General features: G+C 35.8%; 10 protein-coding genes, 1 non-coding gene and 2 pseudogenes across 19 annotated transcripts; 5 read left to right on the top strand and 8 right to left on the bottom strand.

Moving 5' to 3' along the window:
- Positions 1–512: 512 nt before the first annotated feature.
- On the bottom strand, positions 513–4,624 carry LOC111310823 (WD repeat-containing protein ATCSA-1-like; annotated as a pseudogene).
- Positions 4,625–14,552: 9,928 nt separating this feature from the next.
- LOC111312546 (protein NPGR1-like) lies at positions 14,553–18,208 on the top strand. Its single transcript, XM_022912908.2, is given in 7 exon segments — positions 14,553–14,760; positions 15,120–15,354; positions 15,437–15,695; positions 16,041–17,003; positions 17,006–17,271; positions 17,496–17,643; positions 17,726–18,208. Coding segments are annotated over 6 exon segments (2,184 nt in total). The 5' UTR covers positions 14,553–14,760; positions 15,120–15,162; the 3' UTR covers positions 18,082–18,208.
- Positions 18,209–19,000: 792 nt separating this feature from the next.
- LOC111312551 (uncharacterized) lies at positions 19,001–20,093 on the bottom strand. Its single transcript, XM_022912918.2, has 3 exons — positions 19,921–20,093; positions 19,377–19,482; positions 19,001–19,068 (listed from the first exon to the last, which is right to left on the bottom strand). The coding sequence occupies exons 1-3, from the start codon at positions 20,028–20,030 to the stop codon at positions 19,054–19,056; spliced, it is 231 nt and encodes a 76-aa protein (XP_022768653.1). The 5' UTR covers positions 20,031–20,093; the 3' UTR covers positions 19,001–19,053.
- Positions 20,094–20,356: 263 nt separating this feature from the next.
- Positions 20,357–23,565, top strand: ZCW7. Its single transcript, XM_022912909.2, has 5 exons — positions 20,357–20,904; positions 20,974–21,115; positions 22,305–22,464; positions 22,823–23,020; positions 23,197–23,565. The coding sequence occupies exons 1-5, from the start codon at positions 20,382–20,384 to the stop codon at positions 23,200–23,202; spliced, it is 1,029 nt and encodes a 342-aa protein (XP_022768644.1). The 5' UTR covers positions 20,357–20,381; the 3' UTR covers positions 23,203–23,565.
- Positions 23,566–24,374: 809 nt separating this feature from the next.
- Positions 24,375–25,356, bottom strand: LOC111312550 (uncharacterized). Its single transcript, XM_022912917.2, has one exon. The coding sequence runs from the start codon at positions 25,337–25,339 to the stop codon at positions 24,572–24,574; it is 768 nt and encodes a 255-aa protein (XP_022768652.1). The 5' UTR covers positions 25,340–25,356; the 3' UTR covers positions 24,375–24,571.
- A 61-nt stretch (positions 25,357–25,417) lies between these two features.
- LOC111312548 (GPN-loop GTPase QQT1-like) lies at positions 25,418–30,935 on the bottom strand. Of its 4 annotated transcripts, none has more exons than XM_022912912.2 (12): positions 30,778–30,935; positions 30,299–30,484; positions 30,143–30,187; positions 29,975–30,054; positions 29,534–29,608; positions 28,903–29,006; positions 28,640–28,796; positions 28,469–28,556; positions 28,006–28,078; positions 27,777–27,907; positions 27,445–27,550; positions 25,418–25,556 (listed from the first exon to the last, which is right to left on the bottom strand). In XM_022912912.2, exons 2-11 carry the CDS (start codon positions 30,388–30,390, stop codon positions 27,487–27,489), a joined length of 909 nt encoding a protein of 302 aa, XP_022768647.1. In that variant the 5' UTR covers positions 30,391–30,484; positions 30,778–30,935; the 3' UTR covers positions 25,418–25,556; positions 27,445–27,486. The 4 variants fall into 4 exon arrangements, with proteins under 4 accessions (XP_022768647.1, XP_022768646.1, XP_022768645.1 ...); XM_022912911.2 differs by lacking the exon at positions 25,418–25,556 and adding an exon at positions 26,578–26,802; XM_022912910.2 differs by lacking the exon at positions 25,418–25,556 and having other exon boundaries at positions 27,294–27,550.
- A 33-nt stretch (positions 30,936–30,968) lies between these two features.
- TRNAP-UGG (transfer RNA proline (anticodon UGG)) lies at positions 30,969–31,040 on the bottom strand. Its single transcript has one exon. It is a non-coding gene; the product is annotated as a tRNA-Pro (tRNA).
- Positions 31,041–33,215: 2,175 nt separating this feature from the next.
- LOC111312543 (LIM domain-containing protein WLIM1-like) lies at positions 33,216–35,159 on the top strand. The gene is made up of 5 exons (XM_022912907.2): positions 33,216–33,607; positions 34,040–34,136; positions 34,228–34,271; positions 34,351–34,440; positions 34,609–35,159. Exons 1-5 carry the CDS (start codon positions 33,473–33,475, stop codon positions 34,822–34,824), a joined length of 582 nt encoding a protein of 193 aa, XP_022768642.1. The 5' UTR covers positions 33,216–33,472; the 3' UTR covers positions 34,825–35,159.
- Positions 33,964–37,626, bottom strand: LOC111312541 (F-box family protein). Of its 5 annotated transcripts, XR_016345824.1 has the most exons (5): positions 36,642–37,626; positions 35,472–35,892; positions 35,119–35,318; positions 34,633–34,909; positions 33,964–34,354 (listed from the first exon to the last, which is right to left on the bottom strand). XR_016345824.1 is itself a non-coding variant. In XM_022912902.2 (3 exons), the coding sequence occupies exons 1-3, from the start codon at positions 37,557–37,559 to the stop codon at positions 34,311–34,313; spliced, it is 1,383 nt and encodes a 460-aa protein (XP_022768637.1). In that variant the 5' UTR covers positions 37,560–37,626; the 3' UTR covers positions 33,964–34,310. The 5 variants fall into 5 exon arrangements, 3 of the variants coding, with proteins under 3 accessions (XP_022768637.1, XP_022768636.1, XP_022768640.1); XR_016345823.1 differs by lacking the exon at positions 35,119–35,318; XM_022912902.2 differs by lacking the exons at positions 34,633–34,909; positions 35,119–35,318.
- Positions 37,627–38,766: 1,140 nt separating this feature from the next.
- LOC111312540 (exocyst complex component EXO70I-like) lies at positions 38,767–41,637 on the bottom strand. The gene is given in 3 exon segments (XM_022912900.2): positions 38,767–38,819; positions 38,822–40,106; positions 40,450–41,637. Coding segments are annotated over 3 exon segments (2,118 nt in total). The 5' UTR covers positions 41,230–41,637.
- Positions 41,638–41,771: 134 nt separating this feature from the next.
- Positions 41,772–43,552, top strand: LOC111310822 (NADH dehydrogenase [ubiquinone] iron-sulfur protein 4, mitochondrial-like; annotated as a pseudogene). The gene is made up of 5 exons (XR_016345831.1): positions 41,772–41,939; positions 42,084–42,172; positions 42,396–42,523; positions 43,155–43,184; positions 43,429–43,552. The product of XR_016345831.1 is annotated as an NADH dehydrogenase [ubiquinone] iron-sulfur protein 4, mitochondrial-like (transcript).
- A 56-nt stretch (positions 43,553–43,608) lies between these two features.
- On the bottom strand, positions 43,609–46,486 carry LOC111312542 (uncharacterized). Its single transcript, XM_022912906.2, has one exon. The coding sequence runs from the start codon at positions 45,041–45,043 to the stop codon at positions 43,949–43,951; it is 1,095 nt and encodes a 364-aa protein (XP_022768641.1). The 5' UTR covers positions 45,044–46,486; the 3' UTR covers positions 43,609–43,948.
- A 77-nt stretch (positions 46,487–46,563) lies between these two features.
- On the top strand, positions 46,564–48,130 carry LOC111311336 (uncharacterized). The gene has a single exon (XM_022910711.2). It carries the CDS (start codon positions 46,702–46,704, stop codon positions 47,539–47,541), a length of 840 nt encoding a protein of 279 aa, XP_022766446.1. The 5' UTR covers positions 46,564–46,701; the 3' UTR covers positions 47,542–48,130.
- Positions 48,131–60,948: the final 12,818 nt, after the last annotated feature.

Below are 60,948 nucleotides of genomic sequence, written 5' to 3'. Positions count from 1 at the left end.
GAAGAGCACAGTATGATACAGAAGTTTAAGTCCCAATCGTGAATCTCATATGTCTCACTTGACCTCCAATTATAAACGCAGAAAGAGGTTTAATGTCAGAATTCAGCTTAACAAATAATTCAATTATCAGGGGTTAGACAATATTACAATAATACTGGCTGATAAGTTGATAATTTTTATATATAAACAAAAAGAACTACAAAAAATTACTCATTGAATGCCACTTCTTACATGTATATATCACATATGCTTTTCAAGAACAATAGGACAGACCATGAAACCCAAAAAAGGAGATCGTCAAGAGGCAAATAAATGTGCACATACACATATCTAACTTTTATGAGTGGAAGAAAAAAAGCTATAGATGGCATGGTATATCGGGAACAAATCGATGTAGGAGCAGATTCTAATCATTCCAATTGTCCTGATCTTTAGTTTGCTCTTCATCCTGCACTTTTAATGTCAATTGATTAAGGTACTGTTCATCCACAATTTGATGTTTTGTAGTCAGCACATGCTTGTAGACAACCAAATGAGAAGCAGTCGAAGAAAATGAAGAAAGAATCTTCAACTTAGTAGTACAATGCCATCCTTAAGCAGTTTGCATGGAGACCAGACAATTTTTCGATCGCTGCCGCCTGTGTATAGTTCCTGCAACAGTGAACAAGCCAGTCAAAGGGTTGGTGACAGGTCGAAGATGTTCAGCAAAGCAGTTTTCTATAGTAATATCTAGCTAGATTGCCTGATTTTATCTATAAATTATGGGAATGAAATCAATAGCCTTATTTTTAGTAACCAATTTATTAACTTGGGTGCAAGACGATTGATCCTATAATGATTTCATAAATTTATTTCAACTGTTGCACTTCAAAAGTAGGATCATTTATTTGCAAGACAGATGCTAAAAACATGTACATCCAAAATAACATCTTAGGGTATGAAAGTCATTACATATTTACGTTTCTGACCTGTAACTATCTAATCAATAGCTGGAGATGTCATGTCACAAATGTTTTGTCCATAATTTATAATTAAGCAGCCTTAGAAAAAATTTAGAGAAGTTAGGTCATACCTGATCCTGTGAACTAAACCAACAATAGTTCACAGACCATGAAATGTAAGGGACATTTTACAAGACCAAACATCAAATGCCTACAAAATTCAAGAGGCGTTAAAGAAATGAATGTTGCTAGAACAATGTGATTATGAATATGAACTATACATACTCACACAAAATCAAAGACAATGATGACATAGAAAGAATATTTTACTTTCACGACTGTCATGCATGGGACCAAAACATGGGCTGCATCCTGAGATACAGCTAACTGAATTGCCTTGCTCGTTTGTAGGTGCACCATTTCGCAGTTTACAAGTGTATTGTAGCCAGATTCAAGATCCCACAACTTTATTCTTGAATCAGAACCTGAAATCAAAGGACAAAGAGATTGACAGAGAAAGAAGAATCATTATCGTCTAACTTGAAAAAAATGATTACCTAATTATATTGAATGAGGAATAAAAACTTTCATAAAAATTAACAAACTATCAGTCAAGAACAAAACAAGAAGGTTAAACTAGTTTCACTTATAGTTTTCTAGGTAATCACAGTGGACTATATAAAATGACTTGGTAGTCAAACGGATCTCACTAAGCTTTGGCCCAATTAATATTGCAGTAGATGCTAATTTCCTAATCGCATGTTTGCAGCATCAGTTACAGGGTATCATGCACTATCTTAATCAATTTTGTGCCTGTGCATCCAAGTAGTCACCTAAATGACACCTTGCAACAATTGTTTAAAGCTACCTAATAGACTACCACAGATCCCCAGTAGGTGAACACCTATCAACTACCATGAACCAACTTTAGATATTACTGCTAAGGAAATGTGCAAAATTCAACCTGCACTTAGAAGGTACATGCCATCTTCAGTTACTCTCAAACCAGTTACAGCACCATAATGAGCAGTGGAACAATCCTGAATGGACAGCATACCTGGATGTAGTCTTTGCCTTGCAGAACCCTTAGATGGCATTTGACCAATAGTTAACTGCTTTATACCATGCCCATTGGAATATTTCTTTTGTGGTGCTCATGGTTTTACCAATGAGTTATGAACAGCTGACAGTGACTGAGTCTGAAACCTGAGAAGTTACCAAGAAAAGAAAACAAATTCATGAGATAAGAGGAAGAGTGTTATATTCTATAATAAACATCAAGCTACTACATCCATTTCTTGTCATGAAGAATATTTAGGAGAAAGAGTTAGTGGACCAAAAGAAAGAGCAGGTAGGACTAAAGAGCCACAAAATTAGATGTAGTGGGGTGTTTCTGTGTCTGGTATGAGGAAAACGGTTATACAACAATGTCAATTTGTCTCAACCTTACCTATCCTGGCTATAAACATTCACAGAGAACAAAGAAACATAAAGATCATTCCCTGATACATGGATCAGGACGGTCTTACAGCAGAATAGTGAAGGAAAAAGGTTTACTAGAATTGTTATTTCTCCTTAGTATCAACTGCAGAAGGATCGGATTAAATATTTTAGTTCACCATGATTTGGACAAAGGGAAGACTACTTCCGCAACCATCTGCAATAAATTCTAAATATATGCAGCAAAAGGAGAGTTATGATCTTGAAACCAGTTTGTAATATTAGGAACAATAATCAAGTGGGAAGAGAAAGAGATGCAACAGACTCAAGCTTATAAAAAACATACCTTATTTGCAGCTGAAAGATCAAGACAGGTGGATGCCTTTCAAGCTTAGACTGGGACTGATCCAAAACAAGAAAACATCCAGCACGTTTAATGTCCCAGAAACGAATTGTACCATCACACCCACCTGTTACCAAGAGCCACTCACTGGAAGTGGACCATTCCACTGTCATTACACCATCTGCCACCTCGAAAATCAAATAATACTAATCATTTGTATTCCATGAGTAAAAAGTGAATAGAGGAGAATCAAAACAGTACAATCCCCAGCTTTATGAGGTCATGGTCCGATGATGGAATAATCGAATCATCAAACTCTTTTACCAGTCAAGGAGAAAATATATTTTCTACCCTAAATAATTAAAAAAAAAAAGGTGGTCTTTTGAAAAGTAAGCATGCCCCCCACCCAACCCAAAAGAAAATAGGAAGAAGAATTAAGAAAGTGAAAACACACTAAAATTTGTTTTCCGTGGTAGCCAACTGCAGTTAGAAAGAAAAGTATTCTTTTAGACAGCAGAGACCAAAAAAAAAAAGGCTGCAGGGCTGGTCCAAAATCAGGATAGGCTGCTACATACGCAAAACATCGATCATAGTCCTGCAGCCAAAGAACCTATAAATGAGACAACTTCTTGTCTAACTCCAGCTAAGACCAGAATATATCGATGGCAGTGGACCTGACAACAAGGCTTACACTGGAGAAGTTTTTCTTTTATTTCAATAATTCACCACAATAGCAGGTAGTAAGGTACATTATAAACCATGTAATCCAGATGTCACATGCAGCATATCTCAGACAACACATAAAAAAGTGTACAGAGTGTAAAGTATGAGTAAAAGTTCCACATGAAAACTATTAATAACCAATAATTGCCAATTAATTAGGAGCAAAAAATGGAAATGGAAAAATTCCATCAAACTTTCAGCATACCACGGTGGCCAGACAAAATGTGAGCAAATGCCCCCGAAGCAATCTCAAACAGGCGAACTTGTACATCTTCAGTTTCACCAGCAATCAACACATGAGATGTTGCCAATGTAGACATAGCAGTTCTATAAACCTTTCCAGGCATTTTGAAATGCACCACCACCTACAACATACCACAGCAAACAAATCAGATTCTGAAAAAAAAAAAAAAAGGCCAGAATTCGTACTCACAATCCAAGCAAAACAAAACAAGCAAAATACCTGAGTCGTGTTTGTATCCCAAACTTTAATATAACGATCATAAGAACCCGTAATTAATAGTCCCGTGTCAACAGGATACCAAATGGCCAATGAAATGGCGAATTTGTGACCCCATTCGTGTTGCTTTTTTTGGAAATTAAACCATTTCCTTCATAAATGGTTGCCCTTTGAATGTAATAAAAAGCAGCTGATGCATTAGATGCACCCGATAACAAATATCTTCCCTCAGTCAAATCCACCTAATTTACATGGTAACCCAAACACGGACTTAAGTTTCAATTAAAGAAAAAAATAAAATTTGATAATCTTAAAGAAAGTAACTGTAGGAATTGTAGAGTTAACAGAGTGTACCTGAAGAGAGTTGATGGAACCTCTGTGAGGAGAAACGGTGTCTTTGTAATTGGAGAGTTAGAGATTGGATTCGATCCGACTTGAAAAGGAATTTTACCTGCTTCTCTGTCTCCGATTTCCTTCCACAAACTTCAAACAAAAATTTTTTTCTCAGTTTCTTCCTTCTTTTGCTCTTTCCCGACACAGCCTTTCTCAGTTTAAACTTGAACGTTGATTTTAAATATGAAAAACAGGCATAAATCCCAAAGCAGATCACTTCGTTGTTTGGTATTTACCTTGCCTTTCTTCGAGTTTCTCACTTGTCTGAATCAGTCCCTTCCCCTGTTTTCCAGAGCTTCGTCTACAACAGGTGAACAGGATCATTGTACACGAGGCAGCCCACATTCTTTGTTTGATGGGTTTGTTGGGTGGGTTTTTTGGCCCACAGGTAACGGGTTTTGGACTTTTTTGGGTTACGCATTTTGGACCTCAAACATTGGACCATTAACATGGGACTATGAAGAATGACCCCAAAAAAACTGTGTCATTCTACCTGTATTAAGTTCAGATAATGTGTTTTTCCCTTGTATTGTTTTTAGTGTACGAAATGGTTAGTTTGACAAGCAGTGTTAGAAATAATCAAATGTTGTTTATAACTTTAACATTTAAAGAAAAAAAAGGATTTGGATAAAAATTTAGTTTCCATTAATGATGTTTTTCTATCACACGTAAATTTAACTAATTATATGCACTAGCTGAAGGACGTACGTAATGAGGAAAGAAAAACTTGAATAATTCTACATGTACTAGAACACTTGAATTTATGTCAGCTGAAGTATAAGAAACGATTGATGCAAAAATATGTTTGAGATGGATTGAATTAGGTCATTAGCTGTCTAGTTGTGCATTAAATTCCTGATAGATAGTAGGTATTAAATGCAGAATGCTTAAAAGAAAATCGACCCAATATTATCTTTGCCTTAGCCAACAGTACTGAAAATGTCAAGGCAATGGGTTTGTCCCCATGTCCCCTTCAAGGTCTTTAAAAATCAATGTTCATGGAGTCAATGGAGAGGTTGGGAGCTTCAAGTCGGCAACCAATACGCAGGTTCTATTCGATGTATATATTCATTAAAATTCTACCAACTCATTTAAGTGTATCTGGTGGGAAAATGAAAATCAATCTTTCGAGATCGTGGGAGGGGAGGGGAGGGGCCTAGGGCTACAGAAGCTGTGAAAAAGAGGAAGGAATAGCTAAGCTTGATCGGCATGTCAGAGACTATTTTGGAGAAACATACATACATACATGCCCATATAAAACGATAATAAAAGATTTAAGACACCAGCTCTTGCATGTTAATTCTACTCTCCTTTCCTTTCCTCCGATTCCCAACAGTTTACTATAGAAAATAGGATGACAAGAGAAAGGAAAGGGCCAGGCATATCACGTGCTGTCTTTTTCTCTTTGTACACTAAAGTATTACTAATCCCTTCGGGCTTTCATTTTCGTATGGCCTGCCTTTCTTTCTTTCCTTTTTTTTTTTTTTGAATAAGAGCCTGTCGCTTTTCCATTCCCCAAGGACCCTTTTAGTTTCTTCCTTAAAAAGAAACATGACATTATATAAGCCATAAGGACGGACACTGATTGCTTCTGTACTACTAGAATCAGTTCGTGAAATTGTTTTTATCAGTAAGAATGTGAAAGTGAAATTAACAGGAATTCATCAAATGATTTCTTCTCTAAATTTAATTGGTTCAGACGCATATATAGAGTGAAGCAGATTTTGTTTTTTACATATATTGTGAAAGAGAAGGTATCCTACACAATCATAATTAGTCTTGGACCTTATTCCTTAGATGAACAGTTACCTTTCGCACGCAGTGGAGATGAGCTTCTAGTTCTTGGGTTTTGTTTAAAATTCAAGTTCTCAGTATCACTACTGAATCCTGATAGGCTTCCTGTAGACTCCATTTCCTAACTCAATTTGAAATTAGTCCTTGAACCACTAACCTCCAACTGTTTTTATGACAAAAGTTTAGTTGAAAATCTCAGTCAACTGCTTCAAATTTTCAAAGATGAGAGCAATTGTTGAGCTCACTTAAAACCCTTTGAAATTGATGAGAAACAGGGTCTTTTTGTTCAGTTAATTTTGAATTATATTTCACTGGGAACTCATTGACTTAGAGGAGACATTGAAGGGTGAAATGGGTGAAATTTTTGTAGGTTTTTCTTTTTTTTTTCCGAGGGGAAATTTGATTTCGAGAATTCACAAATTTTTCTCATAATTTTGATGGTGGGCGCTTGATTTCTATATTTGGTTCAAGATAATTTAAGGTTGGCAACAGGTCGGGTCGTGACTGATTTTTGTTCGTTATGAATTCGATTGGATTTTGTATTCGTTAAACTTGAACTTGACCCAATCCAAAATTTTTTTTATTTTTTTACCTGACCCGATCCAATATTGTATAAACCATATTGACCATACCTTATTCTGAAATTAATAAAATACTATTTTTTAAAATATAAATATTTAAATATATAATTATATAAATATATAATTAATTAATTAATTAATTAAAAAATAATTTTTTATATAATATCAGGTTGGGTTGGGTTGAGGTTGTCTAAAATCATAACCTGACTCGACCTTGATTTTTTTTTTTAACATTACCCGATCCGATTCGACTCGAAACCTAATTTAAAAAAAAAAATCGACCTTATAAGGTTGAGTCGGAACTCGTCAAGGACAGGTTAGGTTGCTGACCCTAGGATAATCCGATTATGAGAAAAGTGACAGATTCTCGATAGTACCAAAAATCTCGGAATCAGAAACTTACATCGCCTTATAGTATTCTAGGATTTTGGGGCAAAAGTTACATTATTTTTAAATTTGACTTGAATAAAAAATTATGAAATAGTCGTTGTCTTTTTGAAAAACATGTCTTGAAGTGACTGAACTAATTGAATGTTTTCGCTGCTAAAATTTTTTTTTTATTGCAATTAATAACGTTTAACATAAAAGAAATGACTTAAATAATTCATTATTTAAGGCGTTTAGGTTGAAGAAATATCATAAAATGCCTTAAATGGTCATCAAATACAACATTTTCTTCTTTAAACGCTCCAAATGATCCTTGCGTCAATTATTGAAATGCCTTAATTGATAATTTAAAATAAATCTTTTTGTTTTCATATATTAAAATGTTATAGCATGATCATTTTCAAACACCCGTATAAACAAATGATTAAGGCATTTGTATGGAAAAACATATTAAATAATTATTAATTGAGGCATTTCTTCCTACAATTGCCTTAATTGCCCCATATAAAAATTTTTAATATAGATAGAAAAAAGTAACTTTTCAATAAAATAATGTAACTCAATGAATTTAAGCCTGATAAAATACTCACCGCTGGTGAGTATATGTTGAAAGAAAATCACAAAGTTGTGTTTTTTTTTATGATGTCAATTGTATTTAGAAGTAATTACATTAGAAAACAGTTAAACGAATGTAATACATATTGACCATCGTTTGACTTTCCTCCTCTTAGACACATGTGGATTGCACTACATTCTGTATACAAATTCATTGTATAATTTTGTAAACCTATTTATTTAATTAAGGCAGAAAAAGGAACGTTGTAAATATGCAAATTATGTGGCATGTTAAACATTGGTTTATTTATAATGGATATCGTACTTGTGTGAATCAAATACATATTTATGATATTACAAATTTTATTTTTGTATTTAATTACGAACATCGTAATACTTCGATATTACACCACAATTTGAATTTATAATTGATAATGTTGACATTTAAAAATACTTTTTATAAATTGGTGCTTGTCGTTGTATGTGTCTTCATATAATGTGATTGATATAAAATAAATATATGCCAATAATGAAAATAATGATACCCAATCGAAAATTTAAAAAATATCTAACCAACATGCCTTTACAAAAAAACCCGAACCAATAAAATGCATATATTTGCAGCCAATCAATATTTTTCAACCTCAAACTGTAGTGAATGATAATACATAATCAGACCACTCTTTGCAGACTTTATCAAGTTCATCTATTATGAAGCTTTAGTTATTCTCCCACTATAACAAAAAATCAAAAGTCAACGTAATTAAACGAGTATAAAGTTTAGGTTTTTTTAATTGAAAGATATTACTATTATATGAAATTAATACTAACCTTGAATGGTGTATTCATAAAATCACATAGAACTATCTCCCTTATAAAACGAAGGATATAATATCCACATTCGGTAACTCATGATTGACGAGATACCTGAAAAATAAATTTAGTGGATTTAGGAAACGTTTATCTAACCAAGCTTAATATAAAAGAATATATTTCACATTTATCAATAATGATATCCATTTTATCTTTGCTTTCTTATCAATTATAGCAATTCCCTTAAAATTAAATAGAAAAATAATAGTAAATGCAAAAATACAAGTAATTATGAAGAAACACAATATAATCTAATTATCTATAATTAATAACATGTAATATTTTTTATTAAATTATTAATATCGGGGTTAGTATCATTGTTGGTTGAGCGGAGTTAAATAAGTATGGTGTCTAAAAATTGGTATAAATTACAATAGGTTGTCAATAACACCTGTAAAATAATATGCATGATATACAAATATTAGGCATTATCTTAGATGTTATAAAGGTTGGAATTTTAGTTGTACCAATAGAATTTACGTAGCATTATAAGGCATAAGAAAATAATTAACCTGTTTTTGCATGCATTAACCCATATGACGATCACGAATAATGACAATGCCACTTTTTTGACTAATCACATTTATGTCAACGAAATTAAATCTATGGTTTATTTTATCTCGCTTTGATCTCTCTATATAGGAAGTTACATGATAACAATCAACAGTATCAATTAGTAATACATCATAATATAGAATAACAAATATTGACTTTGAATAGTTAAATTAATTAATAAACTAACCTTATATAGGCAACAATATCATAAGTTGATATTTCATCCATGGTACAAAATGCTTCAATCTCAGGCCCCCTAATGTAAAAAATAGATGGATGATCAAATAACCCATTTTCAAACCCAACAGTAATGACATTTTTTTCAGATAAATGATCAAGTGTATAATTAGATAATGCATCAATGACAACCTCAGCTGGAGTCATCCTCTGAGTCCTAATATTCTGTTATAAAATATAATAAAATATAAGTATTAAAACTAAATCAACATACATATAAAATACAAATAAATATTACTATTACCGGAGTTTGGGTTTGCTACCAAACTTGATTCGCGAAAACTTGTCCCTATTGGATGTCAGTAACAGATTACCCTTCAGATATGTTAGGCTGCATTGCTACCAATATCATCTCCAAGGCTATGAGTTGTTATTATTGATCATTCAAGTGTTGCTCTTACTCATCAAGTCTTTGTTGTTGTTGCTAAACTATTGCTTCATATTCTGCATTTTTCATTGGAGGAGATTTGAGTGGATTACTGAAGAACTTTGATGACAACACAAATTTACCAACTTCATGAACTCGATAATGTCTTTCTTTCGATCCTAATGCTAAAGACAAGGCATTTTTGTCATAACCAATTGACAGTTCACCAATTCAAATTTAGTAACAAATTCATTTTGAAACATAATAAGATGGTGCGTAACAACAAAGTTATACAATATATAGTCATGCATACAAACACAAAACCAGTCATATATGATAAATTAATCAATTATACATACGATCTTTTTAGCTTTTTTTTGTTGCTTTATCTGCAAATGATCCATCCTTTTGCATATGTCCTTATTTTTATACATCCCATATAGGAACTTTGGTTTCAGAGCTAGATGATTCATGATAAATTAAGGTGATATAAAAATTATAATCCATTAACCGAATATTCATAAATATTTATATATGAGTATAAACAAGCATGTGAATACTTATAAGATCATGTTAAACATTTGCATAACCTTTTCTCGATGTGCGATGGTGACATACTTATTTAATCCGAATGTTCTTTTATTGTTTTTTGATTTTTTGAAAAAAAAAAGAAATAAAATAAATCACATATTAAGATATCAAATATATTACACAAAATTTTATAAACAATTAACATAATGGGTATGCATACTGAGAATTCTTTTAATAGATAATCTCAAATAAAATACGTCCACTCTTGATGACTGATAACATTTGTATATGATGATGGAGGATTAGCCAACAAATCACTATTAACAATGAATGATAAAAAATATTAAGTTGTCAACCTACTCTTAAAGTCTCTAAATGCTTTACTAATCAATTGTAACATAAACTTTTTATATTCAGTTGGGACGTCAAATCATTCCTAATAAATTTAAAATAATTAGTATGAACACATTATTTTAATTAAATTTTCAACCAAAAATAATTTTTTGGATATTATTGAATAAACATATCACAACTGACTCTTATATACGATCATTTTGATCATCAGAAACTCGTCGTTAATTATGATATGTAATAGAAATACTATGGACGACTGCTCTAATGTAACTAGCCAATTTGGTAACTTTATCTTACACAAGCTGCCCATTTTGATTGAAATCGATGTGAATTTTTGTGTCATTCGCTTTAATTTGTTTATCACACCCTCTTGCTTTTCTTTTTTTTTTTATTATGGGTATGTCTTCTCCATGTTCAGTAGCATGAGACACATGCTCTTCGAATTCTATAATATGAAATATACCAAACTGTCTCTTTAAATATCACATAGTAAAAAACAACCAATATCCACTATAGTTACTAGACTAATATACATAAAATATCTTACAATCAATAATATTTTACGGATACAAGCCATTTTGTGATTCCTATCTTAAATAAAAGTTCTATGTAAAACAAATGATGAGTACAAATATAATAATTAATCTTCACAAAATCATTCAGCAAACCACAATACTTAAACCAAACAATAAAGAAACACTATGCATGCAGTGAAAGGCGATTAGGCGAAGTAAATGACGATGGAATATGCATAAAATATATATAGTAGGAAAAGAAAAAAAATACTTATATAAAATAATATAAATAGTACAAAAAAATACGCACATATTGGTAAAAAAGAGGTGCGACGACATTAAGTGGTTGACAATCGGTGATGATGAGAGAGATGAAAAAACCCAAAGGCAAACTACATGGGTTGATGGTTTAGAGTTTACATGCAATGCAGCTTTTTATTGTTCATTGTATTAGCTGTTTAGTTTTTCAAGGTTCAAGAATAGGAAAAAAACTTTTAAAAATGATCATTTGAGTCGTTTGTTTATAGAAACACCTTGGATCATCCATTTATATTTTAATAAAAATATTATTTCAGGCATTTGTGTATGAAAAACATCTTAAATAATCATGTTATTTTTTTTAAATGGATTATTTAAGGTGTTTCTAAATGAAAAATACCTTAGATAATTCCTTTTAAAAAATATAATAAGATTATTTAAGGTATTTTTTAACAAAAACGTCATAAATAATCTCCTTTTAAAAATATCACAAGATTATTTAAGGCATTTCTATTTGAAAATACTTTCAATAATCATTTTTAAAAAAATATCATGGAATTATTTAAAGTGTTACGCCTTAAATAATCCCCTTTAAAAAATATCATAGGATTATTTAAAGTATTTCTAATTGAAAAACACTTTAAATAATCTTCTTATAAAAAATTATCCAAAGTTATTTAAGATATTTTTCAACCATAAACGCCTTAAATAATCTCTAACAAAAAAAAATAGAACATGATTATTTAAGGAGTTTTTAGTTAGAAAACGCTTTAAATAATCTTAATTATTTTTTAAATGGGGATTATTTAAGGTTTTTTTCAAGCAAAAATCCTTTAAATAATCCCCAAAGAAAAAATAGAGCAAAATTATTTAAAGTATTTTTTGTTGAAAAATGCTTTAAATAATTTTCATATAAAAAATATTCAAAATTATTTAAGATTTTTTCAACTAACAATATCTTAAAGAATCTTTTAATTTATTTATAAAAAGATTATTTAAGGTATTTTCTGTATAAAAATACTTTCAATGATCTTTTTATAAATAAATAAAAGAAAATTTTATTATTTTTTTAATGATATAAAAAAGTGGCTAACGCATTAATTTATTTTTTTTTTTATAAAAATTTTCTCTATCAATTTTTGTTACTTAAAAAAAGTGTTAAACATCTTAATTGATAATATTTTAAAATAAAAATAAAATCAAATAAACTATTTATCTATTTTTACTGCTAAAAATATCATTTATAATTTGGATATTTATTATTAATAAAAATTAATAAAAAAATATTATCATATATATAAAAAAAATTATGATAATTATTTAAAAATTAATATATATAAATTTTTTTAATCAAATGAACGAATCTAAATATAAAATATTTTAAAATAAAAAAAATCGAATATCATTCCTTTTTGGTGATCGTACTTTTTCTGAAAATTTAAGATTTCATATACCAGAACGGTTCTCATTGCTAAAGGATTAAAAAGTTAAACAAAGTGTAATGCAGACGTAAATCCGCTAAATTATGTTACATGATATTTGGATATTTCTGGCTTGATTCTTCTTGAGGTCTGTGCACGTGTGACCTCACAAGAATTATAAACCAAAAAAAAAAAAAAAAAAGGGGGTTAGGATTGCAAAAATGTCTTAGGGAGGGACAATCAGTCAACAAAAGCTACTCTTTAATGATGTTACCATGACGTACTGTTCTCTTTTTTTTTTTTTTTTAATTAAAACATGTCAAAGCTATATCTTTGTCCATTGGGAAAAATAAATTAATTCACCGAAAAAGGAAGAAGAAAATGATTTTGAACGCCACTCGATTCAAATGTTGATCTTAAAGCAATAATCAATTCGACAATGTACTTGATTCTTGTTCCTATCTGTACTACTGCCCTTTGTAAAATGCTATGTATTTACCTTTGAATTCACTTTATTTTTATTTTTAAATATGGGTTTACTATCTCTTAAACATAACCATTTCTATAAACAAAGATTCGTTTAAGGTTTAGTTTAGCATTATTGTTATGATTGAAAAAAAAAATGTATTTGAAAAGTGTTATAAAAAATTATTGTAAAAAATTATGATTTAAGAATTTTAACTATTTGATATTATTATGAAAAATTAAAATATTTAAAAATATATGATGTTTGAAATGAAATATAAATTATTTTTATAAAAAATAAATAATTAAATAAATATTTGATAATTTTATTTTTAAATTATAACTATATTTTTAATTAATTTTTACAGTTGAGTCACTTTTAATAATAAAAAAAACTTTAACATAAATATAATGTATTTATTATTTCTTTTACGTTCAAAAAATACAAAGCTAACTACAATTGTGATGGAAATTTCAGATGATAAATGTCAGCTGGAATCACAAATCGAATGAAGTAAGGCCAAGTCTGCCAAGTTCTCAGCGCCCTTTCCGCCAATGTCCAAATTTTGTTGTGCATTTATTGGAATTCAATGTTGATTTTTTTTTCCAACTTCTAAGGCGCAATTTAAAATCCATAAGATGTAGCTTTCCTTTTCAATATGTTTTTTTGTCTAAATTTTTTCTTGTGTTCCTATTAGTCTTTCCAACTTCTCTATCATTAATTATCATTACAATATAGACCGTTATTTTTACCAAAATTTCATTTTTGACCTTCTCAACCAATGTGCTTTTCATATGAAACCCTAATGTAAGGATTAAAGAAAAAATTACAAGCAGCTGAATGTCAAGTTATAAATGATTATATAAAATAATTAAATTAAAATTAAAATTTATTTTATATATTTCTTGAATATTAATAAAAATAAAAATTCATGATAATTGAACTATGTGCATATATTTATTACGGATATGCATGGGAAGTGGGTAACATTAGGTAAAAATTTATCTCCCGGACATTGTTATATCTATGGGCAATTATCCAGCTTAACTTATTATCTTTGCAGGAGTCATTTTTATCTTTGTTTTTAGTTACTTTAATCAATTACGAGAATTAAGCCAAAAGGTTTTATCTTCTAGACATTGTTATCTTTGTTTCAATGGAGCTCACCACAAAAAGATCACATTGTAGGGTTTACCGAAATTTACTTCTGTCGCAGCAGCCAAATCATGGTAGCAGGGGAGGGCAGTTTTGGAATGGAAAGTATCAAAGAGAAAGAGTGGATTGACATTTTTGTCCCTTTAAACCACCTTTGCCTCCATACTTCAACTTCACACATGCAAATTAAATCAATAAATAACACTTTTCTCTTTCTTTTTTGGCAAAAAAAAATCTTTTTTTAAGTATTTGGTTTCAGTTGTCACAAACTTTCCATTTTTTTTAAAGAGAAAATCATGAACTAAATGAAACAAACCCAGAAAACAGAGAAACGAGAATTTTCTCGAGGAAAAGTAGTTTTCATAGGATAAACGATCTCTTTCTGGGTCACCGTTTTTTCTGGGTTTTTTGGTAAGTCCAAAGCTCTGCTCTCTTTGTTCGTCTCGCCATTGTCATTTCCTGTGAACTTTGTTCTTCTTCTCTTTAAATGCGGCTTGTCTTCTTTGTGTTGTTTTCCTATAACTTACTCTTTGTCCCCGTCCTAAATATTTTGCCTCTTTTTTTTTTTTTTTCTTTTGAGCTCGATGATTTTTATGACTGATTGTTGCTGTAATTGGTACCTGTTTGTGGATTTCCGTTTCTGTTTTATTATCTTGTAACTGTTTCGTAACAGATTTCCATATCGGTTTAACTTCAATTCCATCGGTTTTTTTTTTTTTTTTTTTGCAAAAACAATAAGATTGTGATGGTTCAAATTCAAAATTTTCCAGGTTTTGACATCCAAATTGTTGGCTTTTTGTTTCTTTGGAGAAGATGTTGTGTGCTTGCTCAGGTGAACAATTCAAGTTTGAAGATGCTCCACAGTCACCGGAATCATTGGCGACCAGAGATTTCTCGGCCAGTGGACTCTCATCTCGGACCGGAGACTGGGAGTCAAAACTTGAGGATGTTCAAGTGGATGAAGTTGAATCTACTCTCAAAGAAGCTCTCTCCTTAAACTATGAGGTGGGTTATTTTTGCCAAATCAATCTATTAATTTATTGATCATTTGCAGTTAATTAGTTTTGCTTTTTGATTGAGTTTGCAGGAAGCAAGGGCATTGTTGGGGAGGCTAGAGTATCAACGAGGGAATTTTAATGCTGCGCTTCAGGTTTTTCAGGGTATTGACATTAAAGGTTTGGCACCAAGGATGACTATGGCTATTGTTGAGAGAACCCGACAACGTAAACCACGGTCCAAAGGTGACATTATCCCGCCTAGTGTGATGTCAATGCATTCAGTGAGCTTACTTATGGAAGCAATTTTACTGAAAGCAAAATCGTTGGAGGAACTTGGGCATTTTAGAGGTATTTCCGTTTTCTCTCTCCTGGGAACTTGTTAATGGGTTTGCTTTACAATTGACAAGAAATTATTTTGTGGTTTTGCCTAATCAGTTTTAGAGGTAACTGATCTTTTAAACTTCTGATTCTTTTGAGGATATGTCTGGATTAAGATGAACAAGCCTTTTAATATAGTTTGATTGTAACAATGAAACTTTAAGTATCGGATGTTTAAAATTGATTGAAAATTCAAGTTTTATTATTGAAGATCAAGAATTGTGTAGATGGCATTGCCCTCGTTGGATGGTTTAGAATGAATTCCGTAATTGGTGTGTAAGTTTTAAATGGTTCTGATGCTTTTTCATTTATCAGAGGCTGCAAAGGAGTGCAAAATAATTTTGGATGTAGTTGAGGCGGCACTACCTAGTGGAATGCATGAGGGAACTGGTGAAGATTGCAAGTTAAAGGAGATGTTTCACAAAGCATTAGAGTTGCTCCCTAATCTATGGATCAACGCAGGCTTTCTCAATGAAGCTATAACTGCATTTCGCCGGGCTTTAGTCAAGCCATGGAATTTGGATCCCCAGAGGTTAGCAAGTGTACAAAAAGACTTAGCTGCCGCGTTACTTTTTGGTGGTGTTGAAACAAGTCTCGCTTCTCACTTACAGGTATGGGGTTCAACTACCCCTAATGGTAATATGGAGGAAGCAATTCTTCTCCTTCTAGTACTTATGCAAAAAGTGGCATTTGGAGAAATAAAGTGGGATGCAGAAATTGTGGATCACCTGACTTTTGCTCTCTCAGTTACTGGGCAGTTTGAATTACTATCAGGTCATATGGAGCAGGCCCTTCCAGGTATATATGAAAGAGCAGAGAGGTGGTACCTTCTTGCTCTTTGTTATGCTGCTGCTGGTCAGAATGAGGTAGCATTGAACTTATTAAAGAAGGTTTCTGGCCAGTCCGAAGCAAAGCACAAACTTCATATCCCTGCTCTACTGTTTGGTGCAAAGTTGTCTTCTCAAGATCCAAAGCATGCTTATTACGGAATAACTTTTGCTCGTAATGTGATTGATTTGTCAGATCAAGGGAATGAACATTTCAAGGGTCAAGCCCATAAGTTCCTTGGTGTTTGCTATGGAAATGCTGCTAGAATTTCCGTATCTGATTCTGAAAGAGCTCTCTTTCAGAAAGAATCCTTGACCTCTCTTAACTCTGCTGCTCTCTATATGAAGGAAGATCCTGAGGTGATGTTTAACCTCAGCTTTGAAAATGCAGTTCAGAGGAATTTGGATGTGGCCTTTGACAATGCAATGACGTACACTAACATGGTGACTGAAACTCAGGAAGAGGTTGGAGGCTATTAGCACTAATACTTTCTGCAGACCAGCGGTTCAAAGATGCTGAAACCATACTTGAGTTCGCTTTAGATGAAGCTGGTAGGTTGGATCAGTTAAAACTTCTTAGACTAAAAGCTGTGCTTCGGACTGCTCAGGAACTGCCCAAGCAAGCAATTGAAACTTACCGAATCCTGCTATCTCTGATTCAAGCACAAAGAGAACTCCAGCCTAATAACTCTGTTCATGTAAAGAGTTCTGATTCAGAGGTACAAGTTCTTTGGCCTTAAACAGCAGTATGGACCTACATCTCATGCATGTGCAGATTATAATTGTAATTAACTTAAAATATTTACTAATTTGACGATCTTTTTTTAGCAAGATGAGTTCATTGCATTCCCTTTTCCAGTGAGAGAAAATGTGAAAACTTACATTTGGTGAAAAAGAAAAGCAAAATGTTTTTCATCCTGTTCATATCTTATATCTTTTGCAGAATGTAGCGGAAAGAAATATGGAAATGGCTGTCTGGCAGGATCTAGCTACTATTTACACCAAATTTGGTTCGTGGGCCGATGCAGAAATTTGTGTAAACAAAGCCAAGTCAATTGAATTTTGTTCACCCAAAAGTTGGCATACAACGGGTAGAAATGCCATAAAACGCTGCGTGATTGTTATAAAACCAACAATGGCACTTCCATTCTAATTTCCAAGGTGTATTTGCAGGCTTATTATTTGAAGCTCAATCACTTTATAAACAAGCCCTGGTATCCTTCTCAGTCTCACTGTCAATAGAACCAGATTATGTGCCCAGCATTGTCTCAACTGCAGCGGTACTCACAAAACTTGGCAGCCAATCATTCCCAATCGCAAGAAGTTTTCTGATGAATGCTCTTCGGTTAGATCCCACAAATCACGATGCATGGAGGAACCTGGGATTGATTGCAAAGAAGGAAGGCTCATTACAACAAGCAGCAGACTACCTTCAAGCAGCCTATGAGCTGAAGCTATCAGCTCCTGTTGAGGCCTTTACATGCTGGTGGAATTTAATTAGTTATCACTTAGTAGGCTTTCTAGAATGAGGAATTTGAAGTCAATTTTGCTGGCTCTACTCACTGTCATTCAGCAACCGATGTCCTATTAAAATGTATAGCAAGCTCCTACTCTTCGGCTTCAATTTTTTCTGTTAATATCAATATTCTTCTCCAAGTCACAGCTCACAGGTTTTCCTCCATTGCAAGATTATTTTAATTCGTAGAAGCTCAATACCATGCCACAACAAGCCGTTGTTATTATTATTATTATGAGCAATTGAGAGATAATCGGCCAAAATTTCCAACAATTGACTGCATTATTTAATCAACCTGCACAGTTTTACATTCCAACTATACTAAATATACATTAAATCAGAAAACCAGGCATAAAAAAAATACTTGGACAGAAATAGAGAGGGGTAGGGATGGGCATCGGTACAGAAAATTGAGAAAACGTAAGATTACTGTTTTAACTTCAGCTTGGATTTCTCATACATTAAAATTGAAAGAAGCAGAAAAAAAAATTGATTATTGGAGCATTTGTAGTATACCACTTGCTTCATGACAAGAGGAACCGGCAACATGGAAACTACTGTAGAATCTGATTTTTTATTTCTGCACGACAGAAAACAATAAGTTCACAAAGTGCAAAACTAAGTGAAATTGAAATGATGTCAAACTCTCCTGCATAAAGCTAGAACCGGTATCTGATGGAACAAAAATCTATCTCTAATAATGTGAAGAAACCTTAGACATCAGAAAACTTGAGTTTCAGATGCAATGATCATAGAATAGAAACTTTGTTCTAATGTGCTAAATTCTTGATGGCGATAAGCATAATATTACCAAAGTGGAAACCATGATGTGCATAAGAAAGAAAACCCGCTGATTTAAGAAAATGCTGAAATGTTTGATGGCAAATCTCTCGACAAAATGTTACATCAAATAACCATGTAGAAAGATTTACCGTTATGTACATGAGCAGTTTTGGCTGAACAGAGACTAAGCAAAACTTCAACTTCAACCCATTTGCCACTGCAACAAAATCACCAACCAACAAAAGGGTCAAATTTGTATAGTGTTACCGAACTGTAAAGAGCTTGGAAATGATCCCCAAAGGAAATGAAATTGTTTAACAGAGTGCAAGACCCAATGGCAGCATGGCAGAGATTGGAGGACAAGGGCATCATTATAGAAAGACCAAGCCTCAATAAGACGAAGTGAAACTCCCAATCCCCTCCCCAACTCCCCCGTGTATGAGGCAGATTTTATTTTAATAAAAACCATAAAAGTTGAGAAACCATTGTAGTTAAAGCTAAATGAGCAAATTAGTTAACAAAAACCTTCAAAACAGGTTCGCCTTTATTAGAATTTGCTGATTGCTTTGCAGCCCCTTGTACCTGTGCACGTGCAGCTCTTCCCGCAGCTGACTGTTCGAACTGCTCTTGCCTGCGATTTTCATCAATGATTTAAATGTTAAAAAAAAGGCTGCCATAAATATAACTGTTACAAAAAAATCCCAACACTCTCGTCATTCTTCTCTCTCTTTGACATCAAACCAAAGGAACAGTTCAGGTTCTTTCAGACTTTCACAATTACAGAGCAAAAAATGAGATATCATTACTTCACTGCTAAAAATTCATACCACAATTTCAATAGAAAATCAAACCGAAACTAATTTTCACAAGCCCTAATTTTCTGTAATGAATTTCTCTGTTCTGATCAAAACTCAATAACCGAACAATTTTCGACAACAAACGAATCAACCTCTAATATTATGCTGAATTACTAACAGTGTAACAAAAGCAACCGAATATGAGAGAAGAAAAGGCGAATTGTAAAAGAAAGGACTGGGAAATTAAAATAAAGTGGGGGCGATCAAATTACCTTTTCTGAGCAGCCTCGACGGCTTTGGCACGAGCTTCGGCGGAGGCCAATCTTTCATGCTCCTTTCGCTGTTCTTTGTTTCCTCGGTCGAAGCAAGAGAAACACCCCATTTTTTCCGCTCTTCCCCTCTCCTTGTTTCTCTCCTTTGAGCTTTGATTTCCTTCGCCCCTTATTTTATATATTACGCTCCCGCGTACATCTTTAGCCCCAAGACAAACCAATAGAATAACGCCATGTCATAACTCAAAGGCTCCCCGGTCTTTTTAGAAGAGCCCTTGAAATTTAACTGGCGGAATTTCGTTGGTATCTTAAACTGCATGTTTCCTCTTTGCGTCTTGACAAAGCCATTTTTAGCGGCTTGAAGATCTAAACGACTGCGTTTAAGCTGATTGTTTTTTCCTCCTTTAAACCCTAACAATAATCGTCTTAAGGATTTGCAGGCAAAGTTCGAAACTTGGAAGATGCGACCGTTAGAGACACTGCCGCCAACGGAAACCCTAGAAATCGAGAACGGTCTGTCACTCGTCCCGCGCGTGAAACTCAATCTTACAATCTACCCGTCCCTTCCTTCCGTTTCGAAGCCCATCGACGAATGGCAGTTAAAACGAGCCCTAATAGATTTCCTCAAGACCTCACTTTCCGTCTCCATTACCGTCCCCGAAGAAGATCTCCAGATCAGACGGCTCAAAGACCTCAAGAAACGGAAGCGCGACGAGGCGGTTGCCCACGGCGCTATCCTTATTCGTGACCTTGGGTTTTTGAATAGTAAGAAGAAGAGTGAAGAAAGTGATAAGGAAGAAGATGATGAGAAGGAATTGGAAAAGAAGTTTTTGCATTGGAGAAGGTATGCCGCGGAGAAAATGGATGGGATCGAGCTTAATCTCGAAGGAGTTAAGTATAATCTTAGTGTTGAAATTCCGGTTTCGGATGATTTTGAGAGAATGAGGAAAGATTGGGAGGAGTTATATTCTTTTCGAAATCGAGGTTTGTAAGCTTTGTAGTTCTTGAATTTAAGTTGTTTCTTTCTTTTAAAAAATGAATTTCTATTTGTAGGTTATTCGAGGGGAGGAAGGCAAGAGCCGGATACGATTGTGTTGAGAGGGGTTCCATCGCGGTGGTTTGCGGAACCAAGAGTTTCATCCAAGCCTTCGATGCTGGTGACGCATACTATTTTTTCTACATTTGGGAAGATAAGGTCATTTCTTTTTCTCCTTTAATTGTTTGGTTTGTTTTTCTGTTTACTGAATTCTATACTTCTAGTACGTTAGGTGAAGCCTTTGTTGTTGAATGTTTGGAAACTCTAGTGTTTGTGCCTATTTGTGCCGAGCTCCAAGCTGAGCGTCAAGGCCCTGAAATCACAAGAGAGAAAGAGAGCCGTTAAGATCAAGGGCAGGGTTGTTCTTTGCATTTGTACTCCAACTCTCAAATTAGAGGTTAGAAGGAAAGGAAAATAGGAAAGCAAGGCAAATGTTAGATTAGACAGATAGTACTTGGATGGCTCTATTTATAGGCAGAATGTGAGGGTGGAGTAGTATAATGATGTAGCGGAGTTGATGTGGCACTGTACATGTCAGGTTGGCCCAAAAGTTAAAAATACTCCTGGCTGTCTGACAGTCTTTAATGAGGGAAAAGACTATTGGCCTTTGAACCCAAAAATAAACCTAATAGTGCCTATGAAAAATGCGGTTTCTCTGATGTTTTAGATGGGTTTGAAAGATTGTAACTTTGCGCTTTGCTTGGTAGGGTAGGAAGGAGGGAAATATGTGAGGATGGAAAGCTTGTTAATTTAATTGTTAAAATTCATAACAACTTTTCTACTTTGTAGCTTAACCATTAGATTAATAAATTTTCCTATCCTTACCTCTTTCCATTATTCCAACGAATCAAAGCCTTAATCTTTTTTTGGAGCAAATGGCACATTATCTATCACATGCTTAATTTTAGCTACTCTTTTACTTTTCTTTCTGTTAACATTGTTGATTTGTTGTTGTTTACTTTATATTAGCCAAGGTTGCAATTGTTAAGATTGTAATATTGTTTAAGGATTGAATAGATATGAGAATTCCAGCCTTTGGCTTACCTTGATGAAATTCCTTGCACGTTGTTCTCATGGTGGTGCTTTATTTTCTTACTTTTTTTTAGATTTAGGCAAGTCGCTGCTATTAGATGCTCATAAAATTTTCTTCCCTATGAAGACTGATGAATACATATGAATTTGCGATAGACTGATATAATATTGCTATTCTCTAATATGGTTTCATGCACTTATTGCTACATGTGTAATATATATTATACATTGTGTTTTTTATTGTTAATGCTACTATTTAAATATTACCTGATTGTACAATATTCTTTTTACTGCTCCTTTAACTTACCCTCAATAGGAACCTTAATGTTGCTGAGGACGATGATTTTGGTAAGGAGACAGATGAGGATGACTTAAACATAGTTTCAGGTCTTCATTGTAAGATTGTGGTTCAATTCGAGAAATACAGGGATTTCTATAACGCACTTAAGGTGCTATGTGGTCGCTCATTACGAAAGGTATGAATTCCTTGATTTTGCTTGTTTAATCATAGTGTGGAAGTATTTTGCTCTTGAGCCTTGCACCTTGTCTTGAGTTGTTTCTTTGCTTCGGATTCAATGGCACACCACCGCTAGTCATTTGCTTCGTGCACAAGAGCTTATCACTGCCTAAGTTCAAAATGTGGGAAAAAAAGGTTGATTGTGCTGATCATTATGGTGTTGTTAGAGATGATACTTTTGTTCAGTTATTTTGTTAGCATTGCTAAGTCTAATTGCTTGTAGGTTGGGATGAAGTTAAATTGCATTTATAAATTCATTTATTAACAACTATAATCAGTAGTTTTGCTGATATCCAAACTCATCTATTCTTGATCAGCAAGGATCTCTATTAAGTGCTGATTATGAGGTCACATGGGACAAGGATGGCTTTTTCCGGAACTCAAGAAGTCAAAATCAAGAGAAGGGCAGCAGGATGCAGGAAGCTGCAGCAGTACGATACAGATCTGAAGCTGCCAGACATGAACCTCATATATCTCATTTCACTTCCAATGATACCCGCAGAAAGAGGTTTAAGGTCAGAATTTAGCTCAATAAATTATAAATTAGGGGTTAAATAGGCATCTTATTTAAAAAAAAAAAAGATCTTTCTATCATTACTACTGGCTGATAAGTTGGTTGAATCCATTTGGTGCAGTTATTTGATTTATATTCTCAGCTAGATTGTGATCCTCTTTTTTCCTTTGAATGCAGGAATAGAGATACTGATGCACATTTTGAAAGATTTAGACCAATCCATTTTGAAAGATTTATACAGATTGGTCTACGGGATTGTATGAGGACAGGGTTGCGGATAAATGATGGATGAATTTTGGCATTTTGCATTTGGTTAGCCTCGTAACAGTTTTATGTTTATTTAGCCATTTATGAAAAGATGCAATCTGTAAAACTTGTGCCCAGCTCGGCCCTCCTTCCCTTTCTTTACTCTCTTCTTTCCTTTTGAAATGATGCTAGACTTCAGACTTAAGCACATCTTTTAGGGCAGTTGCTAGTTTGATGCTGTGGCCATTATTATGGTGGTACTATTGAAAATTGAGTCATTAGTTCTTTCACCCTTTTGAATTTTGTTCTTGGATTTATTTTTATTAGTCTTAAATATCTTAAAAATGTTAAAATAATGTCCTTGCTACTGAATAATCTATTAAACTAAAACAGCACTGTCGAAAAGTCAAAACTGTGGTATAAACATACTTCATCTGCTTTAATGGAGCTTTCCAATTAATGTATTAAATTGTAACAGACTTAAATAGACAAGGATCAAAATGAAATAATATCACATCAATATCTCTGAAACAAAATGTTTTCGTTTCTCCTTTGTTCAAACCTAATCGTACATAAAAAGTAGGGTTCCAGGTGTGCTCAAACATTAAACAATTCACCTTACAAATATAATAATACCTCAGGGAGCTCCATGCTTTCTTCCTCATTTTTGGAAATAGTAGTATGCAAGCTTTTTTTCTTTTTTTTTTTTGGTTCAAGGGGGGGAGAGGGGGAAAGCCATATTAAAGTGGGGAAGAGGGGGAGGCTTGGTTTGAAATCAAATCCTTATATCTTTCTAAAGGCTTTTGTGGCCATTAGGTCACAAAGCGAAAGACGTATCTAAGCCTTTTTTTTTTTTTTAGTTGCTCATTTCTATGCCTTTTTATCTAAAGCATTAAACAAGTTGTTTTAAGTATTTTTTTTTTCCATACAAAAGAGGTCAAGGTTTTGGAGAATTGAAAAAAAAAAATTATGTATTAAGGACCGAATTTTAACTTTGCAAAAATTCATCTACTAAAAAAGGTGGGCTTAAACTCCATATTCATCTATGTATTTGAATGAATCATTCTATTGTTATCAAGGCAAGAATCACATGAGAATGCTCCGCATCCTTCACAAAATATTTTACTTTAAATTATTCAAAACCAACATTTGTAATTTCTCACAACCAAGTTTCATGACTAAGAAAATGTCATAAGCCAACCTGAATTAGAATTCTCTATTTACCAATTCAACTTTACACACAAGAATTTACACTGTTGAACATGTCAGAGTGAATGAATTCTTCAATCCAACTTAATCCTCTTGATCAGCTTTTCCGACGATGATCATGTACCGGGGATGACTTGTCCCGGACAGCTCCGGATTTGTTTTCACTCAACTTTCTGACATAATCTTTCGTCTTCGTTGATCTTCTCACCTTAGTGGAACTCTGTCCTTGAATTATAGGAACTATATACCATCCAACACAAGTAAATAAAATCGAAACTGATCTTCCTAAAAACACCAACAGCAACAAAATCAGGACTAGAAATGCTGGTAAATAGTAAGAAGGCCGCCTCCATTTATGTAACTCCATATTCCATGAAAAGCTCTTTTTCTTCTTCTCAGTATTTTCACTAACTGATTGCAATCCTGATATCTTCTTGATTACTTCTTTCCCTTCAATTAATGTTTCGATTGGATGTTTATCCAAGACTTCAGAATCAATATTCTTTCCAGGCTGATGATCTTTGGTATCAACAACAGGTTTCTTTGTCTCTTCTTCTTTCTTGTCCTTGAGCTTTACCACGATTGGAACACAATCTGTCGAGTTCTTGTACATGAAACGAACGAATGATATATCTTGTGAATCTGTTTGAGAGTAAATCTTTTGTCTTTTCTCTTCAAGTTCAGCTAAGAGTGCAGAAAACTTGTCAAGACCACGATTCGAATATGGGTTCTTGTTATCCTTGTAATGGCTCTTAGAAAAGCTGTTCCTTCTTGATTTTCTTGGCGAAGAATTAGGGATGCTCCAAAGCTCATGATCATCTTCTTCTTGATGATTGAAAGCTCCGCAGATAAAAGGCTGAAACATCTGTAAGTGAGTTATGGAGAATTGTAACAGGACTCTGGGTTTTGGTCTTGTTTTGATTGGAACAGAGTAAAGGAGAGCCACAGGACTCAATAAAAGGATTCTTCTGACAAGACCAGCTCCAATCCAACTTGGTCAAATTTAATGTTTTAGAAAACAAAACAAGAAATTCCTCCGAGTAGTTGACAGTTTCCTCATGGATTTTGGTATCGTTTGACTTCTACAAGAGTGTAATATAAAATTAATTAGTCTTGGATATGTAACATGAATGTGAAGAAAAAAAGTTCACCATACCAGAATTTTTTATGACGTGAAGGCTACAGTTTAACATACTATTGCTTCTAGAGGAGGGCTTGAAATGGTCGGATTGATATTATCTCAAACGAATGATGCAGTGACAGTGGAATATATATATATATATATATATATATATATATATAATCATCTGTACTGTAAATTATTATGTAAACACTTTCTAGATGAAATACCCAAGAATTATTGATAGTTGAAAAGTGATGCGGGTTACTTGGGTAGGTGAAGATTTGGACTGGGAAAACATTGATGCAGCAGTTGGATTCAGCTCTTCTCTTCCACATGATCTGCTTATCTCAGTAAATCTTATACCATATGATATAATTACCCAGGTTTGTTTTAAGTGATTTTTGTTCTTCTTAGTTCTTGTACATAAACATATATTTCAAACTGACTCCTCAAATACAATAGATTGTATAATAATTCTTAAGCTGAAAATAAGAATTACTTAAGGAGAATATCACTTTATATATTGCTTATTTTAGTATTTATCACAATAAATAGCACTAAGCTCAAAGTGGTCAAAATACCCAAAACTAGTTTTATCACCATGAAGCATGAAATCTCATTCCTTTTTTTTTTTTTTTTTTAATTTTTGGAGGCTCTTCTGCCTTTTCATGAGTAAATAAATATATTTTCAGCTTATTCTTGCTCCTTTTTGATAACTCATTGATCAAGAGAATTTGTAATTGGTGCCAAAAAATGGAGGAAAATGCTTTCTTTTTTGTTTTTTATTTTTTTTTCTTTGAAATAGAGGAATGTTTGATTCAAGGAAAAAAAGAAAGTAATCCATTGAGAACAAACATGATAACAATGTTTGAATGATGATCATGTCATTTGTATATCTTCCTATTTACATATGTACGAGTTTGACATCACCAGTTTTGCAAAGTTTGGATTTTTTCTTGCAATTATTCAAAGACATAATATCTATTTTGAGCTGTTTTTGTTTTTGTTTTTTTATAAATCAATTCAATCAGAAAAATAAAGACAAAAACAGGAATACAAACTTGGGAAACACGTGTTATTTTTAATCCTTCAAACTTCAAAGATGACCGCAAGGCTAAGGAGCTACAAATGCCATTACATACGGAATTTAAGCAAATTGAGAAAAAAAAAAAAAAAACCTTCTGTTTGGTAATGAACAAAGAGGCCTGGAAGAACAGTCAAAACAAAGAAAAAAAATTATAATCATACAGATTATAGAATTAGAAACCATTGCTTTGAAACTTGGTGAAGAATATTCTTGGCAAGCCAATGTACATGTAAACTCCTAGAAACTCAACAATAAAAAATCAAACTATGCCAAACACGGCTTACTTTCATTGACTTGGTTTTTCCAACCCTCAGATAAGCCGTCTATGCCAAAACACTTGTTTGGAACATCCACCGGGAAAAAAACAAATGAAATGAAAATATAGGAAAAAGGATGTTGTGAACATACGTTTATTGCATGAGAAAACCAGCTTTCCACGTTCCTTGTAATTCTAGTTTCTTAAATTTTACAACTCTTTGAAGGGGCACGTTCTTGTAAACTCTTTCTTTTTTTTAATAATATTTTTCTTGATTATACAAAATTGAAGTTCATGAGTATGATACAAGAATTAAATTAGGATTTAACAACAGGAAAATATGAAAAGGAAGAAACAAAAGAAAATTTATCATTTTCTGTATATTCTCTTGATCGTAATAAGAAAATTAAATTCCATAAACTTGAGATTACCAAGTCCAAATGGTTAAAAGCAAACATAAAAATGAACAAAAGATGGGAATGCACAAGGTTGCAACTAGCTCACCTTAGGCAATTAGGCACACTTTTGTCTCACCAAAAAGCACTGTCAATCATCATCATCATCAAAATTCTCGTCATCCTTCATATACTTCTCTTGCACTGCTGCAGCTGTGGACTGATTTGTTAAGAGAAACTCATGAAACCATCAAGAAATTGATGAATTAACAACTTTGGTAGAGTTAGAATTTATCTCAGGCTCAAAAACTTTTAGAGAATGGCATAGCTGTGTGGTTTCACAACTTGAAATGTGACGGCCTGAATTGTTAATGAGAATTGATGGTATAATTGCTACAGTGAATAAGAGCATATGCATACTAGATCTAGATAAAAGGATATCTGTAATAATCCCAATCAACTTGTCGTACTGCAATCTTGCTGAATTCAACTGCACTGGCGTCTATACCAGCAAATATGTATCCATTACTCTTGTCAATAAGCTTCACAAGATTCCCAACACTCTCTTTATCCTGAAAGGAGAATCAGCTTAACAGAAAATCTACATAAAACTATAAAATAAAGTGAAGAAGAACAATATAACTCAAGAAAGATACAGTTACTGGCATGCCTGAATATCTAAGGTAGTGAAATTGACCAGACTAAAGTCTTCGATTACATCACATAGCTCCTTTGTAAGCTTTCTGCAAGAAGAATTCAGATGATTGAGATGACCTCAAAAATTGGGGGAAGCTAAGATTTAGGGTGAATATAGTTACAGCAAGTAGCCTTGTTATGAACTGTCAACCGAATTAAACTTAATGAAAAACACTTATGGTTACATCTCACAGTAGCATATCAATGGCAGCCCTTGAAAAATCCAACTTGTATGTAATATTATCTCCTCAATGCTATAGATATTAGCATCCAAATGTAAAAATTGAGGATAAGTACATGAATTCTGGTCCAGATCAACAAATGAAGGGATAGAATTAAGGACATTCAAAAGCAAAAGTGTAAACTTATCAACAAAGAAAACTTAATGTGTTATGCATGGTGAAAAATGCCAAAATAACAAGTCTGTAACAACAAACCTATACTTAGCAGAGCGGGGATCCTGATCAAGATGGTGCTGTAAATATGATAAATCTTGCACATCTGTGTAGAAATGCAGATTGAAAGCTGCAACACATCCAGATAAGATGATTAACCATAGTACTAGCACTTTGAGGCTTGTAGCATAGTAATTGATACTTCAAGCTCACCCAGCTTTCCATAGCTCTCAATTAGGTCTATCTTAGACAAGACGTTGATGTGTGGCAGCTCTAAGTGCAACATGGTAGATAAAGAAAGAAGCAAAGCACTAACATACTTCCCAGGGTCACTGCATAGGTGGGCATCAACTAAATGTACAGCACTCAACTGCATAAAATAAATAACTCAGTTTTCTACAATCTTAAAATCAAGATAACAAGCTAAAATCAATTTTAGTTCAGCACCCTATGAAGAGGAAAAGACATAACCATACCCTAAGATTCAACTTTTTAATGAGCTTCATGACAACATTCTTGGCATTTGAGTGAAGGAAAAATAGTTCAACCTGGCCGGGAAAATCAAAAAGAAGATAGTGATCTGTAAATTATAAAAATCGTTAGAAATACAACTATAATTACAATAGCCTTCTAATCCCTACATTATAACATGGTGCATTGAATAAATAGAGAGATATATCAACCAATAACTTCACTATACCTACTTTAGAGCATACTAGATGTCAAATAGTTTCTGTTCCCAAAACCGGACATCAATTATCTAGTTACACAAAGATAAAAATGCACATGGTAGTCTAATATAGAAACTCTAATGAAAAGCATTAATATGTCTTGGTGGTTAGTGCCTTGTACATGTTCCTATTGTTGGTTTCCTAAAGAAGGTAAACACCTCAAACACAGAAATGCACAAATTTGACTGTTCAATCATGCTTGAGACACCCCATCAAAGACAAGTTCAAATCCTTCTGAATGAATCAACACCCATTGATCTCCTTGAGAAAGCTGGATTGCCTTTTTATAACTAGATGCATGTTATGATATTTATCAAACAAAATCAAGATTAGAGCCTAAACTTTTTGAGAAGAAGAAAAGGCAGAAGATACCAACCTTTCAAAAGAGGTTCCAGTTTAGACTGCAACCAATCAATATTCTTTTCTAAATAATCCATACAATAGACAAGACCTGGTTGCACACACAAAAATTACTTTAGATACCACCGGACAAGCAAACCTGAGCTAGAACCATAATGAGCATAAACACAACATTGCACTTCAAATTAATTCTGTATCCACAGCAAACCAACAAATACTGCATTGCGCATGGTCCCTCAATTCTTTAGGAAAACATTAACAGAATCAGCATCTAAGGTTCTGACCCACAGAAATTCTTCTGACAGCTCACTAGAGAATCTATAATACAATAACACCTTTTATAGATACCACATGCCTTGATTTACTCATTTTATGATTTATCTGATTGGACCTTTGAAACCCTTTGATACAGTAGTAGACCAAAAGAAAGCAGAAACTAAGAATAAAAAAGGTACACCTCCATTAGGCCCCAAAGAATGTTCTTTCATCACATCACTTAGTTTTATGAGATCCTCAATATTGATGGCAGACTCATAACTATATTAGTGTCAAGGAGAGTTCATGTCGATCAAACTTTCAAGACAAGGAAAACAATGTTACAAATAATTGCTAATTAAAAGGATACGGTAATGAATCATTGGCTGGATCCAGATTGATTACAGCAACCTTTCTGCACCAAAGAATGGCATGGAAACAGTCAACTTCTGCCACATCTAACATAATCTATCTAACATGTGTGCATGAACAAATGAAGAAACTAGAAGCAAGAAATAGGAACAACCTTCCAATAAGTTTGAGGAACTGAGACATGCCATTGCAGTAAGTAGTCTTTCCTGATCCAGGTGGACCAATCACCACTTGCCCAAACACCATCCTACTTCTCTCTATAAATGCTTATATTTGCATAGAAAATTTTCCAAGTCAAGGTTACCTAGAAGAAAAGGTATCTGATTTCAGCAATGCAAACCTGGGAATTGCAAAACCCAGTGTGTGTTTAGAACCATACAAAATATACAGAGTTATTCTTCTTAAACAGAATGTGTATTAAAAAAACTCGAAGCAAACACTTTTCAAAGGGCTGAACTTTTGCGAAGGGTAAATCTTTCCATATGTTACATACGCAAATTCGAATCCAGTGGAAAAGCCATAAGATTGTAGCACAAACAATTGGATTAGGACCAAATAGTTTTATTGGGATTCCCTAAAATGCCAAATTTGTTTGCTCCAACTAAATATGCTCCGAAAGAAATCTTCTTTTACCTGGTCCAGAAGCTTGTTGAAGCCTTTTCACTTTGGTCTAGACAAAGAGAGTTTCCAAGGTTGCAATTGCTTCTGTTGCGACAAGTTACAGTTGAGGTTTCTGGGTTTAACCGTTTGAGATGGAGTAGATGAACTAGAGAATCAAGAACTTTCGAGAAAGTGATGTGCAATTTCGCAAAAAAAAAAAAGAAGGGGCGCTCCGAGAATCGAACTCGGGACCTCTCGCACCCAAAGCGAGAATCATACCACTAGACCAAGCGCCCACTAATGCTTAGATTTTGGTGATTACTAACTACAATTTTAAACACCAGTTAACGTACCCTTTTGAAAAAAAGAAATTTGTTTAATATATATACATGTATAATATTTCTAATGCCTACTAGTATGCTTTTTTGGGTTATAGAAATGGAGATAAATAGTGTTCTACTCGATGAATATCAAACATCATGGCATTTGCCAGCAAAGTCAATCACACAATGTTCGGCAATAGCAAGGAGGCTAAAATTTTGCAGCAAGTGGCCCCTGGGTTTATGGTTAAAGATCATCTGTCTGATCCAATTAAAAATAACACCAGTAATAATAATGCTGAGGTAGTCCAACTCCAACAGGTGGTTTTGGCACATGGTTTACAGTAGACTACATGATTACAAGCTGTAATGCTAAGTTGCTATGGGGCACATTCACATGAAGCTTTGGAAATTTTCTTTTTGGTCTTTTGGTTCAGGGGGAAGGAATTTGCCATTTGCCGATTTCCCATGTTTCTGTGAAATATTTTAGCCCAAATTTACTGTACTTTTGTGCTACTGTTTAGCTTACACAACTAGGGATGGCCAGTTAACCCGTCCCCGACGGGTTTCGGCCCGACCCGACCTCACGGGGTCGGGTTTTTTTTTTGAAATTCGGGTTTCGGGGTCGGGTCGGGTCGGGTAAAATAAGAAACCAGTCGGGGTCGGGTTTGCCTAAAATCCGACCCGATATTATATAAAAAATTATTTTTTAATTAATTATTTAATTTTTTATTATATATATTTATATAATGATATTTTTAAATATTTATATTTAAAAAATAATATTTTATATTTTAAAAAATAATATTTTATTAATTTCGGGTCGGGTCGGGTCGGGTACGGTTGCGTGGTATCGGGGGTCGGGTCGGGTTCGGGTATGAAAAATCAAAAAAAATTTCGGGTAAGGTCGGGTTCGAGTTTAATAAAGCTTAAATCGGGTCGGGTTCGGGGCGAGCAAAACCCGCCCCGAACCCGACCCGATGCCAACCCTATACACAACAGAGTTTGCTCCGCCCTTGAGCTCAAATTAGGCGAGATGTTAGTTCCGAGTGGGGCATCGGGCAGTGAGGGAAAGCTGTAAAGACATAGATTGATTTCCAATTAATATAATTGTTCCATTTTTTTGGTTTGATTTTCATCATTGTCGAGAGTTACCTCACAACTTCCATCATTTCAGTCTCATGTGCAATTCTTATATTTGTTAGCCACGTTATTATATGCAACAGTTGTTTAATGAGCTCTTCAAACTATCTCGATGCTTGCAACTGAAGAAAATATTGAGCAACTATGTCTTTGATGTTAAAGCAGGACAGGACAGGACAGGACGGGACAGCTATGTTTATTGGATGGAGTGGGCTGGCATTTCAAAGCCCTGGGGTCCCAAACTCTTGTAGCAAAAGTCAAGTTTCTGTCACCCAGCCAGAGATATACAAGCAGCTTTACTCAAGCAGGAGAAGCTTTGCTTCTTTACCATTAGTCTACCCTTTTTCCAATTATTTAAACTTTAAAAATTATGCTTTAGCCTACAAAGACAAATACAAATACAACAGAAGGTCAAGCAAAGCAGTTAGCATTAGTTTTCTTTTTTTGAATTAATGTGAGATTTAGTATGAGAAAATAAGAATCATAGATGGGGAAATCAAATTAATTGCAAGATATAACCGTTCTGGTCCCCCAACCCCCACCCCTCTTTATTGAAAAATCATTTTAAAACTAATAATCGGATGGTCCTCACCTCAATACTGCAGCAGAACAGATATTCTTGGGGGTTGTTTGATTTTGATGTTGGTGGGAGAAATAGGCCAAAACAGATCCAAGCAATCAAGCAAAATTTTAAAAACCAGCCAATGAGGCTCCTATATTGTTTTTATGTCGGGTTGAAATCATTAAGGCAAAGCAGCTCCATAATGCTAGCCTAGAATTGAACAATTACTGACAGGACATCTACCCCTTTGAAGGCCTCACCTAAAGCAACATAGCGGTGGCTTACATCCTTGGTAATTTGGACCATCCAGTGAGATTCCACTAAATCATTATTTCAAATATTTAAATAATGTAGCTTTCCAACTAGGGTAATTCAGTAAGCAGATTTAAGCAACTGTCTATCTCAACAAGTAGATTACTGAAAGAGAATCCAAATTCATTTGAGGACAGAGAAGAAATAAAAATATCTTGAGACAACGGCAATTAGGTGCTTCAAGGTTGGACAAAAATGATTGTTAAAAGACACTTTTATTACACAAGTCCTCTTTTTGGTCTCCGCAATCAATTGTGACTCCATTTCTCCATCCTCCCTTTTCCTTATGTTCTCTTCTTTTCACCTTCCCATTAATCTTTCTAGAGAAAAGAGAGGACATAACATAACACATTAGATTTGCTAATTGTTTGGTGAGGTGAGAGCTGAAACCATGGCATTTGCAGGAACAACCCAGAAATGTATGGCCTGTGACAAGACTGTCTATCTGGTTGATAAGTTAACTGCTGACAACAGGGTGTATCACAAGGCCTGTTTCAGGTGCCATCACTGCAAAGGAACTTTGAAGGTAAGTACTTAATACTTGCTCTAGAGTCCAGCTTTATTGATGCCATGCAGTGCTATGACATTTTAATTTTGTTGGTAATTCCTACTATGGCAATTCCTTGCTGCAAATGTCATATTTGCCCCTAACCTCTTTGAAAACAAAAATGGAAATCAAGCCAGGTTTTACCTGGATTTGATACTATTACACTATAGATCATGCAGTAAAGAATCCTGGAGTGTCTGTATTGTTTTCCTCTCAGCCTACATCTCTTCTACTTTTATCTGTTCCGATCTGATGCCTTTTGCATAGTTTAGAGAGATAGCTTTCCATATTTTAGGTATGTTATGCCTTCATTGCTATATCTCAGTTTGCCTGTGGAAAACTGAAAAATAGTAATTTGCATCATTAGGTTTTTCATAAAAAGCCATATTGACATACACATCTCATTTGCAGCTAGGCAACTACAATTCCTTTGAAGGAGTTTTGTACTGCAGACCTCATTTTGATCAACTTTTCAAAAGAACTGGCAGTCTTGACAAAAGCTTTGAAGGTGCAACTTCAAATTTTCAAATAGAATCAAAGTAGTATTATCTTGGACAGATCTAGCTGACTTTCAACTTCAATTCCAATTTTCTTCCTAGGTACCCCAAAAATTGCAAAGCCAGAGAAACCAGTTGATGGTGAGGTAATTTCATTGAAGCCTCTACGCCTGCTTGTATATGGGTTATATGTGTGTTCCCATATTTATGAGCTCCTTTGAACAGAAACCTGCAGCAACTAAAGTGTCAGGCATGTTTGCTGGAACCAAAGACAAATGTTTTGGCTGTAAAACTACTGTGTATCCAACTGAGAGGGTAATATGCAGCTTTTCCTACATGAACAAAATAAAAATGAGCCGACGCTTCTTTCTATTCTAATTTCTGTTTTTGCATTTTGCTTTCATATTTCAAACCTCAAAAATATTAGCAGTTGGCACAGTCACCAAGCACTAACTATAAAAATGTGTTTTCTTCTATCCAAAGGTTACTGTGAATGGAACTCCTTACCACAAGAGTTGTTTCAAATGCACACATGGAGGATGTGTGATCAGCCCTTCCAATTATGTTGCACATGAAGGCCGACTTTACTGCAAACACCACCATGGTCAACTCATCAAGGAAAAGGGAAACTTAAGCCAGCTTGAGGGTGAACGCGAGAAGGAGAAAATTAATGTGACAGAAGTTCCTGCTGAATCTTAATCTCTGTCATAAATGTTTGGTCCTTAATCTCTGTCATAATTTATCCTATCTTCTCTTTCCCATGTTTCTGTCTGGTTCATATTTCCTGCATTCTCAATTGGAATGAGTTTATGGTTAGAAGACATAAATTTGCTGATAGATCTAATTGAAGTGTGTTGGCTTTTGTTTGCTATATTTGAATGTTTTGTGCAGCATCGCGGTCAAATGAGATGCTAAGACCTATTTGCGTCTCGGTATACACTTTTGTAGTTTGTGAATTCTTGTTATTATTCCTGTTAGTCTTAAGTATACTACCAGTTGTCAACGATTGTTTCTCCAAAGAAAAGGAGAGTATCTGCCTGGACCAATGTTATGTTTCCTCCACTCATGCACCAACTCCTCTCAAGTTATTGTGCTTGGGAGAACTGTCTAATAAATGATGGCACAAAGTTTTCTCAGCTTTTTCAAGGCATTTTGGGCCATGAGACCATGGAATCAAAGCATCACAGTTCACGCTGCCACAAAGATGATGTTTATTATTCAACAAAGAATAATTTGAAGTGCCAGAGCAAGCATGACACCAAGTTAGAAATCAATCTGTACATAAATTATCACCAACAATGTAAATTATCGTTACAACAAATTCATTGAATCAAGAAGACAACCACCTTGGATGAGATGTTTCAGGTCTATAATAAAATGGTCCTGAAGAAATCCAAACCCAAATGTTCCATTCATGTACTTCCAAATCCTTCCTTCTCCATGCTGGAGACCAGCAGATCCTGTCAAGCCTGAAACTGTTAAATTGCAACTTGAGTTGATGTGCAGAATTTGGGAAACCATCTCAATGCCTGTCATGGCAGGTTGACTATGAACGTGATCCTGAGCTGCAAGTGGCTGCATATGTATGCGATCATCATAGATATGTTCTTCCTCAGGAGAAAATGGTGACTTCATTAACATAGGTTCTGATGTCCAGAACACTGGAGGAGCATAGGAGGACAAGTCCCCAACCCTATGGCAAATTATGCCCCCAATTTCATCATATTTAACAAGATAAAAATTCAAGTTCATGTCATCAGATATTCCCTGCAATTATAAGCTGGAAGAGAGTCAAAACTGAGCTTTAACAAAAGAAATATGTGGCATGTTGGGAAATATTTATCAAGCACTTCAGTTGAATTACAAAACCTCTTTTGCTGAAAAACCAAATGCATTTGTAAATCACATTAACCAAGTGCAATTGCAAACCAAATTGGACCAACTATCACAGTTAGGGTCCGAAGGCAGTGCCTCAAGTCTCTCTAACTCTATGCTTAAATTATAAATTGGATGATATCCACAAAATGATGTTTACGAAACACAAATGATCCCTATCCCTACCGCTGTCTACAAACCATATTCCATTGAACAACTGCCTACTCTAACAGACATTGCTTTCCCCTAGTGATACTTAGTTGCATTGTGTTGTTAGAATGTCATACAATATTCAAAAACATAAGCCAAAAACATGCCACAGTTGTTGAAACAAAGCCAGACAAATCAACAATTAATCAGTGTCTAACATGACAGCATGAACTCAAAAGTGAATTAACTAAAATGCAACCGTCCAAGTCTAAAGCAAACCATCCTAAAAAAACATCAGAAGGCAGCTTTATAAGCATTCCTATTGTCCTAACAAATTCTACAAGTCCAAAATAACTCCAACTCCACTGCCCTACACATTTACACATGAAAGGAAACTACTTCATTAGTCAACAACAATAAATTTACAAACAGAAGTTTTTAACCTCTGACACAGAAAACAAAATTTGGAAAACGAGGAGTTTTCACAACACCTTCCAAAGACCCTGCAAGGGCTTATCCGGAGTAGGCAAGCAATCAATAACTTTAAGAAAATGCTCAGGCTCCCATTTCCTCCTCCCTTGCCTTTCCTTCTCCTTCTTCCTCTGCCTCCTCCACGCTCTATCTCCACCAGGACTTATCCTATTCGCGAAATGTGTATACATTTCCGATATCAAACGGTCCGGTAAGCTCCCAGGGCTCCCGCTCTCAGCTCCAACAACAATAACTTCCTCACTATCTTCTATCAAATTCTTTGAACTTGAACTCCTTCTAAACCCAGCGTTACTTTTACTACTATGCCAAAAGGTTGAATTTTCTTCAACTATAAAGTGATCGTTACCCATGAAATTGACATTGACTGGAACCAGATTTTGGTCCAAACAGACAAATTCCAACCAACTGTCGAAATCCCCGGATGGAACTTTAGTTTGTCCTTCTAGATCGAGAAAATTTACGATTTGCCCGTCTGGGGAGATCCCCATCCACAAAAACGGTGCTTTGGTGACATGATAGGTGCCGTCGTTGGAAGGACAAACCCTGGAACCGGAAACAAACGATGGACCCCACTCGAAAATGATCAACCCCGGACATTGACCGGAGAGGTTGGGTCGACCGCAGTGGCGCCAGAAGCCGATGAGATTCTCCCACTGGGTTAGGGTCTTGTAAAGGAGCTTGTAGGTGATGTTGCCACGGCCCCATTTATTGATCTGGGTCTTGGAGCCCCACCGGCGTTGGCACATGGTGAACCAGAACTTGGTGTCGCTTCGACAGAGGGAAACGGAGCGTTTTGAGCTGCAGGCGAAACTGGAGATCTCGGGTGGGGACAAGAAGGAAAGGATGCAAAGCTGGATGTCTTCAGGGAAGTCGGAGAAGGAAAATGAAGAGTCGGTTTGGTCCATGGAATTAGCCATAATAGCTTTTTTTTTTCAGCTCTGGGACAACTTTATTTTATCGGGAAATTTTATTGTTTGTGATCTCAGGAAAGTGAGACGAGAGTTTGGTAATTAACGACGTGCTGTGGTGGGGCAGTTTTGATAGATACTTGGAGAAGAGGGAATGATTCTTTCGTCAAAGACAAAAGAGTGCAACAGGTTTCCACGAAAGTGTTTTGTCTGAAATTGTGGCAAAGAAATAAGTTGTTGCACGAACGGCTGCCACTTTTGCTAGTCTCCATTTGAACGGTTGCGACGAGATTAAAAAATATATATTTATTATAATTGTAATTAAAAATATTATTATTATTATTAAAAAATAATAATAAATTTTATTAAAATTAATATTTTAATTTAATTAATTATAGGATGAATTTAATCGAATATATAAGAGCACTTGGAACAATTCCGTGCGTTACAATATTATTTTTGGGTGGGCTTGTAAAAGTCCTGGCCTCTCAAGAGTCAAGACTCAAACGTAAAAGAAGAGTTATTCAGGAATTCAGGATGTGTAGTTTGGAAACCTTCACAAGTCACCAAAATGAAAGTTCAAGTAAAATTGTTCTCTTTAGTAGTGGTTGTATTAAGAATCACATTTTTGTTATGGAAATATTTTTAAGTCTTTCGTCCAAACATTAAAGGGATTAAGTAATAGAAACAAAAAAGCAGCTTTGTCTCGTTAAAAAGAAAGCTTAGTAGTTTTTTTTTTTTTTTTTTAACAAAAAGGTTGTAACGTGAGAATAATAAAATAATTATAAATGTAAAAATTTAAATTATAGATTAGAAAATACGGTTGCAAGATTGAAATTTAAAAGAATTGATGGAAATTTGCACAAGTAGTGAAGCATGTGGTTTAATTTTATACAATGCTTCGAACTTTATTGGTTCTTGAATAACAAAACTTATAATATTTTTTAAAAATAATTATATGAATTAATGAAACTAAATTCTTGATTAGAAGTTTTTTTTCTTTTTTTTTTAAATTTCATATCTTAATTTAATTATCATATTGTGCATATTCAAGACAGGTTCCACTTGTGTAAAATCCCGTAAAAAATTGCATTACATTACTAAATAAAATTACATTTGTATTATGAAAAAAGAAACAATCTTAATTCGATGTTTCATTGCGTCAACTCAAGGTTTCTGAAAAAAACATTAGAAGGTAAATTAAGCTTTCACTGATTCAGACATCGATGGAATTTGATCAGGATCGTCTTAAATTCTTAACCTCTCCTCCACAGAAACCGAGTTCCTCCTAGGAACCCTATCGTTGGAATCTCGGCGCTTCAGCCTCCCATTGCCCGTTCGATCAGTTCCATTAAAAACCTGAACCAGCAATCCCTGCAACTTTTCAGGACTAATATAAGATTTCGCAGGCAACAAGGTTGAGTGTGCATTCAAAAATTCACTGTAAACAGGAACCACCAGCTTCACTGTTGCTTCTCTTATTTGTGCTCTCAAATCAGCGTCAGGAATGCTATAAACCCCTCTGTGCCTCTGTGAGATCTCATCAAAACAATTGAAAAATGCTTCTGTTTTACCTCTTACAAAAGCTCCTTTTCCACGGTTGTCATTGTCCTGTTCCTTCAAATCTTCATTCTCTAACAACCTTACTAAAGGCCCCCATGATTGCCTCTGATACATGTAAGCTGACTCCTCAGCAATAGTCTTGTATTTCTTTTTTATGTATTGCTCTCCTAAAAGCTTCCCAAGTTCTGTATTCCTGCTTCTGGTGTAAATGTACCAATAGGTGTTCATGACAAATATGTGGGGCAGAATTTTGTCTTTGTAACTTGAGCTCTTTGTTTTGATATTTCTCTGAAGAGCTTCCATGATGTTAGAGATGGCATCTTTGAGTAAATTCTCATCTGTTTCAGGTTTTGATAAGGTGCCAGCTTTCCATACTTGTTCTGTTCGGAAAACCTTAGTCATTGGTGCACTGTATGTCTCTGTGGTAAGGTGCTTAAGGTAATGGATGGCATATCTCACAAGTTTTGGGACTGAACCATCTTGTGGTGGAGGGAAACTGTCGGAAGTGCCTTCAATTTGGAGGCCAAACTCCCAAAACACTTTGCTTGAAGCATGAACGAGTAGCTTTTCAAGTTCCTTGAAACGTAAACAGATATCAGCTCCTGATTCACCTTCAAAAATCTCTGAGAATTCGACTTTCAGCTTTTCTAAGGAATCGAACATTTCTAAGAGCTTGAACAGTTTCTGTGGTTCTTTATTACTCCTTGCAACACCTTCTCCAAAGCGGAAAAATACCGCCATGATTTTATTTGCAATCTTGACAAAACACTCTAGCCACACAAGCACTTCCCTAAGTCCTCCCAAAACTTGTTTGCAAAGTTTCTTTTCAGATACAAAGACTGTTTTAACTGCGAGTTCGAAATGCTGGATCCAGAGAGAAATTGCTGTATCCAGGCTCTCCCACTCCATTTCATCAATTTCTTCCGGAGCGTATGTTCTTAAGTAATCAGGGCTTAATCGCATTAATGCTTTAGCTGCTCTTCGGTACCTCACCTGTTGAACAACCAAAAGAGTCGCAGCTTTAGGATCTAAAATCAAAATTGTCTCCTAAGTACAGGATCTCAAATAAAACTGTTTGTCTATCATAGTTTCTCAATCTATCCATATTCCAGCTATTAATTCCATCTGTGTTTAGAGTTCATATAGCTTCCTACTGATTCTAACAAAAATTGGATATTTAGTTGACTGTGCTTGCACAGACTTACCAGATTTTTCTAAATCTTCTGAATGATATTTCCTCACTTGATTCACTTCTAGGAAAAACTATTGTCTTGTAGTTCTAATCTCAGGAAAATTACCAAATTTATAAAAGAAACTTAGAAAGAAAGAAGCGTACCTTAACGAAGATATCAATACATATATCCAAACAATCATTGGCAGCCAGGGTTTCTGCAATTTGCCTGAGAACTTGGACCTCCATTTCCGTGCCAAGGTCCAAAACCACAGCTTGTTGAGCTTCTTCATCTACTTGTTGCTCACCTATATTTTGATGCTTTATTTGCTGTAACATAATCTCGAATTCATCCTGCAGGTTCAGTAAAGCCTGATCAAGCAACCCATCAAACCTCATGGCATCAACCTCAGATTCATATAGAGCTCTAAGTGTGATCAAAGTCTCCTTCAATCTTTGCGTTCGATACGGATCCGTGGCTTTAGTCCTGCTCAAGAATTCCACCACCTCTTGAAGCTTTTGAATCACTGGCTCACCGTCTCGACTGATTAAGTTAACGGCTATATTAAGCTGATCAACACATTCAACACATTTGAGCAGATTTTTAAGCCTCTTTCTCGGGGTTTTCTCAACAGATAGTTTGTTGGAGAGTTCAACAAGCTTGTTCTGAAGGGATTCAGAGAGCTTGAAACTATGGAGGAGAGCGAGAGCCGGAGAGACAGCTCTACTAATTCTAGTCTCGAGAGCCTTTGCAGTCATAGCGAGGGACTGCAAAGGTGCTACTGTTTTTGCAGCTATTGAAAGATTTTCATCAATAGCATCAAACTTTCTCTCCATCTCTTCCAGGTTCTTTTCCATTTTAACCGATGATTGTAGGAGTATTCTCAAATCCGAACACGCCAATTCTAGCTTGACAAGCGTTGAATCCTCTTCGTTGGCTGCCATTGATCTTGTCCTTCACCAAAAAAATGCAGAGAGAGCCGATTGAAAGATTGAATACGCGTGCAGGCTTTCCTAAACTCTAATAAATTAATGACGAGAACAAAGTTATGGTGGCAAAACAAGACGAGAAAAAGGGTAAATCACCAAGACTCCATATCGATAAATACCAAGAACAAATGGCATTCGCACATTCGATGCTGACAAATGTGCAAGAGAAAAACTAAGAATGTTCGGCCGGTATGCTTGGAATCGGTCCAGACTCCAGAACCAAGAACGCATTCTTTCTTTCAATCAAACTATCAAAGCACGTTTGGTGTATTTTTTTTTTTTTTTTTTTTGAAGGCACATAATGGGCTTAAGCCCGAATGTCATCGAACTCCGATTAACAGAGAGAGTGGCCCAATTACCCGAAGCCGCAGTAGAAAGCGCGAAACTTCTGTCTAGTTCTTAACTTCTCATATGTCAGCTCTTAACGACTTTATAAACCTCTCAGAAATCTAAGTTCTATAATCAAAAGAAGGAAGAAAGAAAACAAGAGATAAAAGATGGCGGGTTTTGTGCGACGGGTTGGTCAGAATCTAGTTAGTGCTCATCATCGAGCTCAAGTTTCTTGGAAAAGATTCTGCTCTTCAGATGCTTTGATGGAACTGGGAGTGAAGCCTGGTGAGGTCGGAATGGTCTCTGGAATCCCTGAACAGCAACTCAAAGGAAGGGTTACCATTTTTCCTTTAATTTTCAAGTTTTGATAAGAAAATCTTGCAGAATGCTAACATGTAATAGAGTTTTTTAAGTCCTTGTTTCCTATCTGTTTTGCATTCACTTTATTAGCACATGTTATCTGCCTTTATGCATGCCAGGTTATAATTTACTCGCCTGCTCGAACTGCATCACAGCAGGGCTCAGGGAAATTTGGGAAAAGGAAGATTAATTTTTTATCAACACATAAGTAATTTACCATTTACCTTTATTATATTTCCCTTATTATAAGGTTATTGGGAATCAAAATATTGCAAATAATAACAAATTATTTTAACATGCACCCACCTTCTGTTTTTTTTCGTAGAACTAGGCAATCTTGTTCTGGTACATGTTGCTGTAATACTATAGAAACATTGACGTTATTTTGATGACATCGAGTAGTCATTTCCTCCAACTGGCATTTCCTCTAGGTGGGAAAATCCGTTAATGGGTTGGACATCAACAGGAATCCGTACGCAATGTTGGTGAGGCTGGACTTGAATTTGATAGCGAAGAAGCTGCAAAAGCATTCGCTGAGAAATATGGCTGGGAATATGAGGTATGTGCCTTTGGGGGTTTTAGTTATGCTGTCCAGGCATCAGTGATGAAATCTGATAACATTTAATCATGTGCCATCCTACTTTCCAGTTAAATTCACGCATCAACAAACAACTGCATCAGTATCCTTTTTCTGTTTTAATATGCGGAAAAGTGTAATGCCTTTCATTAAATTTTTATAATAAAATTTTAAATTAACCCTGTAAAATCCCTTGCTTGCCACAATTGGTAATCTCAATTGATTTTTTCTACCCTGGCAAGAGGAAGCTGAAAAAAATATAAGTTTTAACCAAATGCAATGTACAAATTGGTTGAATCATGCATCTTTGTGCATGCAACAGAACAGTTCCAGAGTAAGGAAGTGAATTGCCTGGAGGGTTACCTTAGAGGAGGAAGATTAACAAAAGGGTAGCACTGTATACATGCCTGGAATTGCTCATAAGAATAGATTGTAAATTTATGATTTTATACTCGTGAAGATAATGTATAGTAGTGATTCCTGTTAGTTGAAAAAGTGCTAATGAAACGGTTCTCTGAGAAAATCTTTGCTATGTTCAAATAAAGTAGTGCTTTCGATCTACTATATTTCTCCAAAGCACTTTAAATGTCATAATTTTTTTTTTTGACTACAGGTCAAGAAGCGACATACACCTTTTCTCAAGGTTCGACTCTCTTTACTTTCTTTAATTACATAGGATCTAATTCTATGATATTAGCCTTCCGCCTTCTGCTCTAATCTTAAAACCCATGCATGTTGTTTGTGATTTCAAGGATATTGATTTCAATTTTCAACGCCTTCACTTTGCAAAGATGAAGGAAAACTAGGAATGTTCATGGGAATAATCTCTTTTTGTATCACTATCTACATTATTCAAGGAATTAATTGGTTTTCCTCTATGATTCTAGGCTAAGTCATATGCAGACAATTTCAAATGGAAGGGCCCACCAAAAGACTGAAGATGATTAAAATTTTGATTTCTCTGAATAACCCATGACGCCATGAGTTATCATAGTTCATCATAGTACCGCATCAATATTGTACTTTGCTTCTGATACATCGTCATAATTGTACTGTAAAGGGTGATAAATAAAAATAAATAGCAAATTAGAAATTGCCAGATGACAGAATCTTATAGTATTTACAACTATATAAGAAACATATTTGTGGATCTATGGTAGACTCAAGATATTAGCTCTGCCAGTAATTGCCCTTCTCCAACCTTTTTTTGGGGGTTGCCTGAACAAATTGCATAGAGCCAAACACAAAGTTAAAGTACGTGGAGTAAAAACCTGGCATATATATATATATATATAGCTACACAAAAGATGCTGACTACTACACTATATACTTGATATATATGTCTCATCTATACATATAGTACTAGCTAGTTAAGGTGCATTTGCAGTAAACCAGCGGTGTACATTTTCAAATTTCAAACATCCTAGGCTGAGATGCTTTCCTGTTGTGGGTATGGAACCTCCATGTGAATAGGTAGTCCTTTGACTGACATGATAATCTGATCACATCACAGAAAGCTTTGACTGAGCTCTTCCTCCCTTCACTTCCCCACTCAATCCTCGCCCAGCATGAAAACCCGTTTGATTTAACTGGCACCTTCGAATCAGATAGATGAAGCATCACTTCTCCACAGATTCTCTTGCATGAGTTGCCTGCGGCTCTTCCTTTACCTGTTACCATAGAATCGAGCCATGGACATTCTGGTTGACCCACCATCTCTTTATAAGCAGAATTTGCTAGTCTGACTTTATTGTTTGAGTCAGATATCACTGCTGGCAAGGCCTCGGACTCAACATCTTCTTCAACCTCCTCTGGTTTCTTTGGAACTTGCATTGGTGAGGTTAGGCTTGGATCCTCATTGATGCATCCAACACAGATGCTGGAGCCCACTGGTCGAATTGGCTGAGGTGCTATGACGCTGCTGATGGGAGGACCTTGGAAGTGCATCAACAGATCCTTCTCTTCCGGAATTTCAGCAACTTTGTTCAAATCTATCACCTTTTCTCCTCCACAAGGTTCCATGCAATTGACTGCAGGTACTGTTGCCTTGTTGGCACGAACAGGAACCGAGGGAGGACATGGAAGGAGGGGAAGTGTCACCAAATTTGCTGGTGGTGTAGAAGAACTCTCCAAGCCTCCACCAGTGGTTACAAAATTAGGTACAGAAGGCTGAGGAATCCCATGAGAAAAACCTTGCAAAGAGAGGTTTTTAGCAGGCGATGTTACAGGACTAGGTGAAGAAAGCCCTAGGACATGGGTCCTTGCTCTCTTGAGTGTTGGCGGTGATAAAGCAGCTCTACCTCTCTTTCTAGTCCTAGTAGGCCTAGCCTGAAGCTGAGGCCACAAATTCCTCAGATAAGGAGACTGCCTGATCTTCTGAGACATTGCTGAGCTCTCATTCATGGAGTTTGCAGGCACCTCAGGCTTCGGCGCTATAGGCCTGTACCTGGACATAATTTCAGCTGTTTTAGCTGTGGAGTAAGGATTTAACGTCTTAATCATGGTGCCTTCTTCCTCTCAATTTTCACACCCCAAATTGAACCCACTGCTGTTGTGAAAGATCTCTTAATGAAGAGTATGTCTCAACACACAAGGCAGAAGGAGAAGAAGAAGAAAAGGGGTTACAAAATAAGTAATTGAAGGGGTGATAGGCTTTTGAGGGGGTAGTTTTAAAGAGCAGAAATCAGCCGATGAGTGCCAGGCAACATGAAACAAAGAGACAGGAGACTTTGACATTTGGATATTGAATGATAGTACGTGTTTGAGGGGCTTAGAAGATACGGACATGTGGGATTTACAGTAGCAAGTGGGTCCATGCATGCCAACACATCATACTTCGAAGTTCACCCGAAACTCAAAGCACTAGGCGAGCAAAATTTTTGACAGGCGAGCCTTAGAATTCGATCCCAGACTCAACTTGAACCGCTCTTAGACCAATAAAAATCGCCCTCTGGTTACAACGTGTGTGGCGTTGGCGGCCATGCGTGGCTACACCTATCAGGATTGGTTTGGCCGTTTTATGTCTTTGCCCCTTCCATTTTACGACACTCCCATTTTGGCTTTTGGTTTCGGTCGGTTAATTTTGGCGGTCGTCCACGTGTTAGCTGGTCTTGTCCTATTGCATGCAACGGATGATTTGGAATCTGATTGGAGGGGTTGAAAGCCTTGGGATGTTAAACTATCACTACAAAAACCAGAGGGGTTCATTCCAGGTGGCTGATTGTTCAAGAGTTTCGATAAAACGTGGTCTTTGCGTTGTCAAGCATGCTCTCTTTATGTTTATTTTTTCCAGTTAGCGGTGCTTTTGCCGCTTGCCACGTTAAGGAATTTGAGCTTCCTGAGAGGTCCGGTCATGGAGATCATAGAATCATGTTTCTCTCGAACTGATAATGATCATCAGACCCATTAGCCAAGTGACAGCTTTTCTTGGTTATCAAGCAAAGAATAGGATTGCGTTTCCTATTTCTGAATTTGTTGCTAAAACCAAATTATTTACCAAAATGAAATTGAGGATGTCGGAACAACAATGCTATTTATAGTAATAAATTTATATTAAATCAATGGTCGACAACTAAAGTGATGATTTTAAATTGCACGAAAATAATTATCTATTGCGTTGTTCGACTTATTATTTGTATTTCCTATCCGATGTTAATACGCTCCTATACACCAAAAAAAATATCTTGACAAATTGGTCAGAACTAGAAGAACCTTTTTTTTTTTTTTTTTTTGCTAAAATACAGAGCCGTTTTAAACTTTGAAACTGGACAATGGGCCAGTGATTACTGGTCACACACTCAAAGTCAAAGGTATAAAATTGGGCGAAGTACAGCCCCTATGGGCTTCGTTGACAAGCCCAAAAAGAAATAAAGTGGAGGGCCAGAGCGGAGAGACAAGATTTGACCCAAATATCACCTTTTCCAGATTTAGGCCCCAACAAAAGTTGCAACTCCGTAATTAGTGACAAATTTGATGTTCCCAAAATAAAAAAGGTCGCTAGTTAAAGCAACCTTAAGTGTCCTGCCACCCCCCTCATTGAGTTGTTTTCCTTTCTCAGCAAGTAAATGAAATCAAAATCGTTTTCTCTAATTTCTCTTTGTTTATAAATTTGGCTTGAATTTCTTTTATCTTCTTCTCTGTTGCGATCATTTTTTGTTTCAATGGAGGAGTCTGAGAAAATCATCGGTAAAAAAAAGTTGCCTTCCATTCCTTCAAATTACGTTACTCTTCTTCAATTGCAAGAACGATGGATTAAAGAGCAAGAGCGAAAGCGGAAGGAAAAGGAAAAGGAAGAGCCGCAACAACAAGAAGAGAAGGAAACAAAAGTTGAAGAGCGAGTTAATGACGAGGTAGCTGGAAGAGGAAGTCGTGAAAAGGGGTATTTTCGACGATATGATCGGGACAATGGGAAGCGTGTTGCTGAAAAACGCGAGGAAGAGGGAACCGCGGCGACTTTTACGGTTAATAAAAATGAGGATGCCGAGAAGGGGAAGAATGGCGGGGAATTGAAGAATGAGAAGAAGAAAGAGAAGAAGCAGTGGAAAAAGAAGAAAAAGAACAAGAAGGAAGAGAAAGCTAGGGTTGAAAATCAAGGGGAGGAAGTGGTTGGACCTGCTGTGAACGCACCACTGCCTGCGAGTGTGGAGAATAATAAGGGGAAGGAGGTGGTGATCGGAGATGAAGTCCACGCGCCGAAGCAAGCCAGTGTACCGATTCCTAGAACGGATGTTCGTACGGTGGAGATTGAACGGAAATTTAGAGCAATGTCAATGAAAGGTGAGATTAGAAAAGGGGATTATGGTAGACACGGATTGCAAAAAGGAAATTTCAAACACTTCGGCGGCAATAGGGAGCCGAATAAGACATACTATTATTATGGGAAGTTTGAGAGGCGTAGAGAGCAGAATCAGAGAAATGAAGGGATGGTTTGGGTTAAGAAAGAGGAAGTTGGTGATGGACATGTTGGTGGAATTCAAAGCTCGCGTTGCTCGTCCAAGTAATTAGATTGATGTGGTTTTAATGTGGTAATTACTGATGAACCTTCTTATTTCTTTGTTAACAATTTCTGATGAAATACAAAGTTCTGTCCTGTATCTGCTTTCATTGTCATACGAATGGTGAAGGATTGTATAAACTAGTCAATGGTTTGCTAAGGTGTGGCCCTCCGCTGATGTAAAATCCTCCGAGGGCCTTAATTTAAAGCCTTTGTATAGCACTAATTTCCCATCTTTTAGGTAATTGAATGATGTCTAAGATTAGGGACCAATAGATTGCCATTCTTTGGGTCACAGTAAAGGATCCTGGGTTGTGAACTATGGAAAGGATTATGTGGATTATGTAGGGCAGAAAAAGCAAATGGAATGACTGGTACATGACATGATATTTTTGATCAAATAGCGAAGATCAATAATACATGACACTTATTGGAAAAAGTAAGGTTTGTAGCAAGAGCATCCCTTTAACCTTTTTAGTGAATATTTCAGCCGACAAGCATAAGCAGCTAAACATTAGTGACCAAGAAGCCATTAGAGATGATCTGTGTTAGAAATGTTAAGAATCAATAGGAAAATTGCATTTTTGGTTCTGGAAGCTTATTTTGTTGTTTTTACTTTTGACGTTAAACTATTCATTTGTATTTTATGATGTTAAAACTAAAGCACCTCTCTTTCCTTCCTTGTTTTCTAAACTTGTGATAACGTCAATGAACCTTCACCTCAAGGCAATGGGCTTGATTCCTTGACTGATAAAGTATTACCGTTACTTTATCAGTACTGTTCAAGCTACTTATCAGTTGTGTTACATATAATTATTTATGTTTAAGGTTTATTATCGTATAGGAATAAGATCCTTGAAAGTTCTCTTTTTTGGGCTCTCTCGAGAATTTGATGTTCAGTTTTATCTGTCCTGTGTATGTTGTTTATCTTGGATGAGGTAAAAAATGGATAACTAGTTGAAGTTGGAAATCATGGTGTAGAAAATGTAAAATTCCATTACCTAGGTTATAAAGGCTGCGCTGCCTTTTTTTTTTTTTTTTTTTTTCAAAGTATTATTCTAACACTTAGGGTAGTGGGATGTATAAGAAGGGTTGTTGACTGTAATGGCATTAAAGGGCGAACCTATACAGGCGATGTTGGTTATATTGCAACTTAGGGAGGGCCTACGAGAGAGTTGATTGGAGTTGCAGTGAGCCAATGCTGTGGAGATGTAGTAACATTTTAGGTTAGCAAGACTTAGAAATGTAGCATGGCCAAATTAGCTAAGTAAGCGGATGCCTGTTCCTAAGAACAGGCCCTTTTGTTGTAAATCTAAAATCCGTTTGGATGTGCCAATTAACTTTAATATGCCAAACCATATATTGTAAAAAAAAAAAAAGGTTGTGCACTAAATGGATGGCATTAATTCAAGGGAGAACGTGTAATGGAGATGTTGGTCATGTAGCAGAGCTAGGGAAGGGACTAGATATATAATGGCCAATTCTTTCCCGTTTGTTTTTCTGAAAAAATTGTCGTAAGTCCATCTCAACGAGTGGATGGAACACAAGCATTCATCTTTTAAAAAGAAAATATAAGTTAATTTGAACTTACCTATTTCTTAATATGCCTTGGACTCGATTTTACAAATGCAAATTGTTTAGCCCCAAATTTGACCATTAGTTATATAAACTGTCAAAAAAGCAAAATCAAAATAAGAACTTTTGACGATAGTAGAGAGGAATGAGGTAAAAGAAAATTACATATATTGAGTACTAAAAGAAAATAGAAAATTAAAATAAACAATGCACTAGAAAAGGGAGTTATCATAAGTTTGAGAAGCCCTCATCGCTTACTCCAAGCACCATTCCTAATCTTGCCAAAACCCATCTACGACTTGGGTTGAACACTCTCAACGTCTGAAAATGGAGAATTATTATGATCATATTTCTTGCTAATTTCATCAAGAGTACCTAATGGAAACCAAGTAGCCAAGACAAGGGAAATAGCGAAAACCAAGGAATAAAGAATAACTTGGACCAGTGCAAGCAGTGGATCAGGTTTTGGTTCCTTCAAAATCTTTCCCCTAATCACTATTTAGCTGCCTCCAGAGCAATGGCACCAAGATCCAACACAAGATCCATGCCATAGCGGTAAAGCAAACAGGAAATGATCTAGTTTCTACGTACCCTTTTGCACCCCTCGGGGAGTGAACCGCGTGTGCAAGAAAGACAAACCCACCAAAATTGCAGTGGGAAGAAATAAACCCAAGTCAATGCCATAAAAAAAACTTTGTTTGAGATTGGTTCTGTCCTGGATGCTTCTCTTCCATTTTGAGCGCTTTAATATGCCAAACCACATTTCACCAAAGGCTACGGACAATACGAAGAAAGCACTATGTAGTTTAAAGCTAGTCCAACCGCAAGAGGTGCTTTTTCATACCTCAATTTCATTATTTTTGCAATTAACCTGAAAATATATTCGTACCAGTAAAAATATATTATAGGTGTTTAATAGAATCAGTTTTATTTTATTTTAACGTAAGGAGAGCAACAGGTTAAGGAATATCACTATTTGCAGCATAGAATTAATTAAAGAAACAATCAGTGTCTCAAATCATTGTGGAATTAATATTAGATAATAATCATATCTCTAAGTATTCATATCCGTTCTTAAATGATTATTAAAAGTAGCAAATTCAAAACAATGAAAAAACTTGTAAATCCTAATTGAAGTAAAGTAACTAAAAAACAATGAAAAACATACCTGGTGAGTGGTAACAGGAAAGAAAACACACACAGTCACTATTAATAAAGGTGTAGATCACTGTTGAAACTTGAAACCTCTTCTTATCTATTTTCCCGCTTGATACTCTGATTAAGTTATAACTGCAATCTTGGAATTTGTCAGCAACCCAATATATGTTTAGTATTTTTTTATTTGATGTAAAACTGAAATATTTTGTATATTTCATTAAAGTATTTGATGTAACATTTTTTTTTTATCTCGTCTCGGGATGCTTTCGTCATAATGGGTTTGGCATAGAGTCGTGTCATGATTATTATTTTATCTTCTCTCTTTTGGAATGATTGATATAATCAAATTTTACATCACATTTTACTCTAACATTTTATTAAATGATCAAATTAATTATCTTATTTATCTTATTGAGACACTTAATGTAAAATTGATTAAATTAAGATTGATTTTGATATTATTTATAACATAATCATTATTTTTTTTATAAAATTAATTTATTAGAGTATATAATGCCAACTTTATATGATAGACTAACGAGCTTTTCAAATTAAAGCCAACTTCATATGATAGACTACCGACCGTTTCAAATTAAGGCACTGTATCTATTCCTTTATATGATATGACTAACTTGGGCTTGGACTCAGTGCGTGGATCGTCATATGCTCATTTGCTAGCCTCTAATCTCCGGTGCTTATTAACTTCTTCACAATTTCATCCAATGTAGTTCTTATGTTCCTCTCTGACTATATTTCTCCCTGAAATTTCTTCAACTTGAAACCCATATGGTTACCAAGAATTCCAAGTGAACAACCGTACCATTGTTTGAGGAGGTTGATATGTTGGCCAATCAAAGCCCATAATATTATAAAGATTAGAATACAGAGATCATCAAAGCCTTTGGCCAAAATATTACAGAGGCTCTCATGTGGGTTGTTTCCTAGCCATTATTCACTTTTTTATTTTTATTTTTGCTCTAACTCAATTTCTAACTCGTTTATAGTCTTTGGCCTGAGTGTTTTTTGTTTCATTACTGATCCAAATTTTTTGGAGTTAAAATTCATTAACGGATGAGGGAAAGTTGGTAAAAAATAGTCACTAATTTCTCAGTACACTTGCTGGAGTATGAATTCAAATATTAAGATCCTTTGTCTTTCAAGACTTGGTCTAAAGGGGAAGTCATGTGTTAATGGGCTGTTGTTTTTTTTCGCTTCTTTGGTTTAAATTGTTTTCAGGCTAGTGTTACAGTCCCTTGACTGTGTTTTTAAAATTTCTAGCCAAGCGTTTCTTCCCTAAAACCTATGTCTATAGGTTGTTTGCTTGATTGTGTCAATGGAACTTGTATTAGAATTTTTTTCAATTTGCTTATTACTTAAGTCCAATTTGCTTATTTTTTCAATTCTCTGGACATGATGTTTTGGTACCATATCATATTTTGACATACTTCGACTTAATCTTTTATAGTTATCCTGAATCAATGATCCAACCACTTAAAAGTGCTTCTTTATTCATGTGGAGTCATTGATTTTTTTTTTGCTCAGCCAAAAAATTGGATTTCATTAATAATGAGACTTATTACTTTCCAGTTCATCTCTGTATAAAACAGAGTAAAAGTGAACTAAGCAGCAAACGCCAAATCACATAACATCAGCCATCAAAAAACATTCAATTACATTACAGCCAAGCATGAAAGAGATGAGAACAATCCACTCCCATTTTTTCAAGATATGAAGCAAATCCACCATTCCGATAACCTTTCTGAGACTGTCAATTTCTTCAAAAATCTTCCAATGCAGAGATTCGCTATTAGATATCCAGCCTTCGTAAGACAAAATAAAAAGATGATGTGGATTATTATCAGCCATATACATTAGTCTTTGTAAAATCGTTGGAGAGATCTCTCCCTCAAATTTTATGAAAACGAGACCATCCAAAATTGATAAAGATTATTACAAGCAGAGACAACGAAAACGACAAGATGAGATATTAGTTTAAGGCAGACCGAACAAATAGATGAATAATGTATACCTCACTACAGGTTTGGAATATTATGGTAGGGCACTCTTCCACCCAATATTTGTTTTCTAAACTCACAAACGCATATTTGACTAACAGATGAAAGGCCATGTTGCCCTCCCTCAGCGCATGTGAAACATGACTGACTTGAAAATGCCGCATCATTGCCCGTGCTTCCTATCTGAACAGACCTGCAGGTCATAAATCCAGTTGACCTGATCTCAACTGCTTTATGCATGCGCTTAGCGTGTATGATTTTCATAAAGCCCATATCTTTTGCCATTTTCATAAAGCAATACCTCTGCTTGGAAAGGATCACTGCCATAGCAGAAAAACTTACGATCAAGCTCAAGTGTTCAAAACTAAAAAGGACAAAATTTGCTTCAGAATGTTGAAGCAGGCCAAGTGTCATGAGCCACCCTTGTATAGGGCCATGATCGGGATTTAAGTTGCCATGAGCCACCCATGTATAGGGCCATGGTAAGGTAGATCCCTTGTGCTAGGAAAAGTGTCCCCATTTCAAACATTGTAACGGTTACTGGTAGCATAGCTCTAAAAGTTCTAAGGCTCTTTAGGGGGTGAGCCGGTAGCGTAGTGTTGGGCTGTCTCACCGGGTGCTATGCGAGCTTAGGCCACCCAACAAGGGCTGCCCCCCTGGCCCTGGTGATGGTGGGAAGTCCCAATGTATGATTCCCGTTTATAATAAAATTCACCCCGATTGTTGCCTCGATGCGTTTCTTTCTTTCTCGATGTGAATGTGCCTTGTTGTGTGTGTATGCTTGAGATTGACCTCGATATATTGTGCCTTATTGTGAATGCTTGAGACTAACCATGGTTTATGGTTATTTGTTCAAATATCAATCTATTAAAGGCTGACTTGGGTGGAAGCATCCATTCAAGTGCCGCACGGGCTAGTGCTTGTTGAGAGAAAGCTTAGTCCGTGACACGTGGTATCAGAGCACGGTTGAGAAGTGCTAGAAAAATGGATGAGATGGCCACAAGTGGTGGACCGGATCATCAACAGAGAATTGAGGAACTTGAGACCACGGTGGCCGCAATGAAAACTCATATGATGACGAAAGATCGAGTGAGAAAGATCGAGACAACCCAGCGAGAGTTGTCCGATACTCTCCACAATGTGAGCGAAGAGGCTAGAGATGCCTTGAACATTCTTCAAAAGGAGTTTGAGGAGCTCAGGGCCCAATTGAGCATCCTACAAATGGTTGTGGCCAGATCGAGTTCAAGCTCGATAGACAGGGGACAAAGGCCCAAGGTGTCGGAGCCTCGATGCTATGAGGGGGCAAGGGATGCTAAGGAACTTGAAAATTTCTTGTTTGACATGAAACAATACTTTCGAGCTGTACACACAAGTTCAGAGGAAGACAAGGTGACAATGGCGTCGATGTACCTCGCAGGGGATGCCAAGCTGTGGTGGCGCTCCAAGTTTGTCGATGACGAGTGTCTGATTAAGACTTGGACGGACCTGAAGCGAGAATTGAAAAATCAATTTTTTCCAGAGAATGTGGAGTATATGGCTCGAAGGAGACTTCAAGAGTTGGTGCAAACCGGAACGGTGCGAGAGTTCGTAAGAAACTTTTTTACCCTGATGCTGGATATTCGGGACATGTCCGAAAAGGATAAGATGTTCTATTTTCTTGAGGGCCTCAAGCCTTGGGCGAGGACAGAACTACAAAGGTAGAAAGTGCAAGATGTGGCCACGGCCATGGCTGCAGCGGAACGTCTTCACGATTACAATGATGGCTCCTCAAAACGGAAAAATCTTTCATCAACTGGCAGTAGCTTTAACTTTGGGAGTGGGGGAAAGATGACTAGGTTAGACCGACCCTTCAGTGGGGGATCAGACAGGAGGTCTTTTGGTCAAGATAGCACCCAGCCCAAGACAAGCAACGCAGGGATTTTCAAGCCTAGGCAACCGTTAGCTTGCTTTCTTTGCAAGGGACCACATCGAGTGGCTAAATGCCCGCACCGAAGAGCCCTTAATGCCTTAAAGACATTATCTCAAGAGTCCGTAAAAGCACCAAAGAGCGTTGAAGAAGCTGAAGATGAGCCAGCCAGGATGGGCTCAATAAGGTTCCTCAGTGCCCTCCGCACCCAATTGAACATTATAAAGAAAGAGCAAAGTAGAGGCTTTATGTACATGAACTTGACGATCAATGAGAAAACCACTAAGGCCATGGTGGATACGGGTGCAACCGATACTTTTATCACACCAGAAGAAGCAAAAAGGTGTAGTCTTCAGATTAGTAAAGACTGTGGACGAATGAAGACGGTCAATTCACCAGCCTTTACGATCAGTGAAAACTCTAAAAGTGTGACAACCCGATTGGAGCCATGGGAAGGGAAGGTAAACTTTACAGTTTCCCCCATGGATGACTTTGATGTTGTCCTCGGATTAGACTTCATGATGTTGGCTCAAGTCATCCCTATCCCCATCGCTAGCTGCTTGTTGTTCTTAGGGGAACACCCATGTGTGGTGCCAGCTAACATCTTACCAAAGAGTGAAAAGAAAATGATTTCAGCTTTGCAGTTAAAGAAAGGGGTAAAAAGAGGAGAACCCTCTTTTGTGGCGGTGTCGATCTATAAAAAAGGGTCGAAAGTAGAACCAATACCCGATGGTGTGAAGAGAGTGTTGGAAAAATTCAAAGAGGTGATGCCAGAGATGTTGCCCAAGGTTTACCCCCTCGACGAGCAGTGGACCACGAAATTGAGCTCCTCCCAGGAGCAAAACCCCCTGCTAGAGCTCCGTATTGCATGTCCCCGCCAGAGTTGGTCGAGCTGAGAAAACAGTTAGATGAGTTTTTACAAGTCGGGTTCATCCGACCATCAAAGGCTCCTTTCGGAGCACCGGTACTATTCCAGAAGAAGCATGATGAGAGTTTACGCTTATGTGTTGACTACAGGGCCCTGAACAAAGTCACCGTAAGAAACAAATATCCTATCTCGCTTATAGCAAACTTGTTTTATCAATTGAGCCGGACCAAGTACTTTTCCAAACTGAACCTGAGATCTGGATACCATCAGATCAGAATCGTTGAGGGAGATGAGCCAAAGACCACTTGTGTAACATGGTATGACGCATTTGAATTTCTTATTATGCCCTTTGGATTGACCAATGCTCCTGCCACATTTTGTACATTGATGAATCAGGTGTTTTATGACTACCTTGACAAATTTGTAGTCATTTATTTAGACGATATAGTGGTGTACAGCTTCACTTTGAAAGAACATCAAAAACACCTACGTCGGGTATTTAAAAGGCTGTAGGACCACCAGTTATATGTAAAAAGGGAGAAATACGTGTTTGCTCAGACCCAAATCCATTTTTTCGATCACATTGTCGAACGTGGCCACATTCGAATGGACATGGAAAAGGTTAAGGCCATCAAAAAGTGGATAACACCAAAGAATGTTAGTGAACTCCGCTCATTTTTGGGACTAACCAACTATTATAGAAGGTTTATGGAAGGGTACTCTCACAAGACCATGACACTCACGGAGTTATTGAAGAAGTAGTATAAATGGTGTTGGACCAATGAGTGCCAAGAGGCCTTTGAGAGATTGAAAGATGCTATTATGAAGGATCCCATCTTAGCTCTTCCCGATATTGAAAAACCTTTTGAAGTTCAGACGGATGCATCAGATTTTGCTATTGGAGGTGTGCTTTTACAACAACATCACCCAATAGCATTTGAAAGTAGGAAGCTAAGCGAAGCAGAAAGGAAATATACGGCCCAGGAAAAAGAGCTCTTGACGGTGGTTCATTACTTGAGGGCTTGGCGACATTACTTGTTGGGTTCACACTTTGTCGTGAAGATGGACAATGCAGCCGTTAGCCACTTTTTCACCCAACCAAGGCTTACGGTGAAACAAGCTAGGTGGCAAGAATTTTTAGTGAAGTTCGACTTTCACTTTGAGCATACCGCTAGAAGACGAATCAAGTGGCAGATGCATTGAGTAGGCGACCAGAGTTGGTGGCCCTCAGAAGAATGGCCCCAATGGTAACTAGTAGAGCCACTACGGACATTCATAAGTTGATTGGAGATCATATAGGGAAGGACCCGCAAGCCTGTGCCATCTTGAAGCTAGTGGAAGAAGGGAAGTCCAAATACTTCTGGCAAGAAAATGGGGTCTTGTGGATCAAGGGGCCTCGAGTGTTTGTGTCGAGAACAGGAGGGCTGAGACAGATGCTGATGAGGGAATGCCATGACACCCCATGGACGAGACACCCAGGCTGGCAACGCACTTTAGCATTATTGAAACATGGATACTATTGGCCCCACATGCGACAAAATGTGATGGACTACACGAAGACTTGCCTCATTTGCCAATACGACAAAATCGAAAAGAGGAAACCTACGGGCATACTGGAACCATTATCGGTACCCACCAAACCGTGGGAAAGCATCTCCCTCGATTTCATTTCGAGCCTACCCAAGGTTGGAGATCTTACAACTATCTTGGTGGTAATTGACCGGTTCTCCAAGTATGCCACATTCATCCCCACTCACAAGTATTGTATAGCAGAAGACACAACTCAACTATTATTCAAACATGTGGTCAAATATTGGGGCCTCCCTCAAAACATCGTCAATGATAGAGATCTGAGATTCACGGGGTCTTTTTGGAGGGAACTTTTCAAGATTTTAGGGTCCCAACTCAACATCTCTTCGAGCTACCATCCTCAGACCGATGGCCAAACGGAACATTTCAATGGATTATTGGAGGAATATTTGAGGCACTTTGTCCAAGCCAACTAAAAGGACTGGCCTTCATTGTTGGACGTTGCTCAACTCTACTTTAATTCTAACAAAAGCTATTTCACTAACAAGAACCCATTTGAGGTGATCACCGGACAACTACCAAGGCTACGCCACACTTCCTTGGAATAATATAGAGGAAAGAATTCGAGAGCTTTCAACTTCAGCAAGGAGTGAAAATAAAACACAGAGATTGCACAAGTTTACCTGAAGAAGGCATTAAAGCGGATGAAAAAATGGGCAGACAAGAATCGCAGAGCTCAGCAATTCTAAGTTGGTGATTTGGTTCTGGTCCGACTAGTTCCAGAACAAATCAAGTTCTTAAGAAAGAGAGATCGTAGACTGGTGCGTAAATATGAAGGTCCAGTAAGGGTCATTTCCAAGGTGAGAAAAGCTTCTTACAAAATCAACCCACCGAAGTGGATGAAGGTGCACCCAGTATTTCATGTAAACAACCTGAAGCCCTTCCATGTAGATCCTACAGATATTAGTCGAAGGGAGCCAACCAGAGCCGCCATCACCATGAAGCCACCCTTAGAGCGTTGAGTCGAAGAGATCTTAGCAGACAGGGAAACCAAGATATCTCGAAGACTAGTTCGGGAATACCTAGTGAAGTGAGAGGGCTTAGGACTAGAAGAAACTAGCTGGGAGAGAGAACACGACCTCCAGAGATTTCAAAGGAAGATTGAAGAATTTCAAGCCAGCAAGTCGACGAGGACGTCGATAGAATAGGTGGGGGAAGATGTCATGAGCCACCCTTGTATAGGGCCATGACCGGGACTTAGGTTGCCATGAGCCATCCATGTATAGGGCCATGGCTGGGTAGATCCCTTGTGCTAGGAAAAGTGCCCCCATTTCAAATATTGTAACGGTTACTGGTAGCATAGCTCTAAAAATTCTAAGGCTCTTTAGGGGAGTGAACCGGTAGCGTAGTGTTGGGCTGTCTCACCGGATGCTATACGAGTTTAGGCCACTCACCAAGGGTTGCCCCCTGGCCCTGGTGATGGTGGGAAGTCCCGATGTATGATTCATGTTTATAATAAAATTCACCCCGATTGAATGCCCGATTGTTGCCTCGATGCGTTTCTTTCTTTCTCGATGTGAATGTGCCTTGTTGTGTGTGTATGTTTGAGATTGACCTCAATATATTGTGCCTTATTGTGAATGCTTGAGACTAACCATGGTTTATGTTATTTGTTCAGATATCGATCTATTGAAGGCTGACTTTGGTGAAAACGTCCATTCAAGTGCCGTACGGGCTAGTGCTTGTTGAGAGAAAGCTTAGTCCGTGACACCAAGCGTGACTTGCTGCTAACTAGCCCGTGCATTTGAACTACAAAGATAGAAAAAAGATGGAAGGGATTTGAACGGATATTATAAGAATTAAATCTCTAAACTTTAACACTATGTTTGGATAAATATTAATAAAGAAAAAAAATTTTTAAAGGAAATGAAAAGATATATGTACCATTTATTTGGATAATTACCATTAATAAAAAAAATGAAAGGAATTCTAACAATTATTATATAGATAAAAAGTGAAAAAAAAATGAAATGATTCATTATAATAATTTTTTTCAATTATAATCTTTTATTGCCTATGATTTTAGAACATTTTTTAACCATGATATGTTTATTATCTTGTCTGATCTCATAATTATTGCTATATCAATGATTTTTAATTAAGTGAAACAAAAATATATTTTACAAACATGCATTGATGGATGATTGTGAGCTAGTTCAACATTTCATAAATCCAAAAAAAATATATCTATTCATATTTAATAATTCAATAAACTTAAATCATCAAAAAATTATAAAAAAATTTTATATTGGGAGAGACATGTAAAATTTACTTGAAAAGAGAAATAACGTTGAAAAAATTACAAGATGATTGTGATGTGATTAGATTTTTTTTTACTAGATTTTTAGTATTAATAAAAAGATAGATATAATAGTCTTTTTATAAAAATTTTTTTTTTTCAACTTTACTTTTTTAGCTTTTCTTCCAATTGGGATATTAAAAAAGTGAGGATTATAAAGGAATCCAAAAGTTATTGAATTTTCACTTCTTTTCCTTCCTTTAAATTAAAAGTTTATCCAAATAAAAGAAAAGTTTTTCTATTTCCATTACTTTCATTTATTTTCCTTTCCTTTCTTTCCCTTCCCCTCAATCCAAATATAGTGTAAGAATCAAAGAAACCCACTACCTCATTTATCTCAAACAATTATATGTCATCAAGCTACCTATAGACTTTTGAAATATGACCAAAATTTAAAGCTAAGTAATAAGGCAAGACAACAACACGTAAACTACATTTAAGTGTTAAAAAAAAAAGACTAAATTTACTTCATTAGGTCATGTGTTTGAATTAATATATGAAAGAGCAAAAGGATTTGAACAAATATTTTCCCTCTATTAAGGGATATGGCTTTAAGAAAATTTTACACTTGATCATGAGTAATAAAGCAAGACCCAGACACAGATACACTTTATTTAAATGTTCAAAAACAAAAAAGACAAAATTTACTTCATTAGGCCATGCATTTGAACTGATATACAAAATCCAAAAGGATTTGAGCAGATATTTCCCCACTTTCATTAACACAAAAAAATTAAAAATCTAAAAAATAAAGCAGGAAAAATGTGATATTTCTTCTTTTAAATTGTTACACAAAGAACGTGTAATTTTAGAGAAAAATAAAGAAAGAAAGAGAAATAAAAAGAAAGAAAAAATGGCTACTTTAACAAACATTTGTCCAACATTGGGTGGAATGTTTGGTGATTGAATTCAAGAATGTCTAGTATGTTTTTATGGAATTCAACAGGGATTTAATGAATGTTGTGGTCAATGATGGCAAATTTATGATGACATTGTTTGTCAATGGGTATTATATCTCAACATACTTTGTATTGTGTTTTTAGTGTTCAAATATCTCTTTAGATTGCTAATTTTTTTTCTTTTTTCTTTTTACAAATTACTTGACAAATTATCATACATTTTAGAGTTATTTAAGGGGGTAGGTTTTTTAAAATTAAATCATTGAACCAAAAGAAAGAATAGATTTTAGGTAATTGCACATAAATTACATTGTTTTTATTAAAATCAACTAGCTTTTTAATAGGCTTACAAGATAATTAACACAAGTAAAAAAATCAACTCACTAGAGAATGTAAAGCATAAAAATATAATAGTTAACAGATAATGAAAAAGTGAAGAAATAGTGGTTAAATTTTAAGAATCACCCAACCACATAGAATAATTAACTACCAATTATATCCTACGAATCAGGATGTTGAGCCATACGTGAAATAAAATTTGGATCACTCTTCAACATTTCCCTTTAATTCAAAATCACATCCTTTAAGATGTAATTTGAAGTAGAAAAATTTAGCTCTTAGAAGTGTTTTGGTAAGAAGATTTGCTAGTTATTTATCCGTTCCACAATGCTTTATTTTGATTATGCCATTTATAACTAAATAAAATGAAAACGAATGTCGATATATTTTGTTCTCCCATGAAATGTCAGATTTTTTGTCATAGCAATTTTGACTTGTCATCATAAAAAAGTTTAGTTGCTTTATCTTGAACCTGACAAAAATTTGCGAAAAGTCGTTTAATTTAAATTACTTGATAAGTTGCTAAAGTTGTTGCTATATACTCAGCTTCTAAAGATAATAAAGCTGTTGTAGCTTGTTTTTTTGAAATTTATGTGATGACACTTGATCCAATAGTGAAAACACTTGTCGAAATACTCTTTCTATCATCCAATGAACTTGCCCAATCATTATTCGTGAATCTATATAATTTGAAATTTGTAATTTGCCAATACCAAATCCCAAAATTACTAGTTCTGGTAATATAGCGTAAGACTTTTTTTGTCA

Source organism: Durio zibethinus, chromosome 1 (genome assembly GCF_047325235.1).
Source record: "Durio zibethinus cultivar Kanyao isolate XHJ-2024 chromosome 1, ASM4732523v1, whole genome shotgun sequence".
Lineage (NCBI taxonomy): Eukaryota > Viridiplantae > Streptophyta > Magnoliopsida > Malvales > Malvaceae > Durio > Durio zibethinus.
The sequence above is the reverse complement of the archived record's forward strand: the minus strand, read 5'-3'. Positions and strand labels throughout refer to the sequence as shown.

Excerpts from the sequence above, each read along its gene's own strand:
- LOC111312551 (XM_022912918.2), bottom strand. The coding sequence starts at position 20,030 with ATGGGGTGTTTCTCTTGCTTCGACCGAGGAAACAAAGAACAGCGAAAG. Across the intron at positions 19,483-19,920 it reads GTCGAGGCTGCTCAGAAAAG|GCAAGAGCAGTTCGAACAGT; the intron begins GTAATTTGATCG and ends TGAAAATCGCAG.
- ZCW7 (XM_022912909.2), top strand. The coding sequence starts at position 20,382 with ATGCGACCGTTAGAGACACTGCCGCCAACGGAAACCCTAGAAATCGAG. Across the intron at positions 20,905-20,973 it reads ATATTCTTTTCGAAATCGAG|GTTATTCGAGGGGAGGAAGG; the intron begins GTTTGTAAGCTT and ends TTCTATTTGTAG. Across the intron at positions 22,465-22,822 it reads GTGGTCGCTCATTACGAAAG|CAAGGATCTCTATTAAGTGC; the intron begins GTATGAATTCCT and ends ATTCTTGATCAG.
- LOC111312550 (XM_022912917.2), bottom strand. The coding sequence starts at position 25,339 with ATGTTTCAGCCTTTTATCTGCGGAGCTTTCAATCATCAAGAAGAAGAT.
- LOC111312548 (XM_022912912.2), bottom strand. The coding sequence starts at position 30,390 with ATGGTGTTTGGGCAAGTGGTGATTGGTCCACCTGGATCAGGAAAGACT. Across the intron at positions 29,007-29,533 it reads ACTGGAACCTCTTTTGAAAG|ATCACTATCTTCTTTTTGAT; the intron begins GTTGGTATCTTC and ends TATAATTTACAG. Across the intron at positions 27,908-28,005 it reads TCACTACCTTAGATATTCAG|GATAAAGAGAGTGTTGGGAA; the intron begins GCATGCCAGTAA and ends TTCTCCTTTCAG.
- LOC111312543 (XM_022912907.2), top strand. The coding sequence starts at position 33,473 with ATGGCATTTGCAGGAACAACCCAGAAATGTATGGCCTGTGACAAGACT. Across the intron at positions 33,608-34,039 it reads ACTGCAAAGGAACTTTGAAG|CTAGGCAACTACAATTCCTT; the intron begins GTAAGTACTTAA and ends TCTCATTTGCAG. Across the intron at positions 34,441-34,608 it reads CTGTGTATCCAACTGAGAGG|GTTACTGTGAATGGAACTCC; the intron begins GTAATATGCAGC and ends TTCTATCCAAAG.
- LOC111312541 (XM_022912901.2), bottom strand. The coding sequence starts at position 37,559 with ATGGCTAATTCCATGGACCAAACCGACTCTTCATTTTCCTTCTCCGAC. Across the intron at positions 35,893-36,641 it reads CCTTGCAGGGTCTTTGGAAG|GGAATATCTGATGACATGAA; the intron begins GTGTTGTGAAAA and ends TTATAATTGCAG. Across the intron at positions 34,910-35,471 it reads CCTGAAACATCTCATCCAAG|GAAATATGAACCAGACAGAA; the intron begins GTGGTTGTCTTC and ends TTGAGAATGCAG.
- LOC111312542 (XM_022912906.2), bottom strand. The coding sequence starts at position 45,043 with ATGATTAAGACGTTAAATCCTTACTCCACAGCTAAAACAGCTGAAATT.
- LOC111311336 (XM_022910711.2), top strand. The coding sequence starts at position 46,702 with ATGGAGGAGTCTGAGAAAATCATCGGTAAAAAAAAGTTGCCTTCCATT.